Source organism: Scleropages formosus, chromosome 2 (assembly GCF_900964775.1).
Source record: "Scleropages formosus chromosome 2, fSclFor1.1, whole genome shotgun sequence".
Classification (NCBI taxonomy): domain Eukaryota; kingdom Metazoa; phylum Chordata; class Actinopteri; order Osteoglossiformes; family Osteoglossidae; genus Scleropages; species Scleropages formosus.
In genome coordinates this window covers 8,320,138-8,392,226 of record NC_041807.1, presented here as the reverse complement: position 1 = coordinate 8,392,226, position 72,089 = coordinate 8,320,138, and the positions used below count along the sequence as shown (strand labels likewise).

At 42.9% G+C, this 72,089-nt stretch overlaps 3 protein-coding genes across 7 annotated transcripts in view; all 3 read right to left on the bottom strand.

The window, feature by feature from the left end:
• Window positions 1-19,935, bottom strand: part of LOC108940035 (leucine-rich repeat-containing G-protein coupled receptor 4-like) — a 49,104-nt gene extending 29,169 nt beyond the window's left edge. For both annotated transcript variants that reach the window (XM_018761824.2, XM_029246461.1), the window contains exons 1-2: window positions 19,196-19,935; window positions 1,398-1,469 (exon numbers count right to left, since the gene is read on the bottom strand). In XM_018761824.2, the coding sequence (XP_018617340.2) occupies window positions 1,398-1,469; window positions 19,196-19,386 (263 nt within the window). In that variant the 5' untranslated portion in view covers window positions 19,387-19,935. The remainder of the gene's footprint in view (window positions 1-1,397; window positions 1,470-19,195) is intronic.
• Window positions 19,936-29,390: 9,455 nt separating this feature from the next.
• LOC108939097 (protein lin-7 homolog C-like) lies at window positions 29,391-40,768 on the bottom strand. Its single transcript, XM_018760230.1, has 5 exons — window positions 40,630-40,768; window positions 36,974-37,092; window positions 34,551-34,622; window positions 31,486-31,695; window positions 29,391-31,052 (listed from the first exon to the last, which is right to left on the bottom strand). Exons 1-5 carry the CDS (start codon window positions 40,664-40,666, stop codon window positions 30,885-30,887), a joined length of 606 nt encoding a protein of 201 aa, XP_018615746.1. The 5' UTR covers window positions 40,667-40,768; the 3' UTR covers window positions 29,391-30,884.
• Window positions 40,769-43,858: 3,090 nt separating this feature from the next.
• LOC108939297 (brain-derived neurotrophic factor-like) lies at window positions 43,859-62,885 on the bottom strand. Of its 4 annotated transcripts, none has more exons than XM_029249682.1 (2): window positions 62,811-62,885; window positions 43,859-44,972 (listed from the first exon to the last, which is right to left on the bottom strand). In XM_029249682.1, exon 2 carries the CDS (start codon window positions 44,949-44,951, stop codon window positions 44,151-44,153), a length of 801 nt encoding a protein of 266 aa, XP_029105515.1. In that variant the 5' UTR covers window positions 44,952-44,972; window positions 62,811-62,885; the 3' UTR covers window positions 43,859-44,150. The 4 variants fall into 4 exon arrangements, with proteins under 4 accessions (XP_029105515.1, XP_029105512.1, XP_029105514.1 ...); XM_029249679.1 differs by lacking the exon at window positions 62,811-62,885 and adding an exon at window positions 54,029-54,327; XM_029249681.1 differs by lacking the exon at window positions 62,811-62,885 and adding an exon at window positions 53,694-53,951.
• Window positions 62,886-72,089: the final 9,204 nt, after the last annotated feature.

The following is a 72,089-nucleotide window of genomic DNA, read 5'->3' as shown; positions in this document are numbered from 1 at the left end:
GGAGATAAAATAAGAAGAATGGAACGATGATTGCCTCGGAAAAAAGGTGCACGCAGGGCGCGAGACAAAGAGGCAGGGTTTCGGCGAGCCATTCAGACTTTACGCCGCCTTATCTGATAACAGGTAGGCCGCTTTTCCCATCAGCCCCCGGCGCTGCCTGGGAGGAACAAACAGAGGGAGCAAAAGACAAACACGCTAATCTGAACAGACTAGCAGCAGAGCACCAAATCACACCTGGGTTATGCAGACACAACTTATAGAGACACATGCAAGGAACCCTAGTGTGTGGCCAACACCGGCATCTAAGAATTTAATAAAATCAAAAGGATCTCCACTCAGTTTTACCATGTTTCCTTTAATACTTACCACAATCTAGAACCCAGTGACTTCAACGACGCACACTGTTCTACGTATCAGGGCAGAAGACATGAAATACCACGTTTAAGAAGGCACCGTAAGATGCCGATCTGGGATCTTAGGCAGAAACGTTAGCATGTTGGAAGTTTTTATACCCTCCCCACCTCCCAATTTAGCCAAATAGGGGGAAAGGAAAGCATTCAAAGAAAAAAAAGACCTCAGAAGTTCTTCCACTGAAATGTCACACACGTCTGTCTTGATTAGAAGAATGACAAATATTTAATTTACCTTCCAGAGAACCCTTCGGGCCTCTGCCAAAACAGTATATTCATAGAGCAAGAAGGAGCTTTTGAAAGACACAATGAACATCATATCCATAAATGGATACATAGTTAATTTCCAAATAACATTTTTTCAGTTTATTTATTAACAGCATTTTACTGAAGAACAAAATGAAGAACGCTGCACACATTCGTGGGATGTATCAGTGAACTGTTGAGAGACCACGCTATATTTTCAGTTATTTTAGTTTTAATGCGGCTAATATAAAAAAATACTTTAAGTAATTTATTTATTATGACTATATGTGAGGTGGGGGTGCGGCGGTGCAGCGGGTTTGACCTGTGCCTGCACTTTGGGAGGTCTGAGGTTCGAGTCCTGCTTGGGGTGCCTTGCGATGGACTGGCATCCCGTCCTGGGTGTGTCCCCTCCCCCTCCAGCCCTATGCCCTGTGTGCTGGGTTAGGCTCCAGCTTGCCGCGACCCCGCTTGGGGCAAGTGGTTTCAGACAATGTGTGTGTATATGTTAGGTTTTTATATAATCTAACTAGGTAAAAAAAAAAAAAAACTGAGGAACATTGATATTATTATGGTTTAATTGATTAAGACTGTGGTTTATGAGACTTTTGATTCACAAACAAAAAAGAATTAAACAGACTTCCAGTTCCAACTGTGTTTGCAAACTGAGGACCAGTATGTGCATAAACGGAAGGTTATTACTAGTAAAGTTAAAACGGCAGAGGCAAAAGGCTGAATACTCACAATTCCTCCAGATAGGTGAGATTCTTGAAGACATTTGCAGGCAGCTCTGTGATATTGTTCATGCTGAGGTCCCTGTAAAGCACAGATACTGCCATCAGTCCAACGGATCGAAAATGTATTCAACATTTTCCACACACTCGTGCACATACCTACAAGACACCTCTCAGCGCCCTGCCAACAATTTTTCTATCATGTTGGAGGCACTACTAAAATACACACACACACACTGTCTGAAGCGCTTGTCTCATTCAGGGTCGCAGGGAGCCAGAGCCTAACCCGGCAACACAGGGCGTAAGGCTGGAGGGGGAGGGGACGCTCCCAGGACAGGATGCCAGTCCATCGCAAGGCACCCCAAGTAAGACCCGAACCCCAGACGCACCGGAGAGCAGGACCCGGTCCAACCCACTGCACCGCCACACCCCCACTAAAATACATATCCCCATATAAACAGTAATCAATTTCAGCTTTTGCAAGGGTGCCATTTTTTGCCAGAGAAACAATATATACCCAGCTGTAATATGTAAATAACCAGTAATATGCAAGTCTAACACTAAGTCCCACTGGGTAAAGGCATCAGGAAAATAAAGGAGGGAAAAAAAAAAAAAAGTTTGTTGTGGTGGACGGTGGCTTTGAGCTGTTTGTCACAGGTTCTATCCCTGCCCGTGCGTGACGCCACCAACCAAGCATGTGAATGTGTATCCCTGAGACGGGGCGCTAAGCAAAGAGAGGGACAGGCGTGTGGCTACATGAGAGGCATGCAGGATCCTCCTGCGACACGTGAAAAGGAGGAGGCCCATTAGACAGGAATGCAAGCCAGATCTAACGGGAGGAGGAGGGGAGAGGCCCTGGCTGGGAAGTGTTTACATCCGCCCTGCTTAGCCCTGAGACACACACACAGGACACTGTCAAGAACCGGTGCTCGCCATTAGCCTGTGATCAACACTCCTGTGGCCCGTTTGCCTCACACGTATCTGGATGATGCACCCAGAGGTGTAGGATAAATGGTCTCTGGCAGGCTGCGCAATATCGAATAGCACGCATTAGCTTCCAAATCACGTTACTGGCTGAAAGCCTTCTGGGGGGGGGGGATGTTTTGTTGGAACAAGTATCTGAAAGGCTAATCCAAATTAACACTGGTCCAGCCAAATCCATTTTCTCTAGTAAACGTAGCACGTGAATTCATTACATGCAGATATACGCCCTTATAGGCTCTGTCTTTCTTTGAACAAAAAGGAGGAAAAGGACCCAACAAAGCCAACATAAAGTGTGAAATGTGTTTCCAATACAATTCTCATTACTTTAGGGTGGCACAGTGGCACAGTGAGTAGCGCTGCCGTTTCACGGCGCTTGGGTCGTGCAAGAGGATGTGGGTTCGATCCCTGCTCAGCCTGTGTGGAGTTTGTATGTTCTCCCCATGTCTGCGTGGGCTTCCTCCCACAGTCCAAAGACATGCTGTTCAGGTTCCCCATAGTGTGTGAGTGACAGAGAGGGTGTGTTCCACTGATGTATGGATGAGTGACCCATTGTAAGTAGTGTATCCAGCAGTGTAAGTCACCACGGTGAATAAGGTGTGTGGGCTGAAACACTACATAGAGTTCGTTGGAAGTTTCTTTGGAGAAGAGTGCCTGCTAAATAAATGTAAAAGCCTGACCACACACAACAAGACTTACAACTATGAGGTTACCATTCCCAGTACAATTTTATTGAATGTTGACTATCATTTAAGTGTTCTAGGAACAGGTTCCAGTAACTTAGCAGGTAACTGATATCCACAAATTCTTCCAGTCACCCATGGCTCATTGTGTTTATATGATCTTGTGTCTGGGACCAGGACCACTCCGTACACATGATAAATATTAGATTTACTTTACTACCACATCACAGGACTCAAATGACTTTAGTCAGTTCAAACACCTACAAGGAGAATAGATTTTAAAGAGGATGTTGAGTATCTGTAAGGTTGCTGTTAAGTCCCAAGAGCTACCCTACTCTTCTTTTGATCAAGGGCCTTTGGCTGACATAAAAACTGAGCTATAAAATTATACAAAATGGAAAACTGTATGCAGTGCAAATACTGTTGTTTAAAAGCTCCCATACGGGGAAAAAGTTAATACTGACCAAAGCATATTACATTCAGTACCAGGGGTTCACTGGCTGTCTTTCACTATATGCAATTGCCCATGCAGCCTTATACGTTTTAATTTTTCCTAGCTAGTACAACATTGATATTAGTTTCCCGAACATATCTGACTTTAAGATCCATCCACCTTAGTATTTCAACGACCATTAAAAAAAAGAGTGTCACAACGAACGGTTGGCACGATCACAACAATTGGGTGGCGAATCATGCATTTATCGCTATTGAATGAACAAACTACCATGTTCAAGAGAAATCAAACAAGCGCTGCCAGAGATGAACCTGTGTTAGATATCGATCAGTCCGGCTTCTGAAAAGCGCAATCCATTTGCAACAAATCACGATACAGAACCTCACAGAGAAAAAAAAAAAAACTGTCATCATGTGCAGGTTAACGTAGCAAAACAATTTTCATTTCGACACTGAAGACGTCTGCCGCAGAGTCCGCCAGAGCATAGACAGCGCACATGTGGGCTCTGATTCCAAGGGGGATCGGATTACCTCCGCATGTAGCTGGTGGCCCTAACCATCCGGTGTATCTTTCATCCTCCTGCTATCTTTATTTACAATCCAGTTTTTCTTACTATTGAATTACCCCGCAGGATGCTTCAATGGGGCGTTGGACCCCTCCGCTGGCTGGCGTCTGCAGCCCCTATTCAGAGGGCGCCCTTGGTGGTCCTTCAGATACATCTTGCTCGGCTAACTGCGCTTTCTTCTGCGTTATTGTCGTGCCACCCTGGCGCCTGTGTGATTCTTCACCTCAAGACCTGTGAATTCCACCACGGTGGGCAGCTCAAGCCACACCACAACTGAAACCTGGGGCTTCAAGCTTCCACTGGGTATTCTCTGTGGCAGTAGGTAAGCCATAGGGTATATGTAAGCTTCTTGATATTTTGACTAAGACCAAAGTGTAGTACGAGAGATTTAAACTGAGGACAAAGTGGAACGTAACATGGGACTATATGTGGCATGACCGCACTGTTCTCGTGGGGAAATAGTGCTCCCCGGTAGGATTTTTCGTTCAGGAATTTGGGTAGCCTGCAGAGCCTAAGGTGCAGGATTTCGGGTGCCTTGTCTGCTGTCCCAGCAGGGTGACACAGAGCTTTTGTCCTTAGTGTTTTTTTTAGTCCAGACAGCTCAGTTTAAAATCTCTTGAAGATGTCAAAAGCTCCCTAGGAAGAAAATGGCAACCATGACAAAGACAGCAGCTTCCAGGATGCAGACCTTCAAGAATACCATCTGCTCCTGCTGGAGGAACTGGGACGCTGTCGATGGATTTACTGAGCAGATTCCTCGGACTCTTGGGACTTCTAGCAGAGGACACTGTCTGCATAAAGGGGAACGGGCCGTCATCCTTCTTTGACGCCATGCAGACAACTAACGAACATTACCAAAGGGTATTGGAGACATGTAGGGCGAGTGCGTTACATTCTAAGCTGTTCCTCTTCTCCGTTGAACTTTTGTGGTGGACTAATAAAGAAAGCACTGGATGTTGTGGCAACCCTCCTTGGGGGGGGGGGTTTGTTGACGTCTTCCCTGGACGCAAAGAAGAGAGGGACATTCTCGACATCTTGAACTGACACAGATGATTTTTAGTTCACCTGTGTCCTGACCTCCTGGGTACAAGACTATCCATTTTATCAAGGTCAGATTCCCTCCTGCCATTTGTATCAGCCAGGGATGCACAAGTAGAAACTGTAAGAATGTGAAATACCAGCAGTGCTTGGAGACCGGCCACCTGGCCAAAGACTTTGTAGGCCTTGTGTAGGAAACGTGTAAATGTGGAAAAACTTACTGCTTTGTCACACCCCCAAAAGTGACTTCCACAAAGTAGCCAGAAAATAAACTACAATTTCCTTCAGCACAAATAAAGAGCCTCACTGCTTGACCTACCCCCCGTAAAGATACGCATACCACGGATATATTTAGAAAGCTGTCAGGAAAGTCATTCCTTGCCATTAGTCTATGTGATCTCAACTGTGACGGCCCCAGGATGGACAACGCGGGCACGCCTCATTACAGCTGGGGAAAAACTGGCCAGGAAGCAAAGATTAGATGACAGTAGTTAATCGAGCATAGAGCGTACAGAGATGCACGCACAGAGGCAGATGTGGAAGAAGCATACATAATTAATGACAAAATCTGTATGCTCAGCTGACTCGAGAAGACTCGAGTTTTATAGCATGGCATAAAAAGAGACCGTGTACCAGAAACCAGTTGCTTTAGTGGAATTCACTTTTGTGAGCTAATGAAACTGGTGCCTTAAAATTTGATACATGAGCAACTTCTCTCACAGGTACACAAAAGCTTTGTATGGGCAAAAAAAAAAAAAAAGAAAAAGGGGGGGGGGGAAAACTGCTACTGCTTGAGCCTCTTTTCTCGTATATCATGAATCCATGATTATGCTGAAGTTGTGAATGATCTCTTGAAATTTGTTTTAAAAAAAAAAAGTGCGTTTTTATTAAACATTCAACAGGATATAACAGTTAAGAGTTTTTCTTCATGGTCAAAGTTAGATGATTTCTCACAAATCATATTTTATAACAGCTCAACCATGGCAGGTTTCAAACTCTGCAGGGAAAACAAAGAACTTTATTAGCTTGTGTTATGACACCCAGCACAAAGTGGGGCTCAGGGCAAAACAATGCTTAATTTACCCGACACCTTTCTCCAAAAGGAGCTTACAATGTTGAGTTACCTTCAATTAGTTACCCATTTGCACAGATGGGTAATTTTCACTGGAGCAATTTAAGGTAAATACCTTGCTCAAGGGTACTACAGCTAGAAGTGGGATTTGAACCTGTAACCCCTGGTGCCAAAGTCAGCAGCTCTAACCACCATATCGCCAGCTGTCCCATTCAGTTTAATCATGATTCAGAAGCAGTTTTTAAGAAATGTATTATATTTGTAAATCTGTATGCTATTAAGAGGAAAAAATTTACCTCTCAATGGCAAAACTCATGTACTGCGTAGTAGATTTACGTAATTTTCCCACAGTAAATTTTCCACAGAATGACACCTGTTGGCACAAAACCTGCAAACCATTTCTTTCTACACAACTAACACTGAACTGGGATTTGGTTTCCATCATGGAAAGACAAGCTTAAACAGCCAATTCCTTATAAGCCTGTTCTGACAAATACAGTAATTACCTCTTGCTGTGCATTACATTAACTGAATGCTTATTTGATTTGATGATAAACAAAATATGTAGAAAAAATACAAAGCAATTGTGGAAAATACATGGTTTGGTCTCTTTAGATGCTCCACTATCATAGGTTTTTGAGAGCCCTGAAGCCAAAAGACCTTCTGCAGAAGAGGGAAGCAATCCGTCTGTGAGGATGTCTCTTTCATTAATGAAAAAAAGCTCTGCTCTCTCTCAGAAGCCATTTGAGTTCAATTCCTTCCCGCTTATGAGTGGTCTTCCCACCATGTAAAACTTGAACCACTGAACAAATTTACACTTGCATTTATTAGTTTAGCAGATGCTGTTCTCCAAAGTGACATACAGTTCAAGAGTAACTAAATAGTCCAATACCTCCACACTGGTTTTTACCATATGCTGCATGAGAAGCTGCATATAAAATTGATAGGAGCATTTTTTTTTTTTTTTTCTTCAGAGAATATAGTGAATGGTTCTGGAGAAAACTGGAGATAAGAAGGATGGGTCTGAAAGAGATAAGTAATGTGAATTTTCTTGAACGCTGAGAGCGATTCTGCAGTTATGAGTGAGAGGGAGACCATTCACCACACTGAAGCCAGAACAGTCTTACTAGAAAACAATGCAATAATCAAAAAAGGTGACACTTGACTCGAGGACAATGCGTACAACTACAGGATGGGACAAGTTCCCTGTTGATGCACACAGTCTTTTTGTTCCCACCATGTCCCTCTACACACGGGCCCGTGGTGGGCTGAGACCCCCATCAGCCAAATGTGGACGGAGCAGGCTGGGTGCTGAGACCACTTATTCAAGCCCATCTCAGACTTGAGCAACACAATGCTTCAACTTCACCCAACCCCCAACGCACACACAAAAAGTCAAATCAGATGTACGATGGCTGCTCACAGCAGCATTAAATCTGTATCAGAAAATTATTTTATAAGGCAGACTGTTCTGGAGACAAAAGGGAAATTTACATTTGAGAGAAAGTGAAAGTGAGAGACAGCCAGCCTTCTTTCTCCCACCTAGCAGCAGCCTCAGGAAGCTCGCTAACCGGCTTCTTTCACCTCGGCTGGCCAAGAACAAAAGTGTCGTTCAGTCTCCAGCAGGTTTGAACGGCCCAATGGAGAGCAAGGCTATGGAGCCAGGCAAGAGAATGACAATGGGAGTCCAGTTACTTGCCTCCTTCGCCTTATTTAGCTCATGGAAGCAACCTAATTAAGACGTGAACCACGCACGGCCTGAGCTCCTTCACGGACGACCTCGCTTGGCTCATTTCTACGTTCCCTGTAGAGGCGGAGACTCAAAGAAAAGCAAAAAGTTCGGAAAAGAACAGCACTTCGGAATACACCAAAGCAGTATCACAATCAAATACTTACATACCCTCCTTTTAGAAAAGCAAAATAATTTGGCCCAGAATTGCTGCTGCATGCAATATCAGACTTCCAAAAGCACTTCAGAATGACCCAAGAGACTGACAGACGAAGACAGAGATTGACGCGATTATCTATAAAAATAAACTGCATTGATTCGACAGCACCTCAGAGGGTGTCTGATAGCAAAGTGACCTAGAATCCTATTTTAACGCTTTCAACATAAAAGGTGTTTGTGTATGAATCTTTGGACCCATGCTAACTTTCCAATACTATTTATGATGGTACACTCAACTTATGGGTTTTCAAAAACACCCGTAATTTCGTGTTTTTTTTTTTTTTTTTTTTAAATAATATTTTCTTCACCTATTTTCCATAATTTATTTATTGCAGTGACTGCCACTTGGTTTATGCAGCCAGCCTGTAGATGGTCGTACCGTGCAAACACAGTAAAAGGGACCACATTCATTCAACTCACCTCCAGTGTTGACAGCAGTTCATTTTCAGTGATGTTTAATTTTAATGTAGCTCGAAAAATGCTTTAAAAAAAAAAAGAATTTTCTATTATAGCTATATCTGAGACTTTCACAGCATACAATCCATAAATGATTCGACACGATTTATCATCGCACAGTTAGTGAATGCATCTCAGTGGTTAAGGTGACTTTGGATATACAGCATAAACAAATCCTATTATGAACAGACTGGTCACAACTGAGGGGCGTGGTGGCACGGCAGGTTCAGCCAGTGCCCGCTGTGTGGCGGGCTTAGAGTTCGAGCCCTGCTTGGGGTGCTTAGCGACAGACAGGCATCCCCCGTCCTGGGTGCGTCCCCTCTCCGTGTCGCCGAGTAAGGTTCCTGCTCGCCACGACCCCACTCGGGACAAGCAGCTGTTGATGATGGATGGTCACAACTGTATTCAAAAGATGGGGAGATACTGTACCTAAATTTAAAAACTTTCCATCTTAAACTGGGAAGAATCATTTAATGTGGATGTAGCACATTTACTCATATTTCCATTAAGACAACTGGTCCCTTTCCAGACGGTTTTAAATACACACCAGAATCCTTTCAGAGTAGAAATTAAAAAAAAATGTATACTGCTTTTGGAAAATTTTGCCTGTAACCTAGTTAGGTGTCTTGGTCCTTAAACATGGTACCACTTACAGGGTGGTGTCATAACTGCATTCAGTCCCATGCAGCTGGGGTAAGGGGTACCACCTGCTTACTTTCAGCTAAGAAAAGGCAGAACCCTCCAACAGAAGATCACCTCCCTCTGTCTACTCAGGAAAAGGACCAAAACTGCCCACTACCTGGAACTGCCCCAAGGAAGTAGAGCATGGTGAGGTTGTTTCTGATTCCTCTTCCATCGTTTCCTTGCTCCTTCCATGCATTCCTTCCTCCCTGTCTCTCTTGCGAGGGCATGCCTCCTCCTCTTCTCCTGTCATGGTTATCCTTTTCAGGTTTCTCAATAAACTGCGGTACGGGACATTTGATTGGACGGGAGGACCGAACCATAACAAAGCCATCATTCTGGAGAATGCTTTCAAATTCCTCAGAGGGTAAAGGGTTCTCCTCAGCTTTCTGCAGACACACGGCATCTGAACAAACAAATTTGGCCCTGTCTGTCTTGAAATAGTCAAAACATTCACTGTGACCAAAACAAACCATCATTTCATAGCCATTAATTTCAATCTCAAATGTTCCAGCTTGGACAATATATCTCATTGCAAAACATTTAAGGACAAAGGAGGACATGGATATGGAATATATATGGGTACAAATGAATCTTGTTTTTAGGTCATAGGTATTTTTACTCGCGGAAAAATGGGTAAGTGCTAACTGAATTATGATGATTGACTTGACGTATTTTAAAGTATACTAACGCTAAACCAGATTGATGGAGAAGCTGAAGAAAAAAAAACTTTTGCAGAATAAGCCGAGAAATTCTGGAACTGCCTTCCAAATGTAATTTTGAAGTTTTAGTTGCCTTACATTTCTGTCTCCCAGCTTTTTCCCTGATTTTTTCAGCTTTATACATTTTTTCCCCTCCATTGCTGGCCCTGAAAAAATTCATAAGCCCTAGGCGCTGTGCTGACACTGCCTGATGGGAAATCCGGCACTGAATTTACTGCCTTACTAAACTGACACCGACTTTCTTGGTTACATTAAATCAGCACATGGAAGACTGACCCCACCTGTACTCAAAATTACTGAGATATTAACATTTGTGAGGAATTCAAGTACCCTGATGATCTACCACACTTCCCAAAAAAAAAGAAAAAAAAAAAAATTACATTAACATCTTTTAAAAAACAGGTGTCTTCTGTACCACTCTCAGTTTGAGTGAGATGCCAGTCTTATTTTAACGAAGTGCTTTTTGTCGAGAGAAAACGACACGCTGCTTCAAACTCCACAACCAGTGATGCAGCACTGGCACCCTGTCAGAACGCGACGGGCTTCTTTGCAACAAGTTGAAGCCTGAAGACAGACGCCCTGCGACATCCTGACTGCACATTCATTCCTTAAAAATAAATTACATTATTACCCAGGTTACATGAGGTTAAGGTTACTGCGTACTTAAGCTATTACCCTTCCCAGGGTCTCACTGCAAGCACTCATTGAAGGCTGTTCTGCATAGGACATATTTCATTTCTTAATGACAGGAGAGGCCTGTTAAAGGTATAGCTCAAGTCTGGCTCAGTGAAGAAGCAGGTTGTGCCTTCAGAAAGCCCAGCCTCTGGGGCTGAACGCTGCAGAGAAAGGCAGATTGTACTGGAGTGAATGCGTGCGCTTGTCTTGCACCTCTCAATGGAAAATCACAGGGAAATACGGTCTGGCCTTGACTTGACTTCAGCAGAGCAATAAATCACCAAGAGGCCCACAGAGGCGAGCGTCTTGAAATTCTGACCCCCGCCCGTGGCTGCCGCCCCACGTTCTCCCGGCACCGCACCTAACGGGGCCCCACGGAAAGTAATTAACACCAACAGAGGCACTAATGGGGGTGCTGGCTGCACCTTCCCTCGGCCTGCGTCTGTCTAATGACCACGGCTTCAGCAGACTACCCTACTCGAGCCCACCCAACCCCACGTGCTAGAGCCCAAGAAAGATGCCTTGACAACATTTTGACACCACCACAGCCAACACCACGTTGTCACCTAGTGGGATGCTCTCCACGTCAGGAATTAACCATTAGAGCGCTTAGGTTAAAGGTCAACTTACTAGTTAGACATTAAAATGACAGGTCACTTCCACAGGAAACGAGTTGGCCGCTTGAGGGTGTCACAAACAGCAGAGTTGCTGAATTTCTGAACCAGCTGTTACTAAATACAGGAGCAGACACAGATATCCTCTTGAGACCCAGCAATTCATTTTTGTCCACTCTGGTGGACATATGTTAAGTGCATCTCTGAAACTGCATATGCTACCAGGCTGAGTCCTAATGCACCTTACAGAGGAGATTCAATGAGTTTAAATGGTAATTTAAAATGTTTGGGGAGTGGGGTTTGGGTGACTTTCTGCAAGTTTGTCAAAAAACCTTTTTCCTTTGTCTTTGAAGATGTAACACTCATCTACCGATTCAGTGACAACGATGTCCCAGGGCTGGAGTGTATTTGCGCAGGTTTGCAGGTGGAATTGGAGGTACCATGTCCTGCACACTGGGTAAAAAATAAAAGCAGCACAGGTATCCAAATAAACCCCAGACCTTCACAAATGAAGGACACAGAAGTTCACGCGGAAGTATTATCACACCAAAAGTGTCTCCTTTCATTTCCGTAACACAATCTCAGCTCCCCCAATTTGCCTAACAAAGGGCTCCACAGGGTGCTGCTCCCATGGTTGCCTGGACACACCGTGACGCAAAAAATGACAGATAGAGACTCAACAGAACAAGTACGGATATTAAAACATACGATCTAGGGATGCTGAGCAAGACCAATTTATGTTCACAACATCAAACAGCGGCCTGGGAGAAGATGCTAAGCATGAAAGAACAAAATTCGCTCCTATTGTCGCCGTTAAAGAACAAAAATACAACTACCGTCTACAGAGTAAACCTATAAACACCTGTTGATTTTTTTTTCCCTTTTCTTAAAAGGAATTGGGTTGTTAGAGACTTGGTTGCAGGCAGTGGCCAAGAGGAAGTAGTAGCAGTCATGGGATCAGGTACCAGTTGATGTACAGTTGCGTTCTCAGAGTTACTCTAATGAAAACATCCGTTTAAAGAAATAAAACGAAAATCGGTCTGCAATGTATGCCACAGCAGACAAGATCTGCCCACATAATGGTTGTTATTCTTCAGGTCCTAAGTAGCTTATGATCAAATACATTTCCACTGGCAGCCAAAGAGGTACATGGCGTGGTGCTGCCTATACGGTGACGCTGCCCCCTGCGGACACGCAAGGGTGAGCTGACCCGTTGCTGTGGCGACGGGAGTGCGCGGCGACCCCAGCAGAAGAAGGCCATTCCGTGAGAAGTGCAAGCTGTGTGAGCGAGGATCCTCTGCTGGGGGAAGTGGGGGGCACTCAGGAGGGAGGAAATGACCAGGACAAACAAAGCAGAGCAATCATGGACAGTGGACAGGGATGCATCACAGCTGGAAAACTAACTGTGTTGGGGGGGGGGATGATGGTAAAACATTGTTTCTGCTGAAAACCATGTAAGTAAAGTTATATCACATTAATTAAATCCAACTGCATCTCTCGCAAGTGGATATTACTGCACAGGAGATACTACTGTCATTTATTTATGTATTATTATTTATTATCATTCATTTATTGATTCATTTAGCTGACACTTTTTTTCCAAAGCAACCTATAATGTTAGGCTTGTACACTTAGCTACTAGTAGTAATTTACCCATTCATAGAGCTCACTAACTTTTTTTATTCAATGAAATGATCATGGGTACCACAACATGAGCGAAGAATCAAATCTGGAATCTTCTAGTGCAAGGTGACACCTCCAACCACTACACCACGTGCTGTTGTATTCATTTTTTATTCTGAAGTTCTAATACCAAAATACTAACACCACAAGTGTCTTTTTTAATCATGTGAAACACAACAAGGTTCCATCTGAGTAACAGTGAATTTTATACTTGGTAGGAAACCAATGAGAAATAAGTTGTACCTTTTACGCATGTACTTGGTGCACAGAATCCCAAAAATCAAGGTTATTTTCCAGTTCTCTATCATATGAGGAAGTTTTCAACCATAATAATTTGTGATCAAATCAAATTAAATACTTACAATAAAGAAAAAAGACATCCTGCAAATTTTGAATTTTTCAACAAATTTAAGCTTTTCATACTGTATATATGAGAAACTTATATATATTATAGTGGAGAAAACAACCAAATTGAGTTTCTTCTATACGCCCACTTAGAAATACCACAACTGGCACCAGGATGAGCGACTGACAACCTATGATAAGTTCTCTTATTTCCACCCGTGGGATTTAAACCTGTCACCTTCTGTTTCGGCAGGCCATTGCCATGAGCACTTCCGCCCCGCTTGGGATGAGTCTTGTGCAGTAGCCGAGCTTTTGCTTCCTGCGCGGGTGATAATCCACGTCGGATACGGTGCTCGTGAGCAGAGCCCTTTCAGCTGTTCCACGTCTCGTTAGATATCTGCGACCCTTGACCTTACGAAGCCGTGCCAAAAGCGCCCCCTCCCCGTCCTTTCCATTCCGCTGTCGCTGCCCGAACTACCGCTGCTCTCTGCCAGCTGGACACAAATCACCCACTCAAGTATTTTAAGGGCTTGAACTGGATGTGTCGCATAGTTAGAAGTTTAAAAAGGTGTCATGAACAAGCATGTGGCTTAACCACGTGTGGAATGGGAGCGCAAGTGATTTCCTGAGGGCGATCCGCAAGTAGCGCTACTGGAGGAATACTCTTACGAACAGCGTGCGTTAAACAGAGTTAAACTTTGTTAAAAGGGAGACCATCCTTCGATCCGTTAACAACAACAACAACAACAACTGTCTGTCCGGCGCCGGGCCGCGGCGATCCAGAGTCTATCCTGGAAGCACGGGCCACGAGGCAGGGTACGCCCTGGATGGGGACACCAGTCCACTGCAGTGATACACAGCCATTCACTCATACATACACACCCTAGCAGGAGTTTAAAGTGATCAATTCTCCAGAAACACATCTTGTGTCTGTGGGAAGAAAGCGGAGGAAATCCAATGGAAAACGGGGGGGAACACACACTGAGCAAGGTTCAAGTAACAGGATACCGACAACAGAAATAATAATAACAACCGATAATTATAAGGTGGTTTAACGAGGGATTCCCTGCTCACATGCTGTCCACCAGCAAATGGCATAACCGCAGTACAGGGGATGGAGTTCCGTCGCTCCGGGTTTGGAGGCTGTCAGGATAATTGAGCGCGCTTTGTTTTGATTGGCCGTGGGAAACAACAGGAAATGGAGCTATATTCGTCTTTGGGCTCAGGTCTTCGCAGCTGCCAGGTTTCTGAAGCACATTTCTGAAGTCTCCAAACCCCAGAGGCAACGGAAGCTCAGTGCAAATATTTCATCGCACGCGCCGTCTTTTCTCGAAGGGTCACTTTGCAGGGAGAGAAGCAGGTCAATGTTGGAGAAACAAGGGGGGGGGGGGGGGGGGGGGGGGGGGGCGGGATTTTTTACAACCACACCAAGACAGATGACCAAAGCAGCAAATATTTACTGAAATCTCAGCAGCTCTGTATTAATGTGCATTTCTGTCAATAAGCAGGACATGAGGCCTCATTCTCGCCACTCTCGCTTACCACAGTAAAGAACCGCGGTAAAAGCAGTACAGGGTTCGACACCTTCTGCAGGACCATGGCTCATGATTAACCATGTGCAAAGAAGCAAAAACAGTGAAAAATGTAGATTCTTTATGTTAATTTTGTGAAGGCCAGGCACACTAACTCAAACTTTTCAAGTTATTATCTGACACTTTTCTCCAAAAGTGACTTAAAATGTTAGCTTTGTGTAATATACTCCTCGCATCTATTTAACTGGGTAATGTTCCAACTTTGAAAGGGAAATACTGAAATAACATTTTTTTTTGATTCAGCTGCAGCACTCCATGCTGATGACATAGCGGTTAGAGTTTCTGCCTTTACATTCGGAAGGTTGTCGGTTCAAATCTCACCTACTGCAGTAGTACCCTTCAGCAACGTACACCAACATCGCCCAGTTGTATAAACAGGTAAATAGCTGCAGGCAGCGTAACATCATAAGATGCTTCGGAGGAAAACCTTAACTTAATGAACGAATTGAGCAACTATGAAGCGAACTGGACAAAAAATGTCTTATTCAAACTGAATTTATTCGGACCTCACAAAGTACCGAAATTTTGAGCCTTTTAAAGAGAGCTGAAAACACAAATTTACTCCCAGTTTTTGTAAATGAGACACTGTGACAAGCTGTCTCCAAACAGGTGTCATTTCAAAATCCTTGAGTAATGGACATTTGGTTGGTATCTGAAAATATGATTTTATTTTCCATAATAAAATTTTAATTGAGATTCTTAAATAGCACAGTAGTATTAAATGTTAGACTTGAGAGACGTGTCCATGGGAACCGAAAAGCAAACCACAGGTGTGGAGAGGCACCAAAACCCGCGCGCGAACACACACACACACACACACACACACACACACACACACACACACACACACGCGCAAGGGCCTTGTGTAAACGACAGGTCCAGCCCACGGCCCGACCAACATTTTGAAGTTAGCGTAAGAAGTTGCCGGGAGTGGTCGCAACCCTCTTCCGGCATAACTTGGGCACGCCACTCCTCCATGGAAAAAAAAACTCATACTGGAATTCAAAAGTACACAGAACATGGCAGAATCATACCTACCAGGAAATGTGTCAATGACTTGCCACTTTAACACAAGAGAGAAAACAAAAAAAAAAAAAAAACAAAAAAAATTCTCATTAAACTGCAAACCTGCTTGCCCTAGTCTGGCATGCCATGTATTATGCATGTCTGTTAGAATACCATAGGTATACAAATGGTGTTTTTGTGGCACACTGATAATTTTCACCCCCCACCAGGCCTGCAGTGGCGCCTTGAGCGCAGACTGTAGGAGTCACGGCCGTGGATCATTAACCCACACGTTGCGCAACGCAAAGGCTTTTAACCATGAAATTGCCACTGCGGCCACTTGCTAATCATTAATGTGGGCAGTCGGCAAACGTTCGAGGATGGCAGTTCAAATTCGGCTCAGTCTGCGTGGAGCCCGCATGTTCTCCCCACGTTCGCGTGCGATTCCCCCGGGTGCTGATTTGCTCCCATAGTTCTTCATGTACATATATGTGCGTCAGGGCCCTGGATTTTTCACACCCTATGCATCCGTAACCCTGAACTGGACAAGCAGCTGATGACAGCAGAATAATAAGAAAAATAATAACCTCTTACTCTCTTGAGCAGTACCAAGCGCTGTGGACGACTGCACTATTGTCATACGCTTGTTTGGATGTGACATTTATTTAGTCCAGTGTGATTCCAGTCTCTTCCATCACTTACTTTATTACATGGGTGCAGCTGTAGCCTCATGCAATTTCTTATGGGATTAAAAGCCCTTATATACAGACACGCGTCGCCTGTCGACGGGGTTGCGTTGTTGGACGATTTCGTCGTTGTGCGAACATCATAGTGTACTTATACAAGCCTAGATGGTATAGCCTCGATGCAGTCAAGAAAGACGATAAACAAGATTTATGACGCTGCTGTCGGCATAACACAACATAGTGTTTTACAGGAAACTTTTTTTTTTTTAAGTGGAAAGAGTACACTGTTAAATAATGAAAAAAGTACAGTATAGTAAATACATAAACAGGGAACAGATGTTAATTATCATTATCACTGTATATAATTGTATGTGCTATACTTTTATATGACTGGCAGTGCAGCAGGTTTGTTTGCAGCAGTACGAATGCGTGAATAACACCTTGCACTACAACGTTGCTAGTCGATATTATTTTGGAACTGAAAAATTCTTACGGGACCACCATCATATATGCGGTCAGTCGTTAAGCGAAACGCCGTTAAACAGCACATGACTGTATCTATCTATCCATGAGACTAAGTCAAAAAGTATTTGCAATACTATTTTTTTTTCTCTTTTTAAAGTTAAAACATTACTGTATTGCGGATACTTTTTGACTTAACCTACCTGATGATGAGGGTGATAATGATAATAATCACTGCTCTGGTCACTGTCAGGGCATGGCCTGGATGCTTCCGTAGGGCTGCAGGCAGACAGCAGGACGCTCATACGTGATTGACTAAGTACACAAAAAACAATGTGATTTTAGCCACATGCCTGTCGGCAGAACGCAATCGTTTAAAGGGGGCCTCGGCAAGCGGCCGTTCTACCGTGGGTTCTACCGTGGGTTCCACGTGCACCGACACAGAGTTTTTGACCCTTCGTCAGGGACCGCGACAGGACCAAAACATGCGCAGCAGTCAGCTCTGATAGCAGCAGAGAAAGTCATGCCCAAACTTGCAATAATCCATCCAAAATTTGTCCTCCAGAAAGACACATGGCACAGGATGAATTTTTTTCCATTTATAGAAACCCATGATGGGGCCAATACTGGTGGCAATGTATTTTCCCCTCCTTGTAGGACTTATCACAATTTAGTAGGGTAATAAAAATATTTTTGGATGGCTGAAGATATTGGGCAAGATATGACGCTATAACAGCTGAAAGCACTTTATATTAAACAGCTCGGAATGGCAAGCCACTGTGGAGAAATGTTTCAAATAAGAATAAAGTTTTTTTTTTTTTGTCTACAAGATGTGCGGCGACAGACATTTCACCACAATAGCCCGATAAAGCGAGACATGTCATCAGTCCAACTCCAGAAATTCAAGCTGTACCAGTTTACTGAGAACTAACAGGATATTTATCATTATTAGATATTAGCGTGAAGTTTCCTTGTTGGCGTTTCTGTAGTTGGCAAGGTTTTCAGCAACATTTACCTAGCTCACGTCTTCGTCCAAGATGACTTACAGTGTTCCATAAGTAAATTTACGCAGATTTGCTCATTTACAGAACAGGATTTTTGTACTTTATTAATGCAGGGCTGATAGTGGGATCTGAACCAACAGCCTTGCGACGGGAACAACTACTACTGGATATGCTTCCTGCTGTGCCGTACTTCATCTCACAACATTTGCATTTGAGAACAACTACAGAAAGCAGGTTCACATTCGTCTGTTGTGCCATGGGAGAACACATATACCGCACTTTTACTCCATCAGAGCAGAGTGTGTGACTGACCCACAGTTGACAAAGTGGAACTTTTGAAGCAGTTCATTTGTACGTAAAGGCAATTAAGGTTCCTTCAAACCACTGGGGTTGGAGGCGCTTGACCCAGCCGGTACCTCGGCCACCTGAGGCACCTTCGAACCCCAGCGCGTCCATGAAGGTGTACATCAAAAGCAAGAGGTACTGCATCACATCCCTCTCCCTCATACACACAGAGGCTGTATTTCACAGTCATCACTGTGCACTGTATGTTTGTCACAGGTACACCGTCTGTGTACAGGAGTAAAAGTAGGGCTGGGTCAGGTATTGATTGGATATTGATGAAGGAGGGGTGCAGGAGCTCCAGATGGAGAGGGACCTCCTCATCAGTCATCGCTCCCCTGACCCCAGCGCTGACCTCAGGTGTGGAGAGCTCAAGGAGGAGGGATGTGCGTGGGTGCTCACACACAACACATACCGCTGACGCTGTACGGTCCACGGAACTGTGGAAATTGTGGGCTTCTTCCCTTCGGGAAGCCTACACACAAGCTCACCTTTCACACACACTTCTGATAAGAAGTTCAGTAAAAATCAGTCTGTGTGCGTGTAATGTTGGAGAGAAAACAGCAGTGCGTGTATTAGGAAAAAGGCAGAGTGTGTGTGCGTGTGTGGGATTGCGTGGCCGATCCATTTAATTTATAATCACGAAGTCCTTCACTGCAACTGGTTGTAGAAAAAGTAGTTCACATAAATTAACACTCACTCACTCACTCGGTGATGTAAATGATTCACTGTGACAGTAAACACACGCGTCTCTGCGTGCGTGCGTGTGTCGTGGGCGGTATCAGCTCGCTCGTACTCACAGGTAGTAAGTGAACGCGCTGAGTCCGGTCGGGACGGCGCCCAGTCCCCTGCCAGAGCAGTCCGCGCCCCCGTCGCCATCGCAGCGGCACGGGGCCGCGCAGCGCGCCGCAGCGGTTCGCCCTTGCGCGGCGGCGCGAGCACAAAGCAGCAGGCAGCCCGAGAGCACGAGCCAAGCGGCGAGCGAACGCATGTCAAAAAAATGGACCGCAAACAGAGGCAAAACTCTCCTTGTTAATGATTTTTTTTTTTTTTTTAAATTAATGTAATCTTGAGGTCACGCGGGCAGCTCCAGGTAGTCGGTCACGCACGGTATGAACAACGCGAACATTTCCACGAAGCGGCGCGCGCACACATTCAGTCATCGATGATCGATGCAGCGCCGTCTCTCCTGGCGTCGGTCGGGGGGACGTGGGAAACGCGCCCGCGTGCTTGGGTCCCGCGCGGACCGCTCACGGCCGGCGCGCGCAGGGAGTCCCGCGGTAAACAGGCGGACACCTTCGGGCTTCTTTCTTTTTCTTGCGCGTTCGGCGTCCCATGAAAACGAGGGGGAAACGAGCGTGAGCTTGTCGCGCGTCCCCGGGGATTCCACTGCGCGCGCGGTGTAAACACAGTCGAGTCAGCCTTTCGCGTATCGCCTCCCGTTGAGTCGTTCGCCTGTGAGCCGCGCGGCTCCGCACGCTTCCTCCTGCCCTTCGTCCGACCTGCTACACACACGCACTCTGACTCTCTCCACACAACCACATCGCATATTAATGAGCCAGTGACGTCAGAGCGCCGCACACTCCACCGCAACACTGGAGCTGCTTGCGCGGCCAATACAACGACAACAGTAATAGTAGTAATAAAAAAGACAAGTTAAAGCAGCAGCAGCTGGTAGTGTTGAGAGCAGCTGCCTTAAACCCAAAGGTCGCCGGTTCAAATCCTACCTCCAGCCGTAGCGAGGTACTTACGTACGGACGCTGAAACTGCCCCGCTGAAATATTTTTTTTTATTACCCAGCTCAGCTGTATTTTGGACAAAAGCATCATCTTAATACAGTACATAAATGTAAATGGAGGGAAGAGGAGTTGCGCAAGATGTGGAATGTAGGGCGAAGCGTCTGACTATGGGGAAGAGCTAGTTTTGGGATTACACTGAACTCTTTAAAGAAATTACATTTCAATCAGATTCAGATTGCCACGGCTGCCGACCGGGTCACGTGTCCTTTTTCTTTTCTACACTTTAGTCGGACCTCCGCTCATTGTTCAGGCAGCGGATTTTGTCCTCACTTTGCTCCGGACTTCAGAATTATTACCGTCTATCTTAACTACGTCATCAGTCGGTGCTCAAAATCTTACACATTCACAACAAAATATGTGTTATTTTCGAACACTTTTAATGGTTGTTACAACATTCTTTTGTCGGATGATGTGTGCTTAATTCCAGAACCTTTCTTTTCTAAAGGCCCACATTTGACAAAAGTGTCCGAAACTATTGCTCTAACATGATTTCTTATTCTAACTCGGCAAGTGTTTTCTTTTCAGATTTAACCAGTTAACCACTCAATGTCTACACACCACCCATTGAGTCATTTGCCTCTAAAGTAAATTGCATTACCATGAAGGCCTGACTGGAGGAACACAATTATTAATATCCTTAATCTATCTGGCACCCTCGTCCAAGGCAGCTTACAATGTGAGAAAATCAACTTTGAAGCGATGTACGCATTTATACTGCAGAGTATTCTTGGTGCGTTATTTCAGGGCGAGTACCTTGACTGAGGGTTCGACATCAGGAGGTGGAATTCAATATCGCAACATTGTCCTTGCTTTGGGGAAGGAAGAAGCGGAACCGCAGCAACGAAACTGATTACCGTCCAACCCTGCAGTGCTTTATGGCTTTCAAGGCCTATCTTGATGTAGCCTGATGGAAGCAATGAAATGCCGGTTAATGTGTGTTATCTACTTTGCAAATGTGAAATAATGTGCATGTTCCTGCTCGACCTGCTCAATGCACCCGAAGCAGATGTAATGAGAATGATAAAAAAAAATATATATAAAGTAACTGAAAAATTTTGTTATAATGGTAAACCTGTTATTCCTGCATCACTTAAGTTTTTAATTACCTCAGGTAACTGTATCAGCTTAAAAGTGCCTTTGAACTTTTGATTTCTGAGTATTTTTGATCAATTATGAATGTTTATATAATGATAAATTATTTATTAATGCATAGGGGGGCGCGGTGGTGCAGTGGGTTGGACCATAGTCCTGCTCTCCGGTGGGTCTGGGGTTCGAGTCCCGCTTGGGGTGCCTTGCGACGGACTGGTGTCCCGTCCTGGGTGTGTCCCCTCCCCCTCCGGCCTTACGCCCTGTGTTACTGGGTAGGCTCTGGTTCCCTGTGACCCCGTATGGGACAAGGGGTTCAGAAAGTGTGTGTGTGTGTGTGTGTGTGTGTGTGTGTGTGTATTTATTAATGCAGAACTTGCCTTCTCTCTGTTTAACCCCTTTTTCTAGATTTTAATCGGGAATCAGCCGGACACTTTAAGTGTAAGAACCATAGAATGTATTTTGGCCAAAGTAGAAGTCCAGTTAATTGAGAAATATGAACCATTAATATACCGTGCATAAAGTAGTGTCCTCATGCTCTTTTTCATTTGTTATGTACGACTTATCATTTTCAAATGACCATTTCACCCTGTTTTTAATTCATGATACATGATACAATATGATGAAAAATAAAAGCTGAATTTTTGTTTGCATTAGGAAAATATATGAAATTTTGTTTATTGTACTATTTATATTTTAACACTTCTAATATGTAATAAATGACACCGGAAAAATGTTCATTGTTTTGATTTCTAGATGTTTTTTTTCAGACCCCATTAGTAAAATAAACCCAAATATTTTGGAAAATGCAGTGTGCCTAAACAAGTAAGAAACAAAAAATAAAATGTTATTTTAATGATGGGTTCTGAGTGTGGAAATGTTCATCTGTGCAATGGAGTTATATATAGGGTATTAATTGGACTATAATTTAACTGACGATAACACTACATAGAGTTTAAATGATAACACTACATAGAGTTCATTGGAAGTCACACTGGAGAAGAGCGTCTGCTAAATAAATAAATGGAAAAGTAATTCTGCTTGTGCAATGATTTACACAGAATTCACAAAGTTACAAATAAAAACTTAAGTATGACACTAACAACTTCTTGCAAACGTCCAAATAACGAATGAGAGTCTGATTTTAGATAAGGGATTTTTATGCAAATAATATTTGCATAACCAGCTTGTGTAATGCTGGGCAAAAACATTGTGCTTCATGTTTTGACAGATTGACAGGAAACAGTGGTGCTGAACATATTTACATGGAAACGATACTTATCAGCACATAAATAGACAGTGGCAATTGAAATGAGTTTATTAAAACAGAGTTAAAGTGAACAAGGCCTAAATACTGCAACTGGGCCATGATTTAGAGAAGACTGTCTATGGCCCCTTTCCACGATACATTTCTGGAATAGCGAATGCGGCTCAAAGTACTTATGGTATGAATTTAAATAAATATGTTGAATAAATAAGTTTTCGCACAGCTTTCACATGGGAAGATGTGCACGTGTGCTCTACCAGGGCTTATTTATGATACCCACTTTTCATATGCTTGCAGGAATACAATTTCATGTCTCACCCCAGTTTTTACGTGTGTTTATGAACCGTAAAGCATATTTATTATGTTAAACACATAATACAAGTAGACATTTATAACAGACATTAATAGGACTGGAACAATGACAGAACATAGTAAAAGCATGTATAGTACCGCCAATTTTGTTTTTTCAGATCTTGGCATGCTCATTATCTGGATTTTTCATAGTGGAACTTTGAAACTTTTTCAAAACTGAATTTGAAGGAATATTTCATGAATTTTTCAAATTGAGTACATAAATATAAATATATCCCGAAACAAACTTAAGCACATTCATGTCAAATCCTGCAAAATATTGCATAGCCCAAGATACTATAAAACAACAAATTAAAGGATGCTGTCATATAGACTTCACAAAAACGTTATGTGAACATATGAATTTCTTAATATATGACATATTTATGAACAGCATTAGGATCTTGTGGCAGAGAATATGTTTTTTTGTAACTTGTAAGTTAAATATTAGTATAATTGAAAACAGGACTGTATCAAGGTTTTTTTTTTCATTTCGGTTTGTAATATTCTTATTGTATTTCTCAAAATAGAATCTTGTAGTGCTTTTCTTGTTCACCACTCGTCTGAAAAGTATTATCTTGGAGTGACTGGAGTGACAATGTTTCTAAAACAGGAGACACATTGCCATCTAATGGAGAATTTGTGAGCTTGAAACTAACATACAGTCTTGTTTTTACATTTTTTTTTTTTAAATTTACCATTTTTAAAGGTACCATTCAGACAGTTCAAATTGCGTTAACTGAATATTGAAAAATATGGACCAATTATATTAATTTACTATCAATTATGGTGTTTATTCTAGCTGTGCTATTTGAGTAATTTCTCGAGCGTGTACTTATGTCATTGTGGATGTGACCCTGACTATGATCAATAAAATATGTAAAATATAATTTAGATGTTTTGACAAACATATGTTGTTCAATCAAATAGACAGCACATATAAATGGCAGGATCTTGCAATTATTTTGCAGTTTTAGCAAAGATACAAATGGAAGTATATGCAGTTATTTGCATGCATTGTATTCATTTAACTAACAGAAGAACTATCTCAGTCATCTGTCAACAGGTTATCCAACTGTAGCCTTAGAAACATAAATATATTAAACATATGGTTATTGGAGGGGGTGCCGTGGCGCAGTGGGTTGGACTGGGTCCTGCTCTCCGGTGGGTCTGGGGTTCGAATCCCGCTTGGGGTGCCCTGTGATGGACTGGCATCCCATCCTGGGTGTGTCCCCTCCCCCTCCAGCCTTACGCCCTGAGTTGCTGGGTTAGGCTCCGGTTCCCCGCGACCCCGTATGGGACAAGCGGCTCTGAAAGTGTGTGTGTGTGTGTGTGTGTGTGTGTGTGTGTGTGTGTGTGTGTGTGTGTGTGTGTGTGTGGGGGGGGCTATTGGTTCATGGACATTGCACATCTTGAATGACAACTGGCACCTTCAGTTCAACAGACGCTCTGCAATGCCTGCGCATGTTGCTCCACGCAGCTCATCTCGACTGTTGTCTGCCTTTTATTCTTGAGTGTTGACCTTTCACTGCCTCTCAGATGGTCTTCAGCCTTGGACATTTAGCAAGTCTCCTGGAAAGACACTCTCAGTGTTTGTATGAGGTGCTATGACAAATAATTGTCATTCCAGGATTATTCCAGTTGACTGAATCATCTTGTTAAGCCAGTTATCCTTGTTATGAGGTTGAAGCTACTGTAGCGAACAAGGATTTGGGCTACGATGAGACATGGAACAACACATGGAATATGTCAATAATGGACGTTTACTGAAACACCGACATACAGCAATGAGTATGAGCGACAGATTTATACAAGTTGAAGAGAAACCAGTGTATTTTTTCCCCAAACCTTACTAAATGCCATAAAAGTAAAAAACTACATACTTCAACAAGTCCACATCATACTTCCATTAAAATTTTTCTTGTAGAAATGATAAAGATTATTCACTAACCTGCACATAAATTTGCCTTTTCAAATACAGAGTGTGAAAAACACACACACACACCCGCACACATACACTTTCTGACCTGCTTGTCCCATATGGGGTCGCGGGGAGCCGGAGCCTAACCCAGCAACTCAGGGCGTAAGACTGGAGGGGGAGGGGACACACCCAGGACAGGACGCCAGTCCGTCGCAAGGCACCCCAAGCAGGACTAGAACCCCAGACCCACCAGAGAGCAGGACCCGGTCCAACCCACTACGCCACTGCACCCCCCTTTGTGTAAAAAAAACACACACACACACACACACACACACACACACACACACACACACACACACACACACACACACACACACACACACACACACTTTCTAACCTGCTCGTCCCATACGGGATTGCAGGGAACTGGAGCCTAACCCAGCAACACAGGGCGAGAGGCTGGAGGGGGAGGGGACACACCCAGGACAGGACGCCAGTCCATCGCAAAGCACCCCAAGTAGGACTCGAACCCCAGACCCACTGGAGAGCAGGACTCGGTCCAATCCAGTGTGCCACTGCGCCCCCCTTCGCGTGAAAAACATCAGAGGTTAAAAAAAAATTATAAATAGCCCAATTAGGAATGAAACTAGGAACTTCTTCTAAAAATCTTTATTTTAAAAGTGTTTTAAGAAAATCAGTAAAAAAATTAAAAAAAAAACAACGTAAGAAAAGTACCGAAGACATCTTAAAACTCAACGCTCCAATGTTACTGTCATCTTCAATTATATTAAAACACACAAACATTGATACAACATCATAACACACATTTAAAACGTTCTTGAATATAAAATACTACTAAAACATTAAAATCAGCAATGAAACAGTTTTTCCAAACAAAAATCCCCCTGAGAAAATCCCCCAAAAATGCGGCTGGGAGAACCCAGCTGCCAGGTGGGACTCTTGCCCAGACCCCGATGAATTGAACCTAAGGGGGACCCCAATTGGGGCAGATCAATAACGAATAAACCTGAATCATCGGCAACCAGCTAGGGAGGAGGATGGATTTTCCCGGTCCTTTTGAGGGGTACCCATCAAAACTGGCTCCCTAGTGCTGTACTGGTGACTGACCCAACCTACCTCTTCTTTCTTCTTGTCACTCTCGAGAAGCCCTGTGCACTGTCTGTGTCTCCGAGAGTACTCAACTTTTCCTCAGCCAGGGACCCCACAAAAGTGCCCAGAGGTCCCGGCCACACTAACCTCAGACAACTGCGATCTTAGCGCAGGCCCCGCTCTGCTCCACAGTGCCGTCGACTGAAAGCAGATCCTCTACCATTTTCCATTGACATTGCACCAGCTCGCACCTCTCCTGCATAGGATGGCTTGAGTAGCGTGCAGCTGCTGGAAAGATGATCCTCTCCCCTGCACCGGGTACAGCGGCGACGGCCTACACAGTCTTTGGCCAGGTGGCCAATCTCCAAGTACCGCTAGGACTTCATGTTTTTACAGCTTCTGTTGATGTGTCCCTGGCTGAGACACAAATGGCAGGAGAGAGACTCACCCTGAAAATATAGGTAGTCTTTTGCTTTGCCTGTGATAAAGTATGCCGGCGGGTGGCTGAACCCATCCGCCCCCATAAGGTCAGGATGCAAACAAACTAAAACACATCAGCACCCGTTCCAAATGCCACAACGTCCACTGACACAAATGGGTCGAAGACGTGGACAGTTACTACTCTTATGTCAGTCCTCCGCAAAGTTTCAGTGGAGTAGGGGAGCAGCTTAGTATGGTAAGCACTAACCCTACACGTCTCCAAAACCCTTCAATAGTGTTTGTTGGTTGTCAGTGTGATGTTGAAGGACGATGGCCAAGTCCCCTGGAAGCAGACAATTTCCTCAACTGGAAGTCCCAAGAGTCCAAAGATGATCTACGTTGTTCCAGTTCCTCCAGCGGAAACAGATGGTGTTCTTCTGGCTCTGGATTCTGCAAGCTGCCACCCTCGCCACAGATGATGTCCTGTGGTCCCCTCTAGGTGCTGCTGACATCTTCAGGAACAAATCTACCGTGGGCTATCTGGAGTTAAAAACCACTAAAACTAACACTATTCCTTTTTCAACAGTGAGCTGTTCAAAAGCAAAGAAATGAAAGCGGCGGAGTCATTTTGTTGAAATAACAAAAAAAAGACAAAAGGAAGAGACAAGAATATATCGTAACAGGCCACACTACTGATAGGTGCCCCATAGAGGCAGGAAAAGAGTAGGACTGTACATTTCTTTAAATATCAGGAGTGATCGTAAAATAGCTGTGCAACCGCAGATGGGTCTGTGGTATATGAGAATGGGGCGATCACCTGTTTGTTGAGAAACTGGCTGGAGGACCAAATCCTTAAGAAAAGGCAGTCCTTTGACATTTGAACATTTTTTTTTCCTGTACTTGCCTGTGTTGCTTGCTGTGTGTTGTTGATGCGATTAACATTTGTTATGGACAGTTTCTGTGAGTTGTTCTTTACCCAAATCTACGCTCTCCACAACATGAAAGCATTTTTTATAAATTTCACTAATTTCACTGTAACCTATGACCGATTCTAAGATGTACTTTAATTATATGAACATTATAATTTGCCCAGATGTTTTGCGACCAAGTAAAGGTGTGTTCCTCCACTGCTTCAAATGTTTTGGGTGACCAGGGAGGAGATATTTTCCACATTTGCAAACTGCACATTTTTCACTTAAATGAAAACAACATCAATCACAGTGATGATCAGGCACAACATTTACCAAGATCCTATTCAGCAATGGCAGGTTGTTCAAGGAAATGAGAGTAGAACAGTTGGTGCAGCTTGAAAAAAAAAAGAGTGGTGCTGGTAAAAATAAGAAAACAAAGGCTTGATTATCTATTACAGCGGTTATCAAGACCCACATTTTTCTGTTTGAAATTAGTTTGATGAAGCACTCTTTGTATTTTCTCTGAGATGTACGTCGCTTTGGAGAAAAGCATCTGCTAAATAAATAAATGTAAATGTAATGTAATGCACAGAGGCACAATTTAAATTTTTACACCACTTACCGTATGTTGCTGTTATTCCCCTTGAAAACACAATATTTCAATTAAGCACTGAAGACAGCTTTGACCTAGTAAGCACTAATGGTAACCATTATACTCATTACAACAACTTATTTGTAATACAGTATATCAGCAAAAATAAAAAAAAACAAAAAACAAAACATATACCTTGGTGGAAATAACAAGCACAGAACCTGTTTGTCTATAGGAACATTTATTTCATAGTATTGTCCACAATCACAGTTTTATTCAACTTGAACATTCACATTAGAACAACATACAAATATTTGGGAAAATGGAAAAATACACAAGTTTTTTGAATAAGTTGTGAAGATTTAGCATTCAAAGACTTAATCTGTTTTTGTCACTTCAAATAAGTAAATGTAATCAAAAGGGTGTCAAAAAAATCAAAAAATAATTTCTTGAAAATTTTCCATTAAAATGATCAAAAATGAACAGGGTTACAAAATGATTTTTTCCCCCCAAAATCTTTTTTTGTTTTTTTTTTTTTTTTTTTTTAAAGAAATGATTGGGAAAATGGTTGATACCTGATGCTGACAGAGCTCAAACTTTAGCAAGTCAGAACTTTTGAATCTTATTGCTCTTTCTGTTAATACTGTTCATTAAGGTATGTTCTGTTTTTAGTTATGCTAAATCCTTAAAAGCTCTGTCTCAGTATGTTCTGCACATTCAACTTGATTAAAAACAAGAAATAAACACAAGAAATCACTAGTTTTTACTAATCCTACCACAATTCAAAATAAGGACTGGGAAGTATTTAACAACTAAATATTTCAGGAGTAAGCCAAAAAAAAGATTATTTCTAAGCTTACTATGCGAGACATCATCTGATCTTCTGTTTCAAAAATGAACGCACAGCAGTGCTGTTTTCCCACAATTTTTGAGAAAGACAAAATGATATGATCTTCAGTCAAGAAAATCCCAAATTTGCTCAGAAAAGTAGCTCACAGTCAGATGCCAATTTGCATAGGATTGTTTATTAATTGCTTAACATCGGGTCCAACAAGACCTGCAATATCCACATTTGTGTGTACAGACTTCATATAGAAAGATATATACTATACATTAATCCATTGTGATCAGTAACCAAGGCGTGATCTCAACATGCAAACACACACATATGCGTACAAAAGATCTGCATGTGTGCACATTCTGGCTGACCTCTAATCCTGAACAAAGATGGCTATAGTTCCATTTCAATGAGCAACATTGTGTTCACATTAGCACAGAAGTGAACTGCAGCAGAATGTTATCATATCCATCATTTTTAATTTGTACATAAGGAACACACTGTGATCATGAAACCATCTGGTGGACCTTGGATGATCCTCAGAGGTGGTTGGTGGAAATGTCTAAGGAAACAGGAGTAAAACCTTGAACTCATTTAAACCTGGGTGTGCCTGAAAAGATCAAACATTTATAAAACAATTCTCCCCAATTTCATCTCGTAGTGGAATTTACTGAGCGGTTTTTTTTAAAACACCATTTAAAAATGTAGCTTTAAAAGGGAGGAACTATATTGTTGAGGAAACACCAGACACACTACAGCACAGAAAGAGAGTGCTGAGTGTGCAGAAATAAAAACCTAAATTAAAGCTACGGCATTAAACAACAGCATTTTAATTACGCACAATCAAAATTTTACTAAAATTCCAAGATATATGACAATAATAATTGCTATTAAAATATACTTAAAAGGGCAAAGGAGAGATATAAATAGTAATACATTTCCCAAAAGTTATTTTTTAACCACCATTTATACCACAGAATAATATATTTTGTCCTCAGCAGTGTTTAATAAGTGTTCAGTGTGACTGCTAAATTCAAGCCTTTCGATTATTTGATTTTTAATTTAATTATAAGAGCTGAATTATGCCATTCGAAATTGTGACAGTACATTCAGAGTGACACATGCAGGTATGGGAGAAATACACTCATTCCTCAGATAACAGGATTATTTTTTCTTTGAAATCACTGTTGGGTGAACTCCCATTGTGGGGAGCAATTAATAACCATTATTTCTTATGGAAAAAAGTTATTGTACATAATATGTCCCCAAAAATAAAATACCAAACTCAAAGGTATATCTGTGCCTGATAATAATACAACCAACTAATTTTATAATATTTGTAGGAAAATTATTTCTATCTTGTCTTTTATTTTCATTCATCCATTATTGGTCACTCTGGTTGGAGACACTGGAAATTTTGTTCACTGATAATACAATGATATAAAAAGTTATCTGATGTAAAAAGTCACAAGATCCCTGTCTGCTATGTCTTTACTCTGCAAAGCAGGTGGACATGAGGCCATTAGAGGTGCTGTGTAACACTACTAATGAATGTTTGATCCCACTTAATGCCATACTGTTTATTAAATAAGGTACTTTTCCTGAATTACTCTTAAGAATTACCCAGCTGTATAAATAAACCTCTAATGGCCTTGTGTTCACCTGCTTTGCAGAGTAAATAATTGTAAGTAGCTTCCATTGTGAGCTGCCTGGTAGAAAAGCATCAGTGAAATGAATGAATAATAGCAACGAATCTGCCATTTAATTGGAGATATTATATATAACCTAATCTTGGGTTGTGATTGCTTGAGAATGTCAATATGATGTTAAGTACATGCAGTAATTGGTTTTGTTATGGAAGAAGCAGTGGCCATGTGCTTTGAAAGACAGAGTGGAGAGTGAATAAATACTGTAAATGTTGTGGCAGTAAAATGCTCATGTAACCAGGCAAAAATGCTGCTGTACTGAACAGCATTTGTAGGCATTACAAAGTAGAGTACAATCATGGCAATTAACATCCATAATTCATATATAGCTATGATTTGTGAAAAAAATGTTCTTTCAAAGAGCATCCTGAGGCATAATCTGTGTTTGTAAAAGACCAAGGGAACTGCAATGGGAGAGAAATAGATGTCTTAAAAAGGACTGAAAGAGAACAGCGAGGGTGGATATGGCAGGGGCTCGCCGGATGACGCTATGGACTGTAGATGCTCTGCTGACGGCGCCTAGCCGACCTCATCTTCTCAAAGCGCGACTCCATCTCCTCCAGCACCTTGGGCGTGTATCTCACCACGAGCTTGACCGTGCTGTGTGCTGCTTTGAGGAGCTCCACAGCCTTCTCGTGGTGCTCACCCTCCACGCTCTGGGTGAGAGATGGGACACACACACACACACGTACACCCAACTGCATTTCAGAGCAGCTGCTGCAGATTACATTATCCTGGATAGTAAAATGCTTTAAATATTTCTGGAAATTGGCAACAAGACTGATATCTGATGTGAGCGCCATGAAAAAATAATGATCCAATAATAAGCATGAAAAATTTTTGCCAGTTTCTTCTACAAAAAACAGGTCTAATTTGGGAAAAATACAATTTTTTTTTCCCCCCACATAAAATATACCTAGATAAGAGTGAAAAGAATTTGGGATAATAAAACTTAATGAATGGTTTTTGCAAATCTAAATTGTCACTGTTTTCAGTTTTGAAAAATGTTCCTGATATGCTCAAAGGATACCTGTTTCGAGCCCTAGATGGTCTCGAGTAACTGTAGTGGTGCCATGTAAGTGTGCTCACCACTCCGTTGACAGACAGCAGTTGATCCCCCCGCTTCAGTCCACCATGCCGGTCGGCAACGCCCCCGGGGATGATGCGCGAGATGTAGATGGGGGAGCTCTGCTCCTTGCCCCCCATGATGTTGAACCCCAGGCCCTCCTCTGTCTTGGGCAGTTCTACAACGCGAGGGTGAGAATGGCCCTCGCTGGCCGCAAATGCTGCCACTGTGGCCTGGTGGGGGAAACGGCACATTCAGAAAGTCATTTTGGTTTTCACAGGGCAGCAGGTGGCGTAATGGTTAGAGCAGTAGTTACAGCTAGCACCTTTGGACCTGAAGGACCCCAGGTTTGAATTCCACCCCTTGCTGAAGTACCCTTCGTCAAGATACTCACCCTGAAATACTTCAGTAAAATTACCCACCTGTACAAATGGGTATCATTGTAAGTAGCTTAGAACTAAAGTGAAACATCTCTAGAGATGGTGCTGCCCAACAAGTATACATCCCAACAGAAGGATGGATATCAGTCTGGTTTCAAACTTGATCACTCCACTGAGACAGCCCTTCTGGTGGAGTTTGATGCTCTCCAATCTGCTAGAGCTGCCTCTCTCTCCTTGGTCCTCATCCTCCTCGATCTGTCTGCAACATTTGACACTGTCAACCACCGGATTCTACTCTCCTCTCTTAGTCATATTGGGATTAAAGGAGCGGCACTAAGATGGTTTGAGTCCTACCTATCTGACAAATCCTATCAAGTAGTCTGTCAGAGCTCTTGTTCTTCTCCTCTGCCTCTTTCAACCAGTGTCCTGCAGGGCTCGATACTAGGTCCTGTTCTGTTCTCGATCTACACCTCCTCCCTCAGCCCGGTCATAGCCTCCCATGGATTCAAATACCACTGCTATGCTGATGATACCCAGCTCTTCCTCTCCTTTCCACCTGGAGCATCAGACATTTCCGCACACATTGCTGCCTGCCTGTCGGGCATCTCTTCATGGATCCATCCCTACCTCACAACTGACTCTGCCCAACTACTTGTCCAGGCCATGGTGACATCCTCTCTGGACTACTGTACCTCTCTCCTGTGTGGCTCCCGCTACTGCCATCAAACCTCTGCAGCTGCTGCATGAGTTGTGCTTGATTTGCCAAAGCATTCCCATGTATCTCTTCTACTCATTTCTCTGCACTGGCTTCCTATAGCTGCCTGGATCAAATTCAAGACCCTGGTTATTGTCTACATATGCATCAATAGAACTGCTCCCAGATGTTTACAGGACTTGATCAACCGGTACACCCCAACCAGACTCTTTCGCTCATCTACTTCTGCTCGATTGGTGGTCCCGCGTACGAAAAGTAAAGCATGGAGGTTCTCGGTTCTGGCTCCGTTGTGGTGGAACGACCTTCCCCTCTCACTCAGAACTGCAGAAACGCTGTCTACATTTAAGAAGGGTCTGAAAACTCACCTTTTCCGGACCCATTTCGCCCAAGATTTCTCCAGCTCGTGTACGGTGTAACTTCATGATCATCCCCAGATAAGCCTTTACACAGCTGCTACTCCGGCATTGTATGTGAATGTTTGTTTGTGTACCTTACTATATATATATAAAAAAATTGTAGTAGGTTATCAGGATTCGTCTATCCTGCGTTTTATGCACCTACTTGAGCGATGAACATCAGTGCATCAAGTGGAACGTAACAAACTAGGTTTTCTTAAGGGTCACATGTCTGCAGCCATGTCTCTTTCTCTTAATGTAATGTACAACTTGTATCTTTGCTGAGATGTACGTCGCTTTAGAGAAAAGCGTCTGCTAAATGAATAAATGCAAATGTAATTGGCACCTGCTTACCATCTGCAGCCTGCACCTGACGCTGAGTAATGGCACCCCGTCTCCTGCTATACAACATGCGTTCAAAAACATTTTACCTTAAGAACAAATTACTTAATTAGTTTTCTATAATTCTCATGATAAATTAGTATTTTTTTTCCTCACCTCAGCAAGATCATTACACCGCTCCTCCTCAGGCCCTCGACTGTCTCATCCACATGGGCTCCCAAACCTAAAGCTTGTCACTTTTGGCCCAGATATAGTGGAATAGACTCCCTCTGTCCCTCAGAGCTGTTAAATCTGACAAGAAGATTCTCAAAACATCTTTCTGACCCATTTACCTCCCAAACTCCTGACAGCTTTGTAAATTTGTCAGACAATCGGATATGGTTATCTTCATTTTTGATATGAATTGCACTTTTATAAGCAGAAGCCTGAGTGATGTGTGTCAACCCAATCCTGAGTTTGTATCTACAGCTCTTCATCTGTTCTCGAATGTGCTTTTATTTTCCCCGAGTTGCATGCAACTTTGGAGGAAAGCATTTGCAAAATTAATAAAAGTAAATGTACTATAAATGTCATCAGGCTGCTGTTTAGAGGATGAGATTGCAGAGTGTGATCATTCCACCTGAGATGTTTGCAGCCCAAGAACATGCCCAGCCCAAGACCCTGGATTTTTCTAACCAACTTCTTGGTGCTACAAGAAGCTGTCCATCACTGTCATGGCTGCAGAGCTCCCCCTGTGGATTCTCCCTGCATGGAATCTCTTCTACTTTTCACTTTTCAGCCAACCCTGCTGCCCTGAGATCCATGAAGGCAAGCCCATCATTCACACTGCATGTCCCCCCTGCTCTGCTTCATCCCTGTGGTGAGTCCTCCTGAGCCAGAACTGTACTTGGGCCAAAGCCAAAGGATGTGGGCTGTCTTGCATGAGGGCTGCGGAAATGAGAGGCAAAACGTGCTGATGTACTGGTGCGTAGACATGCCCCCGGGCTCCGCTGCCCAAACCCTCAGCCGTGCCCAAATACCGGAACATATGTCCACGATGGCTCGACCGCCCTGCGGGCTGGGATCAAGGAGGCGGATGGAGAAAACATTTCACATTGTGATGGACATATGGTGCTCAGCTCTCCCGGCAGACGGGCTATTTCATGAAAGGAAGGCAAAAATAAAAACGGAAAATGGAAAAGAAACAAAGCAAAACAATAAACTAATCACCCACTTGGGACAGAGTGGTGACGGGAGCGCATAGCCATTGTGTTTACCTTTGCGGTAGCGTTGGCCCGGACTTCTGGGCTGCTGTTAATGTCCACAGTCTCATACACATGTTCATACACCTACAACAAAACAAAGACACAGAAACAGATAAGAAAGATAAAGGTACCTTAGGCTTTCTCATGACCTGATCTCAGAAGAAGAATTTCACACTGTCCTCCTACAGCGGAGCCTATGGACAGGTATAATTATTGCCCGTTGCAATTCAGCAGTAGGTACAACCAATCATGTGTCATTTAAACACCAAGGCACCATATCTGAGGAGTTCCTTACTTTCTAAAATATAATTCATTTATGACTGCCCATCACAGTCGAAGGACAGTGGTTCACAGAGAAATGGGTCTGACCCAATAGGACTGATGGGAATGTTCTGGATATAACATTTCTGTCCTTGAACCTGCACTTTTCTAAACCTCCACCTCCTAACACAAATGGATCTGTTTATTCTGAAAATACACACACACATTTTCAGAACCGCTTGTCCCATACGGGGTCACGGGGAACCGGAGCCTAACCCGGCAACTCAGGGCGTAAGGCTAGAGGGGGAGGGGACACACCCAGGACGGGACGCCAGTCCGCCGCAAGGCACCCCAAGCGGGACTCGAACCACAGACCCACCGAAGAGCAGGACTGCGGTCCAACCCACTGCGCCACCGCACCCCCTATTCTGAAAATAATGACATTCAAAAGATCCCAGGTTCTGGATGGGTACAAACTAGTTCCTTACACTCTGACGTATGGATGAGTGATCTATTGTAAACAGTGTACAGTACTACCATTGAAAGTCACTTTGGTGAATAAGGTGTGGGCTGATAACACTACATAGAGTTCATTGGAAGTCGCTTTGGAGAAGAGCATCTGATAAGTACACACACACACACATTTTCAGAACCGCTTGTCCCATATGGGGTCGCGGGGAACCGGAGCCTAACCCGGCAACTCAGGGCGTAAGGCCGGAGGGGGAGGGGACACACCCAGGACGGGACGCCAGTCCGTCGCAAGGCACCCCAAGCGGGACTCGAACCCCAGACCCACCGGAAAGCAGGACCGTGGTCCAACCCACTGCGCCACCGCACCCCCTCATCTGATAAGTAAATAAATGTAAATGTACACTGCCAGATACACTACTTACAATGAGTTGCTCATCCATACATCAGTGAAACACTCTCTGTGGACTGTGAGAGAAAAGTGGAGCACCCATAGGAAACTCACGCAGACACAGGAAGAACATGCAAACTCCGAACTGACTGAGCAGGGCTCAAACCCATATCTCATACGACCCAGGCGCTATGAGACAGCAGCGCTACTTGCTGCGCCCCTTTTCAATTCAATTCAGTTTATTTTTGTGGTGTGTTCTTCTCACACAGTGACAGAGCGCTGAGCAAAGGGATAAGACAAATAAAGAGATAAGATAGTTGACTACATGCTAGAGTACTACATTATCCATGCAATTATTAAAGCTGTAAGTAAGCCTACTGGCCATGGAGGAAAGGAACAAAAAACTCCCAGCTGAAAGTCAAGGGAGCAAAAACCACTGGGGGTCCAAGTGCCAGTGGCTGCCCACTCCTCCTGGGTGTTTTAGATTAAAAAAGACGTTTAAGTCAATTAACAACTAATAATAACATTGTAGATGAGTGTTAACTTGATGTCCTAGTTCACATAGGCCCTTCACTACACACACACGCACACACACACGCACATACACACACACATTTACAGTATATATGAACAATGGTAAGCTGAAATGTGTCCACAGTAATTTGTTTTCATTACTGTGTGGATACTTTCTGACTTTTATGTTTGTGTGTATATACAGAGTATATCAGTGCAACTAACTTCAGTAGAAATACTTTTTGGACTTGTACTGTCTATGTATGTTTACATATATATTTACAACTAACTGCACTAAAAATACTTTTTGAATATAAGCTGACCTCTTGGGCTCTAACATCCACTTTAAAAGATAATTTTTCTGACGACCTTTTTTCCTGCCTAACACTCACATGTACAGTACTTTGAGATTGCTGTGGTATTACACACACACACACACACACACCAGAGACAGAAACCACTTGTCCCGAGCAGGGTCACGGCGAGTCAGAGCCTAACCTGGCAACACAGGGTGTAAGGCGTGAAGCTGGAGGGGGAGGGGACACACCCAGAATGGGGCGCCAGTCCGTCACAGGGCATCCCAAGCGGCACTGGAACCCCTGACCCACCAGAGAGCAGGCACAGGCCAAACCTTTCTGCACCACCGTGTCCCCCACCCACATGCCCCCCTTTGTGGTATTACAGAATGTGCTAAAATAGAGAGTGTAAATGCTATGTACAGTGGGTAGATAATCTCACAGATTGTGTTGGCTGTGCATGTCCACAGGTTCTCGGGGTAGGTGTGCCACACGGCTCCGCTCACCTCTCGCACAGCATTGCAGAACTCGCTTTGAAGGACTCTCTGCAGTGCTTGCAGCTTCTGAGGGGGCAGCTCTCCGGTCCGCTGTAGCTTGTCCAGCAGCTCGATGGCCCGGGAGATGTCTGCAGAACACAAGGTGCCATATTACCACTGCAAGCGCATCACATTTACGTTTTTATTCCCCTACTGATGGTGCCATAAATACTTTAGTGATCTACCGTTTCTCACACTTTAAAAATCGACTGTATGAGTACAGCTATTTTCACAAACCACAATGATTCCCTATATCTGACTTTTTGCCAAAGTTGCAGAGCCACTTGAAAAAGAAAAACAAGTAAAACGTAATTAATGCAAATGATTAACGAATACATTTATCTGGCACTTTTCTCCAAAGTAACTGAGAATTATTTACCCATTGATACAGCTGGGTAATTTTAAAGTAAGTTCTTTGCCCAAAGGTATTACACCTAGAGGAAGGAACCAAACCTGTGGCTCCAAAGGCACCAGTCTAACCAGTATACTACCAGCTGTCCTACTATTAAGATAAATAAATAAACGGCACAGGATGCTCTAAGAAAGGAGACCACGGACAACTAACACATGGATGCTGGGTCAAATCAGTCCAGAACTCTGATCAGAAGAGTGGATAAGACAGGGATTATCATACTTTGGACATGTCATGAGAAAATCTGATTTTCTCATAAAGACTGTAATGCTAGGGAAAGTTGAAAGAAAAAAGAAAGACTGACCAGCAGCAACTAGAGGGATGAATTAAGTCACAACTACAATAAACATACCTGTTAATACTAAGGACACAAGTGGGGGACAGAACATTCTGAAGGCATTCTTTTTATAACCTATATGGAAGTGTAAGTGAAAATGAAAACTGTGTATAACCATCAGTGATTCAACCATTTATATGGTGGAGTACTATGTTCAGGATAAATACCTTCATCAAGACTACTGCAGCAGGAGCAGGTATTTGAAGTGAAGAGCTTCAGACTGCAAGGCGCCATACCCAACTACCCCGCCACCTGCTACACCAGGTAGCTTGCTTAAACAACAGCTCTTTGACAGAAGATAAAGATTAGTGAACACGGTAGTCTATAACTGGTAAAACTGCTGTGTTAAAATCCTAACGATCACACACGAAGTACATAAGGTCAGCCGCAATCTCTGTACTTATCCCTGTAAAAACTCCATAAAAAAAGAAAGTATAATGGTCTTTGTATTCAAAATCAGGCAAATTAGCCTTCATCATTTTGAAACCCTTGCTGCTCAATCAAAGTTTTAAATTAAAAAATGATTGTAGCCATCTACTAATTAGAAACAATAAATGGAGTTTTACCTCATTGAAGACTTACATTCATTATAAATGGTTTAACACTTTCCATGTTCTATGTATATATAAATGTTCAATCCGTTGCTTGATATGTAAGTATATTTAACAATAAAAAAATAAAATCTAGGTGTGATTCAAGCCCACATGCAACAACAAAGTAACATTAAAACCTCAGTACCCTTGCTACATATGTGTATGTATACATACACATATTATAATAAAGAGAATTAAAATTCTCTTTGTTGCTTACCAGGTAATTAAATGTTACTGGTAAATTTAAAGAAATGACTGAGAAATCCAAACTTCTGCATAAAAAAACTCCAGAATAAAAGGATAGAAATGTCAAAATGTTTTCCTCTTCACGTTACCCCTAACTAACTAACATATTTTGACAGTGCCCTTTTTTAAACAAATAGTTCATTGAAAAACATGCTTCACTTCCCACTCAGCAATGCATTTTATTCTTACAATTTGCCCATGGGCCTGCTGACTTTTGCTCTGGCCACAAAAGGCAAGGTAATTTGTACGACGGAAATAATGGCACACAGTGAACAGAGAAAATGCCTTCTTGCTTTATCAGATTTCACATGTCACTGAAAATTTTCCTTTCATTAGTACAAATGTTCTGTATCACTCTTTGTTGAGCTACATTCTGTTCCAGCACTACCCATGACTCACAGCCTGTCTGTCTAAATATACTCTGCAAGGAATAGGCCCCTCTATTTTATTTTTTTAAAGGCTCTGCAATGTTACAATATGTTCATGATGTTCCACAATTATAACCGCTCTATAAAATTCATAGTGTTACATGATGAATTTGTTTCAGATGCAAATTCAGAAAACTATATACACTATTATGCCTCCTCAATGCTATATATAGCCTGAAATGTGTTTTCCCACCTTCCTACAAAGTCCAGATTCACATTATCAGTGGCTATGAGACTAGTAAATATAGGGATGTCCATCTTGGTCATTTTAGAAGACCCCTATGGATGGGTCCATGAACATAATTCCAGAAATCGAGGATACGGGTTGCCTACGTATTGCCATGTCTTTATGCTTTTATTTATTTTATTTAAAAAAACATTCAAACAACACCAACTCAGACAGACAATTCACAGCCACAACTCCACCATCAACGATAAACACATCAATAAACCCAGTTCAAGACCAAACCCATCTATTAATCTTAACTTTAAATTCTGTGTAACTACATAGACCAATCAGCTGTCAGTTAGTGCATTAGCTCTTCTATGAGCCAATCACCTGTCAACCAGTATGACGGCTTTTATAGGAGCCAATCAGCTGCCAATCAGGCTTACCACAACGTTAGGAGCCAATCAGCTCTTAGTCATTGTGATAGCTCTCCTACCAGCCAATCATCTCTTAAAAAAAAATGACCCATCTCCTAGTAACCAATCAGGTCGCGGTGCGACAGAACGCGTGACGGCACCGTTCGTGACCCTCAGCTCTGGATTACAAATTCACTTTAACTCTATCAAACAGGACAAATTAAAAAAAAGGCCAATGAATTTCATACAAAGACTAAAAACTCCCAGTTATGTGATATAACAATTTGCACGATTGTCTGAACGGAATGTCGTACATGCACACATCATCAATGATCAAAAATGAACATAAATCGTTAATTTAAAAGCAAAAAAAAAAAAAATCAAAGAACCAGTTTACACAGCAGCCTTAGCCTTTGTTCTCACACTTCAAACTAAGACAGGAATGTAAATAAAGGCATTCTGAATGCATATTTTAAGTACACGAATACAGATACATACACCGCCCGTTTATAGAAATTGTGACCTACGTTTTCGTAACGTGAAGAATAGAATCGACCGTTTTATCCCGTTCCGTTACACACAGGAAACGCGTTCGGAAACACGCGGTATCAACGTTTCATTTCACCACACAAAATTAACAATTTCTCAGGCGAACAAAGTATTTATACAGAAATCCGACACACAGCGCGGATTCGCAAGACGCAGTTTTTCCAGAGAGGCTGATTTATCCAAAATAGACCAGTAAGAACCGGGGATCCAAAGAACACGAGCCCGTGTAAAAAGAAAAAAAAAAAAACACGCATACGATTACCAACATGATTATACACGTCCACTGTTAAACACCCGTGTGAAACATCCTCCACTTGTAAGACCTGCTGCAGGGCTCCGCAAATGCCTATATAATTTATAGCATGAAAACCTAGCGGTTTGGCCAAGCCTCATCATCAGCCAGCATTTAACGAATCGGGAGATCATTCCGAGGTCCTCCACACCAAAACATCCATCCGTCCATCCATGATCTTTACCTCTTTCCAGGTGGACAGATTCCCCCAGTGAAGCCATATTTGCTCGTGTCTCTCCTCCGAACGGCTGACAGAAGAAAGCCCGTCCTCTCACAGCGGCGGGGACATCGCTGCGCTCCTCCAGCCTCCGCTACTGTTGGAGAGGCTCCTCTGCTGGTGGGAGAGCCCATTGCTGCAGTCCTGATCTCCTGTGCAACGTGGAATGTACAGCATCACTCCTAAAATTAAGCAATCGATTCCCTTTCGGTGCAAAAATCTGGAGATTCATTCATTCATTCATTCATTCACAGGCTGCTGCAATTATTTCAAACACTCTCTGTGCGCACTGTAGAAATCGCCTAGTAGATAGTCATAAGTATTGGGACATGATGAAATATTATAGATGAAGAACGGGAACAGAGGTTACTGAGCTTTAGATTTTTCCAGACACCAGCAGCAGTAAAGCTGATTTAGAAGAACTGCATGTTGAAAAGCAGACCCTAAAGTGAGTCTTTGTGATTTGACGTTTTTATTGATGTCTTTCTGGAATGTAATCTTCCTTAGGCCTGGTGCAATGAAAAAAACGACCTCAGCTTAAACTAGGTAGAACAAAATGTTTGTTTTCACTGGAGTTTTGTGCATAGGCTATATCAGTGTCAGCTGAATTTTGTGTGAATTATTTAGAGGACCAGAGACCATCGAGCCAGCAGTCTTATGAGAAGGAATATATGGAGGGTAAAATGTGCTGATATTGCTCCATAATTTAAATGTCTCTGTCTGAATCACAGTATTCATACCTACCTGTTGACCCTTATCCCCAAACATTTTCAGGCTTTGAAAAGTCACCTCTTGCTCTTTTAACACTTTATATTTCCAGCTGTATCACACACACACATTTTCTGAACTGCTCAGCTTATGTCTTCATAGGTCTATTATCCAGGTGTATTTTTTTTTTACTGTAAACTTGTTAAACATGATGTTTTGGGTTTTCTTGACAGCAGTCATCAACATTTTAGTAAACTTTAACCCAGAGGTCATCTTTTGTTAAATGCCCATCTTACATTAGATTTTTTATAGCAGCTGTACAGTACATAGCTATACTATAAAGTTACCGTAAATTTAAAATAGCATTTATATGTAGCAGTGTAAGGGGGTGCGGTGGCGCAGTGGGTTGAACCACAGTCCTGCTTTCTGGTGGGTCTGGGGTTCGAGTCCCGCTTGGGGTGCCTTGCGACGGACTGGCGTCCCGTCCTGGGTGTGTCCCCTCCCCCTCCGGCCTTACGCCCTGTGTTACTGGATAGGCTCCGGTTCCCCGTGACCCCGTATGGGACCAGCGGTTCTGAAAAAGTGTGTGTGTGTAGCAGCGTTCCATAAACTTTTGCTACCCAGGAGCTGGAAAATCCTGCGGCTATCCAACAGTTATTATTATTCATGTTGCGATACTGCCAATTTTCAGATATAGACAAAGGTGGTGTAAAAAGTATTCAATTTCAAAATGTAATTAATTTCACATAATGGTGTTTGCATGCAATTCAGTGCATTAGTGAGATTAATTTCTGGATTAAGTGTTACAGCAAGACATTGATTTAACAAAACATTTAGCATTGCACCTGCGATAGTTTCACAAGAGCTGTTTTAATAAATATAACGGCACTGTGACAATGTAACAGGCAATGTGACCATGTAAGTTAAATATCTGCCATTATATCCAAAATAAACATGCATTTGGTTTTATGCAGATCTGTGTGTTTGTGTAAGTAGATAGTATAAAAATAAAACAAATGAGAATATCTGTATTGAATACACGTGCAACCATTTTGCTGCTGAACAAGTTTTTTCTAGTTAATTACATACGAAGACAATTTAGTGCATAAAAGTTAGAAAGGAAACGTTCAATTTTATGGTACCACAAAAGCAGCGAAGTATGCATTGTCTCAGGTAGTGTCTGTTTCACCGTTTGCTTTTAATCCTTTGACTTCAAACTTCTTTGCATTACACATAGAGTTTTTTGTTTTGCGATAGATGTTCTGTTGCAGAGTGTAGTGACAAGATTACCACAGAATTGGAAGCAGCATGTAAAATTGTCCTTTTGCTATTAAATGGGCAACAGGTGGCATAGTGATTAGAGCTGACACCTTGAAATCAAAGGACTCCAGTTCACATTCTTGCTTATGCGGTTGTAACCCTGATACCCGGTGCATACCCTAAATTACTACAGTGAAGCCTATCCAGAGGTAATTCTAAGTAGATAATTGATGAATGTAGCTTTTCAGGTTGCCTTGGGGGAAAGTGTCAGTTAAAAGGATAAATAAAAAGTTAGAAATATTAAAATTACTTGCGAAACTATTAATTTGCATTTCACAGTCAGTCTCTATTTATCTCAGGATTACAGTACTTTTCTTGTAAAGATCAACGTTTGTGCACAATGTTAATCATCACAGAGTTCAAACAAGCTGGGCCAGTAAAACTGGCTGCACCTCAGCTGTATCGAGCAATATTAGCAAAGGTATCTACTCATGTCCATCTCCTCACTTGTGGCTTGTTGTTAATGTGGTGCATACCAGTGGAATAACCTCAGGTTAGGAACTGTGGTAATCGTCAACTGTTCAAAACGTTGAAAGCTGGTATTGAGGCTACAGTTCTCTGCTGCAGTGTCTGAATGCTTCAGGTGCCACAAGATTTTTCTGCATTCCTCTACTGCCTTCTTTATACGTATTCTGATGGTGATGATGACTCCCTGTAAGTGTCATGCTTGTTCATTCATAAGAGTGGTGGTGGAGCACAGCCATTCACTGGTCGACATCCACATACCAGGAAAGGGAGAGCTCAAAATTCCTTGACATTGGTTTTGTTTTCAGTTGCCTATAGTCATTTTATTTCTTCAAATATTTCAATTTAATATTGCAAACAACTTCACAACATACAAAATGAATTATATTAATCCAGAACATGTCAATGAATAAATTTTATATTTTTATATAGTTTTTTTTCTCTCAACGTGGGGATAAAAAAATAAACAGCAAAGCTTTGACAACAGCACCTTGACATAGTATGTAGTTCCAACATTACCTTGAGAAGTTCAGAGCAGTAAACAGATAACGTACTAAGGAGGAAAGACCATTTACCATTGAAAATGTAAATGGAATGTTTCAGTTAGAATTTGATCCATTTTTTCCAAAAGTGGACAGTTTCTCAATTCACAATCGAAGCAGCATGCATTTTTTTATTTAACTCTTCCTCACTTTTTATTTCCTTATTTCTCAGATTCTTGGCAACGTAAACAAACCACAATGTCTTGAGGAATGTAATATAGTAATTTAAATTGTGCGCAAATGACTGATTAGGTATTTTAATTGTTTACAAGGTCATGAATATGTTCAATAAATAGACTGTAGTATCACTTTTACTGTATAAACTTCATCTTTTTTACATGCAGTCCAGAAAATTTTCATTTGACGGAATAATTTACCCTGTTATGTATATACACAAATAGATATTTCTCTTCTCTTTTTTAAACTCTCCATAAAATCTATACATTTCTTTCACTATCTCCCCCTCTTTATGGTCAATGTGCATACACAGGAAGTGTCTATCCTAATAAATCGCCAACCAATTTTTTTTTTGCTATCCATGGTGAGCGCACGCACGTACGACTGGGTTGTCCGACACTGGGAGTTGTAATGCCGCTTGTCAATCCCCCTGCAGCCGTCCTTTGTATACCCCATGGGGTTGCATTTGGTCTCGTAAAAGTATTGCTTCAGCTGGCCTTTGGGCACCGGGACTTTCTCCAGGACCGTGACCGTCTGGCCTGACATGTCTATGGCAGTCTTTTTGTCGACGGCGGTCACCCACTGGCTAATACTGTCACACACGCTCAGCTCACCACGCCGTGCGGGGTCCGAGTGCCGCCGGACCCTCATGGACATGTTGGCGGCATCCAGGTAGTTTTTGTATTCCTCCAGGAGGAAGAGCAATGGGGGCTCCAAAGGCACTTGGTTGCTGATCACCACCCGGGATCCAAACCCATCGACATCGTCGGGCTCCGCCGCTGCTCCCACTCCCGCCGCTCCCAATGCTGCCGCTCCAGGACCACGGCCTGCCGACTGCGCCTCTCCTTCCACTTCCAGCAGCTCCTCGATCACCTGCTCGAATGTGTCCGTTAGGGACGGCAGCCCACCGCGCTGGGCCCCGCCTCCGCTCTCTGGAGTCCCGTGGCCCCATGCCCCTGCTGTGTCTACCAGGTAGCCCTCTGCTCCCTGCCCCCGAATCCCGGTGGCATCTTTCATGGGGGCGGCTTTCATGCAACTTAAATATGAAATAACCATTGTAAGGAACAGGATGGTCATCACTCTTCTCACCTGGTGGAACTGGACACAAATGGGAGGGGACAAAGGAAGAAGACACCATTAGTGTGTATGGGTACAGTTCTCACAAAGTGACAAACCTGTAACAAACACCACGTGACACCGTCGCATCACTTTTGGTTGTTGGTACAGAGTACTATCTTGGTCAGGTGCTCATGCATGAGAGCTGTGGGGTAAACAGATCTTAGGCCCACAACTGCTTTCAACAGCGATGCAATGTACCTTCTCCTGGGAAGCCATTACTCAAGAAACATGGCTGACACATCTTCTCCAGGAGCTAAATATGGCAGCACCTGAGGCATCATTAGAGGAAGTGTGAGCAGGGCATCGGGAGAGTATCTCCTCCCCTAGAGGCTTGCTGAAGGTCCCACTGCAGGCCACACAGCACAAACCCACAACATCCGCCACCGTCCCACCTGCACAGCCACCCATATTGGATCTCATTGGTCCAAGTCATGCGTCGTGGATAAAAAAACCACTCTATTTGAAGATCCATGCAGCTGCATCATCTGCACTTTTCATTACTATAGAACAGAAGTGATTCTGAAGTCCAGAAATTACGAGCTCTCATTTATTATAAGAAATAATACCAAAATTCACTTGCAAATACAACGAAGGGAACAAATACAAGAAGGCAAACCTTAAACTAGCTGGGAAATTCTATGTGAATCCTGCCTAGAATATATAGTGTATGGCATTAGTTTTTAAGCTGAATTGAAAAACATGTACAATGTTAATGCTTAGAGAGAATGTATATTTCACCTGCAGTATAAACACAGCTTTTAAAAAAGCCCTTTTATTGGAAGAGGTCAAGAGGAGAATTTGGTTCTTGACTTTGACATACCGAAACTACTTTTCTGTTTATTTCTTTGTACTCTACTGTAGCTGGTGCTTATTTGGTAACCAGGCTTAAAAGCATAAGAACACAATCTGTTAAGTAAAAATATACACATCGGCTCCTCCTGCTTAATCTTAGGCAGACGGAGAGAGGAAGTTTATTACCTACCATGGCCCTCTGAGTCACGAGGAATCATAAATAGCAGAGCATCTGTGAAGATCTCTGCAAACTCAGAACAACCCAAGCCCACTTTCAGAGAAGGCTTGTAAAAATAAGCAGATTGCACACACTTCTCATATTGGCTCAGCTATACATAGACAAACTCAACAATGGACTAGACGGTACAAATCGCCCATGTAAAGGCAACCAACAAATTTCGTGGAAAGGAGACTGCAGAAAATGGCCATTTAAAGAGCATTTGTTGCGTTCTTAATTGGTATCTAGGGTTGCGGTGATAATTTGCCAGTGCTGCAAAGACTACCATGGAGATAGCATGTCTATAAATAGGCCAGCTGGGAGTCCCATAGTCTCTGCTCAGAATATTATGCATCCCATTAATGAGCTACTGCACAGTTCTCGAGCTTCAGACTCAATGACAAGTGCTTTCAAAACAGAGACATCATTCATATTCGTGTGCTGATGACATCTGTAGCCAGGCGAGGCACAATGAAATCCGGAAATGTCGCATATTTGGGCTGAAGTGGTGTTAATTTAAAATATGCCCTTATACATTGCTTTCTCTTATCATTCCTTTGATAGAAATCATTCTCCTATACTAGTTTGATCTTCAATAACATGCTTATAAAAAGTAAAATTTCTCACTGTTCTGGGTTAGAGTTTACACACTGGAACCGTATTCTGGTGAAAATGCTGCTGCAGTATTTAATCCACTATTTTTCACCACTTCCAAAGGCTTTCTGTTTCTGATGGGGCTAAAACATCTTTTTGAAATCCTGAAGGAGTCGCAACAATAAAGAAAGAATCTTGTTCTGAATGAACGTGGTTTTGATCACGTACGCTAAAACAGCACTGCTTTTCAAAAGCCCCACTTCTGGAATGTCAAAACAACAACTTCATCATCCGCCAGTGGCGCAGATGGGCCCTGGATTAGGTTAAGAGAAGACAGTGGGTCCGTGAAGACCCCTGCACCAGACAGCTCGAAGCTTTACTTTATAGTCCCCAATAGGCCCTTCAGCAAGAGGCACTGACTCCTGTGAAAGATCAGTAAATGAGGATGCGGCGAAGGGCACAGCTTGTCTGCATAACGAGATTGCTGACGCTAACACCTTCTGCCCCATGGGGGGTCGGGGCCGGTGGGCGGAGCAGCCTTCCTGTGCACCACGCTTTCCAGGAGTTTCTCTCCGGGAACAACAGATTGTTATTTCGTTATAACTTGCCTATTTCCTGTTTCCATTAGGAGAATCAATATGGTTTATGTTCCCAGTCCGCATCCTGTTAAATCACAATCAAACCAATGAGTCACTTTATTGCTGAGAGACTGCGCGGAATAATTACAGACCTCTATCAGACAACAGGAAACCAAAATCCGCCAGTAACTGAATTTCTGCTCATCTAATATATGAAATGTAAGTGCATCTTCAGTTCCGAATTGGATTTCGAAGTCACAATTGTGGCCTCTCGGTAAATGTGTGTGCATGTGCGTGCGCCGTGTGTGAATGGAAGAGGCAATTTTCCCCCTTTGTCGTGCAAAAAAATGCAGCGCACCATCTGAGGAATGCTTTGGTCATCTAAAATAGCCATTTCAATATTTAGTTTTCAGAAACTCGTGCTGTTTTCGCACAGTGTCTACGTGGACAATATTTTGAGTACCAATAGAACATCACACGCAACATTAATGCTTTCTAAGCACAGATATGTTAATAGCACTAGCTGCTATGGACCTGAACTTGCAAAACAAAGTTTTTTTTATTAAAAATGTGGAGCCAGCTTATGAAGATCCTATTGAAAGTCTAATGTACTTCTGTCACCTGGTGGAAAAAGGTCTACAAATTCTCTCTGAGTAAGAGTGGTTCATTGCCCCAACCCACAATGCTTTGCATTTTGAACAGCTAGTCCCTAGCTTATTCTACTTCCTGTGTTCTCATAAGATGAGCAAAAAATTCCTCACCGCTCTTTTGCATGAAGTCAACCAGCCATACGTTTCGATGCAGTGCTCATTCCTACCAAATTCTCTGAAATCTCCACGACGAAAAGCGCAGCGTCTCACTCTGTCATGGCATGTAGACTTGTGGGACAAAGCTATCCAGGAGGCTTAGCCAAGCCGACGGCAGCAAACTGATCCGGAAGCTTAACTTGGGCAAAAGGCTACTGGTATCATGCAGACTAATAGCGTAAGCCCTGCAGAACACAAAAAAGGTAAGTGGAAAGTCACGAGTATGTTCTTCATCGCTCCTTTCGTGGGAGTTGTTTTCAGAGGGGCAGGTAGAGCTGGATGGTTGAGTTCTTGTTGGGTTCCCAGGATTTATGTGATTTCTGAAAGACCTTTCTCCTACTCTAGGCTCCATGCTTTGGAACACGTTTTGGGCAAAAGCAAAGATTAAAATTAAATCCTTTCATGACAGATATGACATGCTCTCTCAACACAGAACGACGGTGCTAACACGTTCCTTCTCTCCTACACACCCAAACACAAAGCTGCTCAGATATTTTTCTCTTATTTAACAGAAAATTTTCATGCACAGGCTAACCCATCTATCAATCAACACGGAACAGGGTGTACTCTTATGACCTTTGACCTTCCCTGAATTCAAATCACAGTTTACTCATTTGAGACATCCCCCTGTTGAGGATACACTAGTGTTAATTTTGTTTTAACAGAACAGTTGTTTACATTCCAAAGTAGTAATAAAAACGCCCGGCTTTCCCTGACATGCTGAAACAGAAAGACATGTACGAATTCAAGAATGTGTCGCACATACTTCTTGAGTACAAATCCTACGTTGCCTGAGAAATGGCTAGACACTGACACAAAACACATCTAGACAAAAACAGTGTAGACTGTCTCTGCTCAACATACCATCACCTTGCTTTCAGCAGACTCCAACTGGGAGTGAGAATCTTTTTTGGTATCACTAGCAGTTTTTTTTAAATCTGGTTTATTAAAATGGCAAAACTATCTTTTTCTTATAATTAAGTGGAGGAAAAAAACTGGTAAATACCATGTTCCTTTCTGAACAAATATTTAAGAGGATCAGTTTTTACTTTTGTTCAACTGAGAAGATGTCCATACTAACATGACCTAAAATCTATCTATCTATCTATCTATCTATCTATCTCCAAACTGGTGCTCAAAAATCACTCTGCTATAGTATGCCTAGTACCCACAGTGGTATGTGTATATTTACAATGCCTACAGTATATATATTTAGATTAACAAGAACGGTGTTTTCGCTCCTGAAAGTGTGCTTTTTCTCAGTAGGGAACAGTGCTGAGTCTCTGGTCTCCAATCACTTAGTAACACAAACCAGGTGCCAAGGATATCTTCCTGCAAATATAAACGGACTAACATAGGTGCATTCTTGGTCATTCCATTGGTGGACAATATTAACTGCAGTCATGGCAACAATAATGCCAATAACAAGATACCTTTATGTACAGAAAGTCAGGCCACTCACCATTTTCTAATCTGCTCACCAGTATAGCTATGTTTGTTTATGGAATCAACAAAATTAAGCATGTTTTCAAGTGTACAACAGCATGGGACCTACAGCCTTTTGTCACAAGTCAGATTCTTTAACAACAATGCTTCCCCCTTCAGCAAATTAATATTTCTCAGAAAGAAGTTTGGTTCAGCAGTGAAAACAGTGCTTTGGAAGATGCTCACAACTGTACTATAAATGTTGTTATGTAACAGATAGTTTGTCTTACATAGTAAGGAAACAGAGCATGAATGAACATTCATTCTGAGAACTACATAAAAACAAAAATACATACATTTCATGGCACAAGGGAACATTGTACAAATCTCCAAATGACAGCAAAGTCCTTAGCAGCAATCTTCTTAAACAACAGCTATGCGAAGTGGATTTAGAGAGCAGGTGGTTGGCTTCCCTCAGGTGTACGACTCACAGGACTGGTGAAACATCTGCACACCGGTGGGAGAAACCTGATCACACACCACCCTGAGAATGACCCAGACACGCTTACATGGTGAGCACGCTCGAGCAGATTAGTGCAAAACTGTATTTACCATGGTACCCAATGTTCAACAATTACAAGGTCATGTAAAATTTCCCGTCCCCTCAATACATGTTGCAGTAATCTACCTGCGTACTGGTTTCCAGATCTATTACAGCGCTGGACCCGATTATGAACCAGTGTGGCAGCTCATCACATATTCCCCTGTGGAGGTTACTGTGTGTAGCAATAGACGTCTCATCTTTTTAAAGGAATAGTACAATTCTGGCTCATCCCAGTACATATGAATTCTTTGAGCCATATAGATTATGTTGTGTGTCTGCTTTTAAACTGAGCAAACTCAAATTCTAAATAATAGGCATATCTGCAGTGGTTTTATATCTTTGGGTATGTGATATTTTTGTATACATGACACAAATGGACATACAGCCATGGATCTGTTTCCCTGTATGCAGTATGTGAATTAAGAGAGGTACTTCACAACTATGAAAAAGTGCACCAAAGCATTGTCTCCATCAACAGGTGACCTGGAAGTTCACTATTTTGAACATTTATATAAGCTCAGTTAAACGCTGGTTTAATCTTTTAGAAGGCCAAAGGTCTTCAAAGGTGGTCCTTTGCTTGAAGCAGTTTAATGTCAAGGTAAAATATAATAATGCTTAAAGCTTAAACTCAACCCATTTTCCACTTGGCCAAGAAAAAATAGTTTGAACGAATCTGCAATTTGTTCATAGCTAGCACACTGCTCGCTAGATAACGCTCCGATTTCTATGGAAAAAAAAATGTGTTTATGTACATTTACGAGCTTTGTTTTGATTTCCTTCCTTTCGCTGCAGAGTGAAGCTAATGAAATAAACACACAGACTCATTATTTGGGATAATTGCTGGTATAATGACACGTCTTCATTCAAGAGTTCAGCACCGAGCCATAGCAAGGCAATGCCTCTTGGGGGCAGTGGTGCCAGGCTTTTCATGTCATAGCTTGCTGGGAAATAAAGGGCTCTTTCCGCACACGTGTGTTTGCGTGTCTGTCTGGAGGTGCAACAGTTCATTCAAAAGGAAACAAGCACTAAAGTACTAACCAGCACTAAATATCAGCGATACTGGAGTATTTATAAGGACCACTGGATTGTGAAACAGCTAAATATTAACAAACCCATCGAGAAACTGAGATGCACAATCACATAAAAATAAGGGCAGGTTACTTGAAATGCCAAATCAGTAAGGGAGGCAATCTGGGGTATTTTCACTGATGCAAAAATGAGTAGCACTGATGTGGGTAGCATATTTTGGGGTAAATTTTAAAGCAAACATGCATTTAAACAAGAAAACGTAAATTTGTGATCTTCATATGTCGGCAAGCAGAGTTGGGGTTCATACAGGCCATCCTGATTCTACGTTTTTAGCATGATAGGTCTAACCTCACTGAAGCGCATGTTTAAACGTTCAGCTTGAAGTGACAGAATGACACGCAAATTTGGATCCACGTGTCGTGGCTTACGTCTCGGACCATTCCCCCAGACAGGAATGCACAAGAGCGACGGTGGAAAGAAACCAGGCAAGCTCTGATGTGGGGTCATAGCCAAGCTTTGGGAGACAGATGCCCCCTACATTTACATTTATTAATTTAACAGACACTTTTCTCCAAAGTGACTTAGATCTTATAGAAAATACAATGTGTGCATTACATTAGCAGAAAGACAGACACAGATGCAGATGCGAGATTCTTAAGTACAGTTAGTTTCTTTCCACCATATGAACCAATGTTCATCACATGAGCAGTTGCATAAAACGTTATCCAAGTATCCACGATTCCAAATCACCTTCTTAGTTATTTTTTTTTAGATATATATATAAACATTTACATTACCGTACAGGAGTAGCTTTGTAAAAGTTTATCCGGGCATGATCTTAAAGTTATAGTGCATGAACATTTACACCTTACATGAACTTACCCCCTCCCTGCACTCAACCAAGTTGTTTCCACACAGAGGAAGAAGTGTAAGCCCATTCTGTTGGCTTCAGTGGACACACTACTCAGGTGCCAGTGAGGCCATCAAGGCCCAAGCTCCTCCCCAATGCACTGTCCCTAATTCCTGAAGGAACATTGTACATGCCTACTGTGAAAGGCCTGCACTTTGTATTTCTGATGGATTCAGAACTCTGCGATCCCTCTGAGGCAGTTGTTGAGCAGTAAAACACACAATGGACTACTTACTGTAAATTCTCATAAAAAATAAGGACTTTCCATAAAATCCCATTGAATAATACAGTGAAATGCGATATGGACATGGAAAAATGGAGGCACTACATGAACTACAGTAGAAAATAAATTTCCCTAGATGAATTTAATTTACAATGGGAAATGCTTAAAGGGTGTTGATTTTTTTCACATTTCTTAAGATGCTGTTCTTTCTACACTTCTGTCAATAGTGGGAACTACAGCATTTTCAGTCCTCTGCAGACAAAAGGTCCGAAGATCAAACTTTAAAAACTCAAAAAAAACATAAAAAAATTGCCCTGAGTGTTGTGGACCAAACTCGTGCTCAGAACTTTGATGTGAATCATAACGTAATTTGTGAAACATTTAAGATTTACTTGCCAACTTGGGCTTTCTCAATCCTCTACACAACTGCCAGCATTAACCCAGCATCTTAAATACATGAATAAGAAGCCGGAAATATTACAGCTATCAACAGTGGATGCACATTCCATGACTGAAGGGCCAGATTGTAAGATTTTCCAAACTTATTATTGAAACAGCGACTGGGAACTTCAGCACATTTTCTAAACTTAACCCCTAATGGCTAAAAGTAAAAAAAAAAAACACACAACCGTTTATATGAGGAAATTAACGCTTCCACCGTTTATATGAGGAAATTAACGCTTCCAAAACGTCAGTTACCGCCGAAAGCTTCCGCTAGATGGCGTGTTTGCCCACCATAACTGTCAGACTTTCAAAATATTGATATTTAAATATTGATACACTGGGTACATAAAAGCATAAATATATTTGTTTATAATAGAACATACGCATAACATGCGTATTGTAATAGCTCAAGACGCAAATAATACATAGTAAACCTCTTGAAAAATCACGTGGTATAAAATAGGGGCAATAATAATAATAAGACGTGGAAATACCGTTTTTCTGTGCATTTGAAGTCGGATCATTTATATGAAAAGGCCCGTTTCTTAAGTTTAAGTGGAATCCCAAGTTAGATGTCCAGTTAGTGGCGACAAATATGGACAGAGAGAGAAAGAAAACGGATTTCCTCGACGTTTGACCAGTTTTACCTGGTTGAGCAGAAACATCCAAGGGACGAAACTTGCTTGGTGAGGGAGACGAGAGAGGACGAAACTCGCGAGCCGCCGGACACATATGGCGCACTTCAAGGCGCCGCTCGGGATACATCATAGACGCGCAAAATCGTCCAAGTCACACAAGTGGCGAGACCCCGAGCAAACCCAAGGAGAACGCTTCAAATCCCCAAATATATAGTCCTCAGGAGGGCATGATTAAACCGAGCTTTACATCCACAGACCCCTCACGCCCCCCCCGCCCCCTGCGCATGGTGGACACTAACTGTGCGTGTCTGGACGACACATTCGCAGCTCGAGTCATCCCGGACATCAACCGACACGGTCTCGAGCTCGAAGAACGTGTCCACAGCCCCTCGCCACACGCTCCCCTTCTTTACCCATAATTGTAGCCTAAAAACCCATACCTGATGATGATAATCTGACGACCAGCGCGAGCGCCTTCGCACATAATCCACACGGGACGGGTCAGTTTTGTGGCGACAGGACGGTGCTCGGGACACGCGAAATACTTCGCGCAGAAACTGACTGGAAGAAGCTCCTCAACTTCCCCACGAGTCGAGTGCAGGACAGATGAGGCGCGCAAACTAAGGCGCCGCGCGTCCCCGCACTAACTTGCGCACTACAGGTTGTTGGATCTCCACCGTCCAGCGTGTCTCCGTGACTTCTGGACACCACCCCTTCTACGAGCTCTGGAGGACACAAAGAGCAGTGAAGTTTGTGAAAGCCGCCCCAAACCTACCTTTCAGCGGTCAAGTTGTGAAGGAGCGCATCAACAAACGGGAGTCATTTGGATGGCTTTTTTTTTGCGCAGTTCCACTATTAATTGTGCGGCTTCCTTCGTGTTGGGATTGTCTCCTCAGCTCCTTTGGAGCAAATAATAGTTTTAAATTATTGATGGTGGAAATTGCACGGCTTAGGTAATGGACTCCAATGACTGAGCGGGTCCATTGGAGATGGGTTCAGGCAGGGAGACCGCATGCTCCAGCCTGCGTGCTGCTGCGCCTTCCAACTAGAGGGTTTCGCTCCCCCTGCAACTTCTCCAACCATCTACACCATGACGTGGCACCATGTGACTCCACCACACAAACCGAGCGCTACTGAATGGGACGGGTTCGCATTCATATGAGGATTTTTGCATTGCCAATCAATGGAAAGGTAGAAGAGCATCTACAGAGCTGCTCTTGCAGTTGGAAAGAGGAGATGTTCTTTTGGGGTTCCTGGTCCAGACTCAGCGTTGAATATTGAGATGCTGAAAGTTCCTTCTAGAGCTCCAAACAACAAGTATCTGCTTCAATTGCTGTCCACTGTTCCTTTCTACATTATTCTTATGGCACACACACTGTACCATAGTACATCTGCCTGCTTTATATGCATAACACGGTCCAAGTATGTTATTCCACATTCAATAAATTGAGGAAACCGAGGAGGTTTAAACCTGCATATGTAAATTAAGCAAGAAATGCATGAATTCAATGTTACTATAAAATTCCCAGGGAAAAAATGAGCTACTTTCTCCTCAGTTCCTCAGCATGGCTGACTCAGCTTTCCTCACCCACAGCGCAAACCCTTGTTGTACGTGTGGCAAACAGCTGCCCCAGTTTTGATTTCACACGGTGCCGCTCTTCTCAGAAGGCCAGATGAAGGTGAAATTAAACAGGGAGGAAAGTTTCTCACCTTCCAAGCAGCCACACTTCGATAAACTGAAAAGGCTAAGTTAAATTATGGAAAATAATTTTTTTTTTTCCTTTGACCTCAATGCTGCTTGGTCTGAGAACGCTGCACACTACAAAGTTCTAGGATCTGCAAAAAGTTATGAATAAGATGAAAATGTACTGTTCATAATAAAAGTGACGCATTTTTAATTGATAAATATAGTTACAGGGTTAACCAAAGTGTTTCCGAAGGCCAGTTAACCTGGAGCAGACATAGAGAATGACACTGGGAGAGGGTGTGTGGGCAAGACCTAGCGGAACTATTCAGGTATCATAAGCCTAGTTATGTGGTCCTGCTCTGGTTGTACTACTGCACTACTCCAGTTGTACACCATGCAGCTTGAGTTCTGTGTGTAATTAATCCCTTCGGGGATTCATGATTGATTCATAACTGGTCTAAACTGTTCTTGCAGGGATCAAAGCCTCAGATACCCACCTGAACTCCTTGTTGTGTAGTTTTTAACGAGCCGTCTCTTTTTGTTTACACGTTCATAGCAAACAGAAAGAACATTTATGACTCTAGAAAGTTACGAACGTTTAAACCAGCAGAACAGCCATCCTTTAATTTCCTGGGGTTTTAGGATGTATCCAATGTTTTCTGTTGGAGGCAATTCAACAGATGCCTTTTGCTTTTGCATCCAAAACTGCATTGAATCACTATAAAAACAGAGTTCATGACTAAAGGTACTGACATTTCTAGAATAGGAGTCCTTCAATATATTTTAATAAATTTGTCCATTTGTTGGATCCACTCTGCAACCATACAGTTCAAGGTTCTTTAAGGCAAATATCACTGGTTTATGTTGTGAGCTCTGTTTAGAGAAAAGCAGAATATAAAAAATAATTAAAAAACTAACTTGTAAAAGTTGGGTTTCAGTTTTTCTCACCCTATGAGCAATTATTACCATGTGTCTGTTGATGTACTGTAACTTTTTATTTGCAATGAGGTCAAGGGGCAGCAGCAATTTGATCTCAGCTGGCTGGTACCTGCTCACACCTGCTTAGTGATTCAGCCCCAGCAAGGGGACGTGCAAAGATGAATATAGTTGTCCCAGTGGAAAGCAGGAGGTGAGAGGAAGCTCTGGATGGCAAAGAGTTGCATCAGCAATCTCGGAACGGCACGACGCTGCGAAAACCTGCGTGCAACACGGTCGGCTGCTCTAGTTGAGTAGTTCATAGATAAATCACTTTGCATCTCATGAAGAAAACAAAAAGTATCATAACAAATGTTGGTGGGAAAAGCACTTCCATGGGAAAGCAAAAGAACTTCAGATGTATCTACTGAATACTCTTAAGTGAAGGTGAAGTGAACATTTGGTAAACATTTCACCATAAATTATAAGGTTGGGTAATGCAAGGGGCAATAGTGAAGTAAGACTCAGGTCTGAGATGTTTTAGTAATGGTATACTATACACGCTATTGAGGAATCCAGTGATAATAATGATTGTAATGAATATTTCCGAAAATAAATGTGATGTTAACAGGCTAAGTACCTTGCTACAATATATAGACAATAAAAAAATCCACACCTTTCATATTATATACATTAACTTTGAATAAAATTTAATGTTTTTTTAATTGTGAGTACAAAAAATACACAGGACAACATTTAATACAGTAATTTACCTGCGATAAGGTCACTGCTGTAAATTGTCATCCATTATTCTACATGTTCGTTACATTTGTGCTTTTGTAAAGCTTTCAGCATAGCATAAATATCTAACCAGTTGTCCTGTTTGCGGCAATGGTATTTTTGTCCTGTATTATTTGCATGCAGTTTCCCCAGAAGAGGGCTGTATATGACTTATTCACACTTATGCAAATGAGCTATTCTAGCAACTACTCTAAAATGTGTAAAAAAGAACTCAGATGATATCAGGGTTTTCCCAGCTAGTTCTGCACTGGAAAATTTGGCTTGGAAATGTAAGAACACGGAACAACGAAGCCTATAATAATTTCCAACAGTTTAATCCCTAGGCAGGTTTAAACGAATGACTTGCTCATCTAATCTTTTTATTAATTACCATGTATAAAGCTGACAAGGATTTGTATTGCTGTCAAAAAAGGACTGGCAAAAAATATTTGTCACCTCATGACTATTGCAGAACCTCAAGGAAGGCAATGAGTGTGCACTGTGACTTGAGCAGAAGAGAGCACTGCCCCAAACCTCTGGCACACTGACCTCTTGCAGGGTATGGAGTCACACGTGCTCATACTGTTTTCTGTACTCACACGCACACACTGACTGACTGTACTGCTAATTAATTAACGAATGGAAACTCTGCTCACAGACCAAACTCCTTGATGCAGAGCTGAGTTCATATGACATCTTGACTGAAACAAGTCTTTGAACACAGTGAAATCTGCCCGCTTATTCCTGGGGCCATCAGCTTGTCTTTGAATATTTACCCCAAAATGTGGTCTCAGGCCTCCTGTTGTCCTTTAACCTCTTTGGAATGTATTATCTTTGAGATGATAACAGTTCACACGTGTAGGACCTTCATATTCCAAACCAAACACATCATAAATCAACGTGTTGAGTGCCCCTCCTGCTTTAGCTATGCATAATGTGCCTACAGTAACCCTGAGCCGCGAAGACCTCAAATCTGCTGGATATCGGGATAAGAGAAAATTTGTCATGGTATAGCTTCTGTGGTTCCATCACTTGCCGCTGTTATTCAGCAGGTCTAATGTGAATAAGTCCATCTATCCAAGAGTAGAATTTGGCAAATTGTTCTAGCGTTGATGAGACTAGTTGAAGATCAGTGTGTAGAAACTTCTTTCCTAATAACACTCAGTTAATGACCCTCATCTATCCTGCTTTCTTTGCAAGCCACAAAGCTTGGAACAAAATATTTGACCAGGAGAATGTGCGTGAATGTGACTAAATGTCACTGTCATATCCTTAAAGATGGCAATATTTGGCAAAACTGTGCCTGCCTACTCAGCAACAAAGGCGGTTTAAGCACTGGTTATGATAATTATACCTTGATGTTTCTAAATTTCCTCAGACTACTGTTTGCCAGATGCTGATTTGTCACAGCTGCGTGATCTTAGACTCTCCCCATACCATCGTGATAACCTCTGTTTAAGCATGTACATTAAGATTCCAATTATTACCAACTGACTTTGAGCCATGTGAGTGGGAGGGGGAGGGGCTGTCTCAAGGAGGTATCATCAATTTTATGCAAATAAGTCCAGTGATGAACTGGGGCTATAAGCCTCGGAAAAGGGCACCGATTTAATGGAGGCCCAGTGGAGGAAAATAACATGCACAACTGCACGTAATTGTTCATGACTCCTGGGACTCCAGTTGTTTGTCAGGGGTACAGCTCCCCAAGGTGAGATGCCTTTGAATGCAGACTTTTTACTATACGAGCACATCTAACCATTTGTTATGAATAAGTCTGAGCCGTACAAGTGCCGAGAAACATCGCATGGGGATTAGCGTGGACAACAGACCCAGGAGTGAGAAAGAGACTTTCATGTGAATGAAAGTCCACCAAGGTAGCTTTGTCATCATAAGTCATAATAATTCCCACCTGATCCTAAAAATCCTCTGAATCCTGTTCGATGATAGGTCGAGAGAGTGTTGCGTGTGGATGCACGTCTGGTATGTTAGCACATCACACCAATGACTCATCCCTCAGCATAATCACACATCTCGTCATTTTTACAGGGCAGAGGTAGGGAGGCTTATGTATTGCAGACAAGCAGATGGCGAATGGGTAGCTTTGTCTTTTGACTAAAATAAAGCATAAAATACTTTCAAATAAAATGTGGTATTTAATCATCAAACAATTATATATGTTGACACAGTTCCCCCCCCCCCCCCCCCCGCCTTCACAGTCATTAGAATAAAAATGGACATCTATGTACAATGAAGTAATGAAATAATACATGAGGGGAGTATTGACAGGCACTTAACATAAATGAACATAACTGAACAGAAATTGCCCATGCACCTACAGACAGACATGTATTGACACAAGGCTGCACATACATACCTACGTGTCAAGTCAAAAGGGACTACAGGAGAGCCTGGTGGTGTTGTTGCCAAGCACAGCCACACAGGATTGCAAATGACAACTCTTCGCTCACACGGGATGAGGGATGTGTGGGTTTTGCAAACATATCTAAGAGCACCTCCCCTTTTACATATGCCATACAGAACACCTGCAGGTGGGTGGACAGCTGCCCGAATCTGCATGACCGTCATACCTGCTTTAGAGAGCTATGTCCTGGATCATCAGGGTCAAAGGCAGCACATGCAATTCCCCAACAAAACCAATATCACACACTGACACACACAGACACACAGAAATACCCAAACTTTTAACAATTACAGCTGCTGTACAATAGAGGGAAAACTGGAAAAAAAGAAAGAAAATAACAATAAAATAAAACCCAGAAACTTCATGGAGAAGCCAACAGTAAGCAGTGCTGCCCCTCTCAATTTTGACAAAATTTCGTAATTTTTCAACAGTTTAACCCAGACTGCTATATCGTGGGAACTTCAGGACTGACCCGTTTACAGATGCGCCGTTGGAGCAGAAATGGTTACGGATTTCGAACTCAAGATTGTCATGTGGTGTTCTCTAAAGTACGCACAAATAAAACACAAGAGCGCAGCAGAACCGTTTGGACGGAACCAAGGAGTCCATCATCTGCGATACTGATCGATGTTGATCGATCCTGATGAACAATCGATATCATCATGTCATCTGATTACTGTAGAGAACGCGATCTGATTCAACGTCGCCGAGCAAATATTAGAAAAAAATATATTACTCGTATGTTTTGGTTATACTTCCAGCAGAGTATTATTATTGTTATTAATTCATTTTAGTGCACTGTTATTAATAAAATATTGCACTAAAAGAATAATTCGATTTTTTTTTCTTTCGACAATCGCTGGAAAATATATATTTCTCCCTACGAACCACGAACATCCTGCGGAAACCATCGACTTACATCCCAGTAAAGATCTGAGAACAGCTTCTCCCACGGGAGTTTGGTGAATTATGAGTGAAATAAAACCGCACGGCTCTGCGGATCGTAAGAGTGGGAAAAAAAGCGCTCGAAAAGGAGAGGCGCCGCCGCGGGTCTGTAGCCCTTTAAAAAGTTGGTGGAAGCTGAATCTGAAGGCGAATCTGAAGCTGGAGACGAGAGATGGGATCGGTAAACGGAGAGCTTTCTGTAGGATAACAGTCCCCGCTCATCTCAGTCATCACTCCCCGCTTCCCATAAATGAAATGAAATGAAAAGGAATAAAATCAAAACCCGTTGAAGTACCGCGCGCACCGGCGTTATCGAAACTGTATCGGCACCATTTGATATGATCTCGAAGGAAACCTACCATTTTCAGATTTGTTATTGACGCCCACCCTAACTCTGCAGAGCTAAGAGTGGGGAACGGAGGGGGTGGGGGTATGGGGGGTGGGGTGGGGGTTGGTCAGGGAGATTCTCGGTAAGATAACACACACAACCCCATTTATGGACCGCTCCGATGACGTACATTGCAGAAAGTTCTATAAAAAACCCCTCATACATACAAAGTGTGTCGTGCCACCCCCCTGCCCGCCCCCCCAACTCCCCCCCGCACGCCCACACCCTCACCATCAGCCCACGTCTAGCTCGCGCTCTCCTATGACAAAATATGATATCCCTGTAAAAGGAGAAGAGATGGAATAAAGAAATAAAAAAAAATAATATGAATAAAACAACGACTTAAAAACAAATGTGGACTTTAGGGACGATAATAACGAAAATAATATTTGGCCAAGTTTTCTGCTTCCAGTTTCAGGTTGGATAATTTTTTTGCTACATATTTATTGTAGCAGCGTCATCAGCAAAATTAAAGACAAACGCGGTTTAGCCGAAAAGCTACGATAATAACAACTACTAACTGATAATACATATAAGGCTGAAAATATTGTAATACTAATAGATCCGAGGGGATTTGAGAGCCACGAGCGTACAAGTTGAAAACCAGTAACACAAATAATACAAATAGATGCACTCGAGGAAAATGTACGCGTCAGCCAACGAAATGCAAAAAATTTGGATGAAACACAATTATTTAATATTTCAATGCAGAATGCATCAATACCGAAAGGTCAAGGAAATTACAACAAGTTGAATAATAACCAGGCAATTCATAGGCAGTGGTGTGAAATCTCGTTAAAACGCCGGACCGCGTGAAACGGGTGTTTGTTGTTTAATCAGGGGAATCGATCTGGATTAGATTCCTGGAAACAGACGCGGAGCACAAAGGAGAGGGACGCGCAGAGCCTCCATCCATCCCTCCGCGCACCCCGGCGCAGCGCTCCATACATCTTATCTCTCCATCCATCGACCGCGTGGCTCCACAACTCAACACTCACTTTATCGCTTATCTAAAAAAGAAATGCAGAAATCTGAAATGTTGCTCGGAGACTCCCCCCAAAAAAGCGGACGATTTTAGTTTCGTCTATTTTTTGCGTGTTCTCGCTTTTCTATCTTTAACATCTCTGCTGAGCCAACCCCCTTCAGGCAGCTTCCCCGTATCTGACCACGCCTCTCCCGACTTTTACTGCATATGTAAAATAATAATAATAATTTTAAGAGTAACAATAATAATAAAGCACACGCGCAAGCACATATAATTTTCACGACAAATTCGGCTTCGTCAGAAGGTACAAAACACAATTCCTATATATGAGAAAATTCAGTTCCGGTTGGTGCATTTGGAAATAGGATAACAGGCGCGCGAGCGGGGACAAAAAAAAGGGAGGCGGGGGGGGGGGGGGGGGGGGGACGGTGAGCGCGCGCGCGCGCGCAGGTGGTGTACCACAGGGCTGGAGTAAAAAAAAGAAGCGCAGTATGAATGAAACCGAGAAAGCGCCCGTAGTAAAAACACAAGAGAGATATCAACGGCATGACAGAGGGAGGGCGGCTGGGTGGATGGAGGAGTGGGTGGGTGGGTGGTTTCGTGGGGTGATGCTACAGCCACGGATCCACAGACACGAGCGCTTTCCACCGCTCGCCACAAAAGCAGATCAATTCCAAAAGTATAAAATATTTAAACGTTTATGTCGATACTATAAATAATGCATATAAATAGACATGCATAACGAGACGACAGAACAGTGGGATAAAGACATAAAATAAAAAGACGTGTTAAATTTACACGATGCAACGCACGTCCTGTGTAATCTGGTTTATTTCCTTTTAAGTTTACTTCTTATTTCTATTTTCGTAACCCCTTCCTTCGCACATGACTAGCAAGCACCCAGCTTTTGCTGATCGCACTTATATTTTATCGAAGATATGCACCATATTAAGATGCAGGAAGACAATAATCTCTATATTACGCATAAAGTTCAATTTACCAGTATAATAATCCATTATGCATGTAACCCCTAGGGCACAGGAATTTAACATCTCCTGTATTCAGATACGTACCGAGCATATTGTTTTGGTAGATGAAACGTTTACACCGTCAGGCATGCAGATATTGTTCAGAGCTACAACTTTATGCGCAAAAATGCGTAAAAAAACAACAGCGACGTTTTCAGATGTGCATACAAGCCCAAGTTTATTTTGCTTAGGAACTAAACGAGCTGCTCCTTGTTCACCAAGCCATGTCTTATCATCCAGCGTTCACCCTCAGCACAGCGGTAGTAAAAAAAAAAATGAAGAAATCAAACTTCACCTTAAAAAAGCAGAACACAGAAAAACAAGAATGGACACCACACTGACCACAGAGACGGCGGAGCGGTCGACCAACGGCCAGCACAACGGATTAAAATGTATGCTTTTCTTACCTGCCTTTTTTCTTTTTTCTTTTTAAGAGATGAAAACCACTATCAGTGGTCAGATCTTCAAGACCGACACTTGCATTTCCCAAAGTTAACGCTGCACACCGAGCAGTGCTCGGCAAAGGAACGCTCAGCGCGCGCGGAGCCTCTAAGATTTCAACTTTCTCATGCTCTAAGTGGCGACAAAACTCCAAGCGCACAAGCGAACCAGCCTTCGGGTTTCTATGTCTCTCTCTTTTCTTTCCTCCTTTTTTTTTTACATCACAGGGCTTCCAGAGCTTATCAGAAAGAGAGAGAGGAGAAGAAGAAGTAGAAGAAAAAAAAGAAACAATTCCCTAGCTTTGGCAAAGAACTGCAAGACTTAAAAGTTGATGTCCACTCGGGGGTGTGCGTTTTTAGTCCGCTGCGTTCAACGGCTCCGATGCCTCTGTCCAGCGTGCTGAAAGCATACCACAGCTAGGGTTACCAAAGGCAGCAGAAAACCTATACTTTTCCTTAAGTGCCACTTGATATTGCTTTAGTCTATGGCTTTCCCCACGCCTTGTCACGTGAATATTTCCTTTGCCAAGCCCGTCCTGTTAATATTTGATCACATGTCCGCCGGACCCTTTGCAAACCACAAAAAAAAAAAAAAAAAAAAAAAAAAAAACTGTACTTACTTATCCCCCTCTAAATGGGACCTTTTAAAAAAAGGCTCCTCAAAATTCTCAACAACACCCCAAGAAAACACTCCCGCTGCCGATGATGTTTTGTTTGCACTGTTAGGGTACTCTGCGGTACACAGGGACATGCCTACACATGTTGCACTTCATTGTCATTGCACTTGGTAAAAAGGAGCATTATGGATGTAAAGAAATCCGCAAAGACAGCACAGCACACAAAAAAAACAGAAACCCAACCTCTAGCAAACAGACGCACAGACATGCTGCATTTTAAAGTTGCAGACAGCCTTGCTGGCAGTACTTCCCTCCCAAAAGGTTCTTAACATTGAGCCCCCCCCAAAAAAATGAGTCCATCACCCAGCTGAGAAACATTTTCAATCCTGTTAAATATTCCTCATAAGCATTTCTGAGTAGTTATTCCTGTTAAGGCTTAGCATCCAGGCTACTTACCATCTCCTCTGAGCTTGTCTTGGAGATAGAAGTGTCTTAAAATCCACTCACTCCAACAGATGCTGGTAGGTAATGTGTCTTGTTTGAAGGCATCATATGAGAAGTTCTGCTGTGCTCAGTAGATCGCCCACCACTTCTGTGACTTATGAATCTAATAACCCATTGCAATACCGGCGTGCTTAAACTCTCCAACACCTTGTTGGTCTGTACCGGCAAGGCAAACAGTAACCTGCTGTGATTTATGGGAAAACCTATAGATTTACGCAATGGCTTTCCTCTGACCAAACCTTTTTTTTTGTTGGTTCTTACGTGATACCAATAAATTGCACTTTATGAATGGACCGTCGTTTCCATTCAGCGCAAAATCTATTTTTTTGTTCCTGTAAGTTGCACTGGCTGCCAAATCTCAGGATGAATGGAAACTTGCCACACTATTCTACATAAACTGTATTGATGGGGGGTGTCTGACGACTGTTACGAGGCTATGCCAGAAGTGAAATCTCCCGTTTTTAAGACCAACTTCTGACAAAATCTTTTAATGCAAATGACTGGGTGTGAGGTAAGAAAACCCTTTTCTGTGCCCCTTATATAAGTAGCACTGCGTCCCCGGGGGACTTGTTGCTGCTTAACACGCACTTTCAGAATCTTTTCAGGATAAGGGGAAAAAAATTCTAAATATATTTACACTAAAATACTTATGTTGAGCTTAATTTCTGAACAGCAGCAGCAGCAAAACTTCGCGTTCCAGGCTATTCTAAAGTGCAAGTTTTACCCACGACTCCTCAGTTTTGCATCCCACCCTTGTAAACATATTTATAGTAAACTTTGAATCACGAATTCCGACTTCCAACGCATGTCTGTTTTCTATTAAAATTCCGTCAGCTGCGAGTTGAACACTCAGCCATCTAATTGTTATTCAGTGACGAAGTTCAAGGCATGCATGTGCGCTAGGAATGTACTGCTAAGTAACATGAGTAATAGGTGATATTTGCCAGTTTCATGGCATGGATTCGCTGTATCAAGGGAGTTGTAAAGTAAGTGACACAGTGTGGTATTAATAACTTCCTAGAACAGAGCAATTTCTGCATGAAGTTTTTTTTTAGTATCTATCTATCTATCTATCTATCTATCTATCTATCTATCTATCTATCTATCTGTCTGTCACGAACAATGAACATGAAGAATTTTGACTCCTTTTAAATATAATTTTTTATGTCCTTAAATGTGCTAACTGTTAAGTGTCCACTGTCCTGAACTATGGCAGCCTGCTGAAAAGGCACATTCTTCACCAGTCTGGATTTTCCTGATGAGCTGAATTTGCTTTTGATATTTACATGTAACCTATAACAACATATGTGTTAACTTCAAAAAACCTTTTTTTGTTGTTTGGCGCAGCAAATCAGAAATCACATAGGAAGAGAGGTCTTTTACTTATTTTTAGTTTCACCTAACTTTTTTTAAAGTTAGTCTGAGAAAATCAGCATGACCACTGGTAACAAGTGAGTTAATGTAAAACATCTTTGACATATTTCTGAATAGGTCTGCTTGGAGCTGAAAAGAAGCATTTCATTTACATTTACACTTATTCATTTAGCAGACACTTTTGTCCAAAGCGACGTACATCTCAGCAGAAGTACAATTTATGCATTACATTAAGAGAAGGAGACATAGCTGCAGACATGAAAGTCTCAAGCAAACCTAGTTTGTTACCTACCACTTGCTGCATGGGGGTTCATCGATCGAGTAGGTGCATAAAACACAGGATAGACAAATCTCGATACCCTCCCACCATTTTTTTTTCTTTTTAAATATTATAAGATACATAAGGGGGGGTGCGGTGGCATAGTAGTGGGTTGGACCGGGTCCTGCTCTCCAGTGGGTCTGGGGTTCAAGTCCTGCTTGGGGTGCCTTACGATGGACTGGGGTCCCATCCTGGGTGTGTCCCCTCCCTCTCCAGCCTTACGCCCTGAGTTGCTGGGTTAGGCTCCAGCTCCCCATGACCCCCATATGGGACAAGCGGTTCAGACAATGTGTGTGTGTGTGTGTGTGTGTGTGTGTGTGTGTGTAAGATACATAAGATAAATATTATAAGATACATTTCATGGTATGAATGGCCAAGAAAGACCAAGGAAGCCAAATCATAGAAATGCACTGACAGATCTTTAGAAAACAGGAAAGCTCAGCCACTCAAAGCTGGCAAACATGAGGACTAAGATGGACTCTTTGGCCAACACATGACACTGCAGTCCCAACACCTGTAAGAGTAGCCTAAGCATGCCAAAGGAGAATGAATAACCTCAGACATCAAACCTGACTAAATGGTATCCATGGCAAAAACTGAAATATCCAAATGGTGTTGAACATGAAAACTGGATCATTTCAGCCACTGTGTTGTAGTTATTTGGGGCTATATACCTGCAACTAAAGCCTTTGATGCTACTAGGAGACCAGAGTCCCCAGGATGGGGGAAGGGTGGTAACAGGGTGGCAGAGTACACCCTCATCACCATGGTGAAGGTGAGAAAGTAAGGAAGTCACCATGGTGAAGATGTGAATGTCAGCTAGAGTTAGTCAGTTTCGGAGGGTATAAGATACTTGTTTAAAATATCTGAGGTCAACAATGGTCCAATCCATTAGGTATGTCATCAACAGTCTAATGAACGTGAATATAACAATACACCTTGTCAAAAAAATGAGTAACCTCAGTCTCACAGAGTATTTGCTAGGCTACAGTCTCAGCACCCCGATGCTTTTGTGGCCGTTACCGGAGATTTAAATCATGTTTCGCAATAACTTTGTACAACAGCTCACCTCTGTGTGACAAATGAACTATTCAGCACTATTGTTAGTTCATCTTGTTACTGATTGTATTACCGTTTTGTACAACTTGCACTTTACTGTTGCACTACATACTGTTTTAATTTATTTAATATACTTTTTATTCTTTTATTTTTCCAACAGTATACATAATTGCACATATATTTTTATCTTGTATTTTTAACTTGTATTTTTCCACTTGTTTTATATGTTTTTTAAATATATATTGCAAGTATTTATCTGACTTGTGTTCTGCTGCTGTAACATAATAATTTCCCGTGTGGGATCAATAAAGTATATCTATCTATCTATCTATCTATCTATCTATCTATCTATTTGTATACTTGTCTGTGGGTGGGAATCCAGTGGAATTATTTACAGTTCTGGAAGACTGGCATAAAATAAAGAAATTCCTTAAAAAGTTAAAAAAAAAAAAACAAAACAAAAGCAAACCAAAGCTCGAGTCAATTCAACTCAGGTAAAAAAAGAAAAAACAAAAACAGAAAAACAAGAGTCCTCATATAAATGTATAAGAAGTGTTTCAAACTATAATACATTGTGACATACAGTATAATAAAAAATATTGCTTTTTTTCACAAAATTTTCAAAATAGCCATCGCCATTTGAAATTTTTAAAAAACTAAAAGGTTTTACAAATGTTAGACAGGCCTGCAGAAAATATCAGAAGAACAGGTTGGTATGACCTGTTGGTTTGGGTTCAGAAGCAGCAATTTCTGAGTCCAGGTTTTCTATCACATCTTCAGAAATTACTAGATAGTAAAAATAGTTTATTAACAATGCATACAGAGTTGTGAGAACTTTAATCCATCTTAATTTCCTGTTTTAATGTAATGATAATCATTTCTATCTTGGAGACTAAATCATTATTAGATGTACATAAAGATGTTATATGGCACTACCACTGCCACGCCCATGCTGCTGGTGCAACAAGTTACACCTGGGAACCAGTCAGGACGGAAGCATAAAAGACGGCGGCAGGACCAAGACTGACGTGGAACCTTGTTCGCCTCACGCATCAAGCTTCCCACGGCTCGCCATTCTGGTTACCCTTGCTCCTTGTTCCTCATTCCTGCTCCCTTGCTCCTCGCCCCGTATTCCTTGCCCCCCAAAACCTCCTGACCCGGTTGGATTCCTGTGCTCTTTGACCTTTTGCTTGAATATTGACTTCGCCTCCTGGATCTCCCTCAGTACGATGTTTGCACCTCAGCTAGCTGTGCCTGTCTGTGACAACGATTATTGGATCTTCCTTAATAAACATCCTGTTCGCTCTGCACTTGGGTCCGTCCTCTCACTCCGGAAACGGAACAATGGCAGAAGGTTCTGCCAGCAATATGGACCCAGCAGAGCCGGATCATTTCCAGCGAACCCTCTCCTCACAGGGACTGTGTTTGGGCACGTTTGAACACACGCTTGGTCATCTCGCTGAAGGCTTCCAAGCTTTGGCAAGCGCATTGCAGGAACAGGGGCTACTCGTCTCGGAGGAGCAAACACAGTCTCCTGCTCATGCTGCGCCTGTGCTGCAAGGCTCCACACCGTCTCCTCCACCACCGCCTCAACGGGACCCATGCCTGCTACCCCTGATGCGCTTTGACGGTAACCCTACCCGCTGCACAGGCTTTCTTATGCAATGCAAGCTTGTGTTTTCCAACTTACTGCATGTTTATAGTTCCTATCATAGCCGAATCACGTACCCGATCTTGCTTTTAATGGACCTGGCACTGGATTGGGCAACAGCTGCATGGCAGAACTGCCTTCATAGTACATATGAAGAGTTTAAAACCTGGTTTCTAGCAGTTTTTGGTCTCCCGCAACCTGATGAAGTGCCAGTGATAAACTTTTTGAAATTAGACAAGGGGACCACTCGGTGGCAGATTATGCCATAGAATTCTGCACGCTCGCGGAACGCAGTGGCTGGGGCAGCGCAGCTTTAGTAGCATGTTTCAGTCGAGGGCTGAACACGTGCATACGGAAGGAGATGGCTTTCGGGGGGAGAGAAGTGGACTTTGGACCGGTTCATTGAGACAGCCATCGTGCTCGACAATGCTGCCTGGGATAGACAACCCCGGACCAAGCCGACCCCGGAAAGAACCAGCCCCAGCGGCGGTGACCCTGAACCAATGCAGTTGGGACGTGGACTCCTGACTGCAGCCGAACGCCAGAGGAGAGTGCAGGAAGAGCTATGTCAGTACTGCAGGACCCCAGGCCATCGCCGGCTCCAGTGTCCTGTGCACCCAGAAACCCAGGTGAGTGGAACCCTCCACTGCAACCGTCTCACTGTACCCATTGTTTTATCCTGGGGCGCTGGGGAGGTGGTGGCTTAGGCTATGGTAGATTCAGGAGCTGCGGGGAGTTTTATGGATGCTATGTTTGCACGAACATAGCATCCATAAAATGCGTCTAAGGAAAAAAATGCACTTGACGGTCAGCCATTAGGAGGGGGCTATGTGGAGGCATAGACCGGACTAATACAAGCTACAGTGGGAGCGTGTCATCGTGAAACTATACAATTTTATCTAATAACCTCGCCAGATGTCCCTGTCATTCTTGGCTTTCCCTGGTTGTCTCGTCACGACCCTGTATTCCTCTGGAGTTCCGGAGAATTGGTCACCTGGGGAATCCAGTGCGAGGAAACATGTCTAAAACTTCCATGTAGAGCCACTTCCATCGAAGGCTCCGACGTTGATCGACAGATTCCCACTCCACCAGACCTGGCCGAGGTCTTCAGTCAAACCCAAGCTGTGGAGCTGCCCCCTTGGCCATGAGATTGTGGGCTCGATCTCCTCCCAGGTACAACGCCCCCACACAGCCAGATCTACCCCTTGTCGTGTCCTGAGCAACAGGCCCTTCAACAGTACATATCAGAGGCCCTTGCCTCAGGAATCATCTGCCCGTCCACTTCACCAGCGTCCGCGGGGTTCTTTTTTATTGAGAAAAAAGATGGGGGACTCCGCCCATGCATTGATTATCTGGGGTTAAACCGCATAACCATAAAATACCCACATCCGATGCCCTTGATCATCGTAGCCTTAGAACAAGTCCGTCATGCGCAATGGTTCACTAAATTAGACCTTAGAAGCGCCTATAATCTCATCCGGATTAGGAAAGGGGACGAGTGGAAGACTGCATTCAGCACCACCATGGGGCATTATGAGTATCTGGTTATGCCCTTTGGCCTTGCGAATGCTCCGAGTGTCTTCCAGGCATTTGTCAATCATGTCCTAGGCGAGCTGGTAAACAACGGGGTCCTTGTCTACCTGGACGACATCCTGATCTACTCCACGGCCCTGGACTCACACATTCGACTGGTAAGAAAAGTACTGCAACAATTGCTTCACCACTGTTTATATGTCAAGTTAGAGAAGTGTGAGTTCCATCAGAAACAGGTTTCATTCCTTGGGTTCATACTCACCCGCGACGGAATAGCCATGGATCCCAGGAAAGTCAGGGCCATCCAAGAATGGCCTTGTCCCACAACTACTAAAGCTCTTCAATGCTTCCTAGGTTTTGCCAACTTCTATTGTCACTTCATTAGTAATTTCAGCTCCATCGCAGCCCTGTTAACAGCACTGACCGCCACCAAGAAACCCCATCTACCTTGGACGGATGAAGCCCAGCGTGCCTTTGATGACCTCAAGCACAGGTTCACATCCACACCCATTCTGTGCCAACCTGACCCGGAGCTGCCCTTTGTTGTGGAAGTAGATGCATCCGAGACCGGAGTAGGGGCAGTCCTATCTCAACGCCAAGGCCAACCTAATAAAGATGTACCCCTGTGCTTACTTTTCAAGAAAACTGTCTGCTGCAGAGAGGAATTATGATATAAGGAATCGTGAATTGCTCGCAGTAAAATTCTTAGAGGAATGGAGACATTGGTTAGAAGGCGCCAAACATCCCTTTGTTGTATTGACTGATCATAAGAACCTTGAGTACTTACAGTCTGCCTGTTGCCTAAACCCCAGGCAAGCCAGGTGGGCGCTCTTTTTCTCTCGCTTTGTCTTCACAGTCACCTACAGGCCCGGGACCAAGAACGCCAAAGCGGATGCCCTGTCTCGTATGCATGAAGAATGACAAAGCCACTTGGAACCCGACTACATACTTCCCAGAACCTGCTTGGTGGCACCTGTTCAGTGGAACTTTTCTCAAGACCTGATCCAAGCTCAAGCCTCCGACCCCGAACCCCCAGGTAAACCTGTCGGCAAACAGTATGTCCCTCCGGACTTGCGAGCCACTATTCTCCAGTGGGATCATGACCACCCTGCGGCAGGCCACCCTAGTTTTAGTAAGACTCAGACACTGTTGCAACGACAGTTTTGGTGGCCTTTACTAAAGGAGGACGTACAAGATTACGTGCGGATGTGCCAGACCTGCGCCCAATCGAAGACATCGACTCAGTAACCTGCAGGTCTCCTGGAGCCCCTGTAAGTTCCTAACCGCCTATGGACCCATATAGCTCTTGACTTCTTGGTGGATCTCCCAAGCTCAGAGGGTAATACCACAATACTGACGGTGTTAGGCAGGTTTTCTAAAGGATGCCGCTTGATTCCTCTTCCGAAACTCCCCACTGCCCTAGAAACTGCTGAGCTGCTGTTTCACCATGTGTTTTGTTCTTATGGTTTACCAGAAGACATCGTTTCTGATCGGGGACCACAGTTCACCTCCAGGCTCTGGAGGACTTTCTGGAAGAAGCTGGGAGTTACGGTGAGTCTGACTTCAGGATACCACCCACAAGCAAATGGACAAGTGGAGAGGCTGCAACAAGATATTGGCAGGTTCCTTCGAAGCTACTGCTTCGACCAGCCCCACCAATGGGTCCGATATCTCCCCTGGGTCGAGTATGCGCACAACACACTGACACATACTTCCACAGGGTGCTCTCCCTTTCAGTTTGTCCTAGGTTATCAACCTCCGCTGTTCCCGTGGCACCCCGGTTCCAGTGAAGTGCCTGCCATGGATGAATGGTATCGAAACAGTGGAAAGGTATGGCTGGCAGTAAGGAAACACCTCCTTCAAAGACAAGCCAGAATCAAACAGCAAGAAGACCGCCGCCGACGACCCGTCTCCTTCGTGCCGGGCCAAAGAGTATGGCTGTCCACTCGGGGTCTCCAAGTGTCCTACCTGTCCAAAAGACTCAGCCCCAAGTATTTAGGCCTGTTTAAGGTACTCTGCCAGATCACACCTGTATCCTACAGACTCCAGTTGCCACAACACTTACGAATCCTCTCCACGTTCCATGTTTCCTTTCTAAAACCCCTGGCCACCTCTCTACATCAACCTCAGCCAACAGTGCCTGCCCCAATTCCCTTGCAGGACGGGAGTGGTACTGCATACGCCGTTAG

Coding starts and splice junctions, on each gene's coding strand:
- LOC108939097 (XM_018760230.1), bottom strand. CDS start 40,666: ATGGCTTCACTGGGGGAATCTGTCCACCTGGAAAGAG. Junction 37,093..40,629: donor ATCTGTCCACCTGGAAAGAG/GTAAAGATCATG, acceptor TGTGTTCTGCAG/ACATCTCCCGGGCCATCGAG. Junction 34,623..36,973: donor TCTGCAATGCTGTGCGAGAG/GTGAGCGGAGCC, acceptor GTTTTGTTGTAG/GTGTATGAACATGTGTATGA.